General features: G+C 41.4%; 1 protein-coding gene across 1 annotated transcript; it reads left to right on the plus strand.

Annotated features, from left to right (window-relative positions):
- The first annotated feature begins 24,716 nt into the window (after positions 1 to 24,716).
- Positions 24,717 to 30,324, plus strand: LOC131219061 (uncharacterized). The gene is made up of 6 exons (XM_058214035.1): positions 24,717 to 26,241; positions 26,547 to 26,744; positions 27,090 to 27,289; positions 27,389 to 27,598; positions 28,431 to 28,716; positions 29,317 to 30,324. Exons 2-6 carry the CDS (start codon positions 26,585 to 26,587, stop codon positions 29,595 to 29,597), a joined length of 1,137 nt encoding a protein of 378 aa, XP_058070018.1. The 5' UTR covers positions 24,717 to 26,241; positions 26,547 to 26,584; the 3' UTR covers positions 29,598 to 30,324.
- Positions 30,325 to 72,089: the final 41,765 nt, after the last annotated feature.

The following is a 72,089-nucleotide window of genomic DNA, read 5'->3' on the forward strand; positions in this document are numbered from 1 at the left end:
TTGGCAAAAATTATAAAGATCAAATACTTTGTGACGTGGTCGATATGGAAGCTTATCATATGTTACTCGGTCGACCCTTGCAGTCAGACCGTGATGTGACCCATCGGGGACGAGATAATGTTTACGTATTCGTCAAGGATAGTCGAAAAATAATCCTTGCCCCTATGGCACCAGAGAACCACCCTGAAGCCTCTAAAGTGGAGGGGAGTTCCCTCTTGACCATTCAGGATTTTATGGAAGAATCCAAGGAAACCGGCGAGGTATAGCTGTAGTGGTGAAGGGCGAGGAAGTGGAACCCTCAAACATCCCTCCAAGTTTAAGACTGTTGCTGAACGAATTCAAAGAAGTCTGGCCTGAGGATTTACCTGATGGATTGCCCCCCATGAAGGACATCCAACATCACATAGACCTCGTCCCTGGAGCTAGCCTGCCCAATCGCCCTCATTATCGGATGAGTCCGAAGGAGTGTGAGATACTTTAGGGGCAAGTGGAGGAATTGATTCGTAAGGGTCTCTTAAGAGAGAGCATGAGCCCATGTGCCGTACCAGCATTATTAACGCCAAAAAAAGATGGAAGCTAGCGCATGTGTGTCGACAGCCGAGCGATCAACAAAATTACCATCAAATATCGGTTTCCAATACCACGGTTGGACGACATGCTCGATATGTTAGAAGGGGCCAATGTGTTCTCTAAACTAGATCTAAGGAGCGGGTACCATCAGATTCGTATTCGACCCGGTGATGAGTGGAAAACGGCATTCAAGACCAAGGAAGGGTTATATGAGTGGCTGGTCATGCCCTTCGGCCTATCGAACGCACCAAGTACTTTTATGCGTTTGATGAATCAAGTTCTAAAACCGTTCACTGACCGATTTGTGGTAGTATATTTTAATGACGTATTGATATATAGCCAGGATGAGGCGGAGCACAAGAAACATCTCAGGCAGGTGCTACAGATCCTACAACTTAACAAGTTGTACCTCAACTTGAAGAAGTGTAGTTTTTTAACTGACAGCCTATTGTTTCTAGGATTTGTTGTAACGTCTACAGGCATTCGTGTGGACGATGAAAATGTGCGAGCTATTAGGGAATGGTTGATCCCGACAAACATTCATGAGGTGAGGAGTTTTTCCGGGTTGGCGACCTTCTATCGTCGATTTGTACGAAATTTTAGCATAATAGTCGCGCCTATTACAGATTGCATGAAAAAATGATCGTTTCAGTGGATCGATGAAGTTGACAAGAGCTTTCATGAGATCAAGCATCGTTTGTCCACAACAACGGTCTTGGTACTTCCTAACTTCGACAAGTTGTTTGAGGTTGAGTGTGACGCTTCATACGTCAAAATTGGAGGAGTATTATCATAGGAAGGCAGGCCGGTAGCCTTCTACAGCAAGAAGCTCAGCGAAGCCCAAAAGAAGTGGTCCACTTATAAGCTTGAGTTGTACGCAGTTGTTCAGGCGTTGCGACATTGGCGGCATTATCTGATTCAAAGAGAGTTTGTTTTGTACACTGACCATCAAGCATTAAAGTTTATTAATAGTCAGACTAACGTGAATCGTGTGCATGCTAGATGGGTTGCGTTTTTACAGGAATTCACGTTCGTTCTGAAGCAGCAGAACAAGGTGGCTGATGCACTTAGCCGTCGTGCATCACTACTAGTTACAATGAGCAATGAGGTAGTCGGCTTCGACTGTCTCAAGGAGCTGTATGCCGAGGATGAGGACTTCAAAGATTCTTAGATGAAGTGTCAAGAAGGTCACCCCAGTGACCTTCATATACAGGACGATTTTCTCTTCAAAGGGAATCGATTGTGCATCCCCCAAAGTTCTCTGAGGGAGCAGATTATTCAGGAGCTACATGGAGGTGGCCTTGGTGGACACCTGGGGCGAGATAAAATGCGAGCTCTTGTGGAAGAGCGGTATTACTGGCCGCAGTTAGTACGCGATGTGGGAAAAGCCGTACAACGTTGTCATGTTTGTCAAACCTCCAAGGGGCAATCTTAGAATACGGGCCTCTACACCCCGTTACCTGTGCCTAACGGTCCTTGGGAGGATTTATCAATGGACTTCGTGCTTGGTCTCCCACGAACACAACGCGGCATGGATTCGGTGTTCGTGGTGGTAGATTGTTTCTCAAAGATGGCACACTTTATCCCATGCAAGAAAACCCTCGATGCAACACACGTGGTGAATTTATTTTTCAAGGAGGTCGTTCGGCTACATGGGGTCCCCAAGACCATTACTTCCGATCGTGACACGAAGTTCATTAGCCACTTTTGGCGGACTTTATGGAATCGATTCGATACACGACTTCAATTCAATAGTGCTTACACCTACAGACTGATGAGCAGACCGAAGTTGTGAATCGCACGTTGGGAAACCTCCTTCGCTGTATTTCAGGAGAAAAACCGAAGCAGTGGGATTTGGCCTTGTCTCAAGCAGAGTTTGCATTCAACAATATGGTGAACCGCTCGACCGGGAGATCACCGTTCCAGATTATTTACAGATGAGTGCCTCGCCACACACTTGACTTGGTCCCTCTGCCCAAGCACCCAGGCACGAGCATTGCAGCAGAACATATGGCAGACAAGATCATGGGCATCCATACAGAAGTGCAGACCAAGCTACATGCCTCGAACGAGAAGTACAAGGAACAAGCGGACAAGCATCGGTGACAAAAAGTGTTCGAGGTAGGCGACCGCGTTATGGTCCATATGCGCAAAGAGAAATTTCTGACCGGGACGTACAACAAGTTGAAAAATAAGAAGATTGGACCGGTACCAATCATCCGAAAGATCAATGACAACGCTTATGTTGTTGATCTCCCAGATGACATGGCAATCTCATGGACTTTCAATGTCACGGACCTAACTGAGTATCACGAACCAGAGCATAACGAGAACTCGAGGACAAGTTCTTTTGAAGTGGAGGAGACTGATGTAGAGCGGGTCGCGGACAGTTACATGGCCAAGATGGATCAGAAAAGGTCCGGTTGACGACAGAAGTGATCCAGACCATCGAACCTTAAATCGGGCGTATCTTGCAATCCGGAATGAGTTATCTAACGTAAAATATATGATTTTGGGGTAAAACGAGCTACTGAAGCCAACCAACCCCGCTATGCTGGGTTGCGCAGCCCGGAATTACGAAAAACCCCTAGATCGATGGTCGTTTTCCCGTTTTAATTTCGTTTTTACTATAAATAGTAAGTTTTAGTTTAATTATAACTCTTCATCCGTCGGGCTTTAGGAGTTGCGCCCAACGTGAAAAGAGCTTAGAATAATTAGGAGAACGGTTTGGTGAAGCCAAATAGGACACTTACTATTTTTGGCCGAAAACCTTGCGCACTAGTAGACATCACGACCGTCTATAAATAGTAAGTTTACTATTTATAGTAAGTTGCGGATTCTAGGAGTTTGAGTTGTAGTTTGATTCTGATTTCTTTCTCATTGCTTGGTACCCCTATTTAAAGGGTTGTGAACTCATTTTTATTCATCAATTAATCAATTTCGAATTTATTAGAATTTATTTGTATTTTCTATTTTCTTTCCTCATGGATTCGAGAAGTCTCTGTGAGGAGTCCAGAGAAGCTCCGTAGATTCAGAGTAGTTATCCTCATTACGTTTATCTCTGCATCAATTCATAAGGCCAAAAATACTTGAATGAAGAAGAAAAACAAGGTTCATGTTGATCCAAAACTTCCGTTGCCCCCAAAAAGATTTTAATGGTAGAAGTTCAATCCCCCGCTACTTTTTTCAGCGCCGTCCTCTTGATCTTTTAAGTATTCCTTATAACACATACATCATGATGTGACCCACAGAACATACCGACATCAATACACCAGCTCATAGCTGGTGTGTGGTACACCAGCCAATCCGCTTCCTCAAGCTCCACAGATCCTAACAGTACATGTCTAACACAAGCACGTCGTTCAATGAAATCCCATCACATCACCATCTGTCTCTTCCAAGCAACCCAAGTCCAGTCATGAGTTGCTCTCAGTAGCCTGTCCCACCTCACGAGTACTTTTTTTTTTCTTATAATTATTTTGTTGTTAGCTCGTTGGTACGCCCCACCTCGAGTCTTTGATTGGGATAATTCTTGGGATCTATGGTGACCACAAGCAGAGCTGGGATGCCATGTACGCATCACAAACGGGCCTCATAAGAGTCAGTTGCCTGATTTTTTGGCAGAAGGTGGTCCTCATGGTGGGCCCAACCTGGTGGATGTTGCCAGCACAAGACATAGTGATGGTTATCCACTGGATGGATTGTAACTTATAGTCCAACCGATTGGACGTAGGCATTTCTCATGTCCGTACTCCACTAATTATATGCTCACCTTTATTTCTTTTCGTCTTCTTTTTTTCCTCTTTCAATGATAAAGTCAGAGTAAGGTGTACTGCACTATAATCAAATGTTAGAGAAAAAGTCCCATCAACGCGGTTATGGTTAGGTGAAACGAACGAAGGCAGTTTATGGCTTTGTCATTTGGTTTCTCCTTTTCAAAGCTTCCACAGGCATGTACAAGTCCGCTAATACACAAGCTACACATATGCTAGTTTGACAGACAAGTACGGTATCCAAGCCATCCATCGTGAGGATATAGCTCTGTAGATGCTACTACTCTAAAATAAAGGTAGTCGACTAAGTAGCTATGCCATGATATTAAAAATAAGTAAATGGGTGAGAAATTTCAGCCATTTTTTTTCAACCCTGCACTTGTTTAGTTAGTTGTGAGCCATCTGATTAGTGATCAATATGATTCTTTGTATAGGAAATATATGTAGTGATAGCCATTTGATGGATGCCTTGGATATTTTACTTGTCTAGCACACTGGCACATGTGGGGGCCGGAATGTGCATTAGCTCCCTCGTGGCACGTCTGGCTTAGCAAAGTTCTTTTTTATATATTCCCACCGAGAGTATCAGTACTGTATTTGATGTTGGAAATTGTCATGTATTTAGACTGTGGATGGGACAATCAAAATTTGTAAACACCTGGCTTTTCCGTTCAAATTTGGACCACTGGATATTTGACTTTTAACCATCCATTTGAAAGCCATTAATTGGATGGTTAGGACTTGGGATTGCTTGCTGATACGGTCTATCCACAATGAAGCTAGCACATAATTTAGATAGTCTGAGTAGCATTTCCCTTGATAGAATTAACTTTAGTGCTCCCTGAAGTGCCACTATATTTTCATTTGTTTATCTTCCTCCCTTGACCCGGCCATACTTTTAACCATTCATTTAATTGAAAGACAATAATTGGATAGTTATGATTGCTTGATGATGTAATTTAGCAATATTCTCCTCCTGCAAAGAGATCTACAATTTAGATGGTCTTACTAGGACTTCCCTTGATAAAACTAACTTTAGTGCTTGTGAATATAGCAGTTTTAAGGGTGATTGTACATTGTTCTTGTAGTGTGATCTCACCTGAGTTTTGACAGGAATAATTCTTTGGATGTTCAGTGCCCATTATGTGTTTCAGTAAAGATAAATGGTTTGGATTCTAAACATACATTTTGGGTAGTCTCAATATAATTTACGATATATTCAAATGCACATGAGCATTCTTCCATATTATTAATGAAAAAGCACCATGTGTGAGTGGTTAAAGTGGGACGCACGGTCTAAGTGTTGCAAGGTAGGGAAAAGGGGGAAAGATCCATTGTCTTTTTCCTTGGTAGGTATCCTTGAATTCACATTAATGAAAGAGAATCTTTTAAAATTAAGAGTAAAAGTAGGTATTTTGTTTCTTAAATAGAATGACTTACAATGTACATATGTTGACTTTAAATAGGCAACGCATGCCTCCAACCCTAACGCAATTAAATTGAATGCATTTTTCAAAAATAAAGTATTTGTTAAAAATAATAAAAACCATATGAATCCTAAAATCTCAAAATAAACATATTGTCACAAGTTATACTTGAATTAAAGCTTACTTTTTATAGTAAAAACAAAACTAAACAAGACTTTTGACTATCAATCCGATGGAATCTTGCAAATCCATAGTGTACAACCCGGAGTAGCAGGTCAGTTGGCTTAAGGTCCTCCTATCCCAAAATCATATATAATATGTCGATAAACTCATCCTGATTTACGACATATGTACAAATAATTTAAGGCTCTGAAGGTCCGGATCGTTTCCTCCTCCGATCAGGCCTTCTTTGGTCCATCTTTGCCATGAAAGTGTTTGCAACCCACTCCACATCACTCACCCAAAATGGTACGGCCCTTACCGTAGGCCCATCTTGATGTATGTATTCTGTATCCATGCCATCCATTTGTTTTTTTGAATCATTTTAGGAAATTGCCCCAAAAATGAAGTAGACCAATTATCAGGTGGACCATACCATAGGAAATAGTGGTCATTGAATGCTCTATCATTAAAAACTTATTAGGTTGCACCTTAATGTTTATGTAACATTTATTTCCAATCCAATCTATTGACAAGGTCACATAATCTTGTTCCAAAGCTTTTGTGGTCCATTAATGGTCAATCACCATTGTATCCCATGGTATGGTCCATCTGATGATTGGATCTGCTTCATTTTTTAGATAATGCCCTGAAATGATTTAGGAAAACCGATGGACAACATGGATACAGAATACATACATCAAGGTGGGCCCAACAGTGAAGGCCACACCCTCTTCGGTTACTACAAGTCTCACCTAATCTACTCCACCTGCACCCAAAAAAGAATATGCCCAGTTCCTTTGAAACTAAACCCTTTTCATGTTTTCAGAGCCTATCTTAGATTTACATCATTTAAAAGCCTAATGGCATGACACGTGCAATCCACGTGAAGAACTGAAGAGTCAAAGCTGGCAGGCGATAAAGAGAAACGAAGGGAAGCATGTGGCCAGCACACAACACACACAAATCCAGCCTTCTCACAAGGAGAGAAAAGGTGCTGCGCAGAAAGAAAGGGAAAAAGTTACCAAGCATGTGTGCAGGTTAAATAAAAAATTTACTAAGCTTGTGAACAGGTAAAATCAAAGCGCGGTTTGTAGGCTTTTGTGGGTGAAATCTCAATAGTAGACTGCTACGTGGCTATAGGTGTTTAAATTATCGAAATATCCTTATTTTAATTAAAATGCTTTCCTACATTCCTTATTCAGAAGTTCCTTACCTTGTGAAAGCTAACCGTGCAAAGAATATTTGTTTTCATACGACTCATATATATTGTATGTACTGGCATGATGGTGACTCTTCAACCATACACGTTGAATAACTGATTGGCCAGTAAAATTGTAGACCAGTTGTCGTTGGGAGAGGAATCATTCTGGACCACATACACTAAAATATTGAAATAAAAAGAAAACAGGTAAATGATGCAAAATGCAGCATAAAGATTAACATGGTCCTCATTTGATAAGTTTATGTATTCACCCAATCCATTATATTCAAAGGTAAAAATTAAGAAATAACTGTGGATGCAATGAACTGATGTAAAGCACATCGTAGACACTTTTAAGGTAAAGGTGGACCAGAGAAGGTGTGATTGGAGGTGGAAATGATCCGAACCGTCAGAACCTTAAATTAGTGGTATCTTGCAAATTGAGATGAGCTTTTCGACATATTATATATAATTTTGGGTAGAAAAACCTACTTAAGCCAACCAACCCGTCTATGCCGGGTTGACCACACCGGACTTGTGAGATTTCATTAGATCAACGGTCAAAAGTCCCATTTATTTTTATTTTTACTTAAATAGTAAGAGTTTATGTTGAAGTTGTGCCTAACATGAAAAGGGCTCAGAAAAATTAAGAGAATAATGAGGTTGGGTCAAATTAGACACTATTTTTTGCCGAAAACCATGAAGTCTAGTTGGAATAGAGGTCATCTATACATAGCAAGTTTACTATTTATAGTAAGTCATGTTTTTTGGGTGTTTGAATTGGCGTCTAAGTCTAAAACTCCATCCTAAGTTAAAGTTCCTTATTTAATTAAAGAGTTATAATTTCATTTTTTTTTTAATCATCAATCAAGTTATTTCGAATTTATTAGGAATTATTCTTGCTTTTATCCCTCGCGGATTTGAGGAAGCTCCATGAGGAGTCCGGAAAGCTCCATGGATTCGGAGTAGTTATCCCTTGAGGAAGACGGTGATCGACCTTATTGTCAAACAACCACTTTCTCTAAAAGCTCGAGCTGTTAGAGTATAGCGAATTAATCCATTTATCTTATTGCCCAGGCCCCACATCTCATGGGTTAGGCCCTCGATCAAACCCCCCTCGTGCGCCCCAAATCACATGGGTACCGCCTCACACGAGCCACCCGAGTCACATGGGTGGGGCGCGCATCTCACGAGCCACCTGCCTCACCGCATTAATCACCTCTGGTGAGGAGTCTCGAACATGGGACCTCCCGCTCTGATACCAATTCAAATAACCACTTTCTCTAAAAGTTCAAGCTTTTAGAGCAAGTGGTTAATTGTCCTACATCAAATTGGTATCATGTCAAATAACCATTTACTCCAAAAGCTTAAGCTGTCAAAGTGTGGTGTATCAATGTATATCAAGGGACTTTATCACTTCAACACTCATCACATCCCTCCCTGCGCTATGATCCTCTCTTTCTCACAACAAAATGTATATACCCCAAAACAACCTAGAGTTTACATAAAACACCCACGACAGTGTTGGCTGGATGAACAATACATCTTTAGCAATCAAGCTCCACAAATCCTAACAAATTGGGTATGAAACATAACCTAAAAGTTGTGACGTTCAGAATTTTTCATTCATATTTTAACCACTGGCTGGTTTACTTTTAACCATTCCTTTGAAAGCCATTTGAAACGGGCATAAGAGTCTACTTCCACAGTACAGAGCCTCCCGCCACAAAAATTTGAAATGACGGGTGTATTAATTAACAGACATGATGGATGCATGTTGCCCTTAATTATCTTGTTAAAATTGAATTTAGAGATTGTTTTGAGTGCTGTTGTATTTACATTTATCATATTTACCCCCATACAATCCTGTCCACGGAACTATAAACCCAGAAAATGTGTCCTCAAGAAAAAATTTAAATCTTTGAAAGAGAACGATACAATCCCTTTCAAGCAATACTAATACACTAATGGCCATTTAGAGATTCAATAAGCTATTAAACGCCCAAAGCCAATGGAAGAACAGGCATCATAAGCTGACACAAATATATTTATTTTTATTTTGATAGGGGTGCATAGTCAACCCACAGTCTTTCAAAACACTATTGTAAGTGGGCGCAAAGTCCAACCACTCAAACACTTGAGAGGCAAAGATGGGAGTCAATCCACATAGGAACTTAGAAACAGCACACGTATTGAAAACTTAGGTTGAACGATCCTAACCTTTGATTTGCAAATGCAATTGTTTGTTGAAATAAGAAAATTCAATATTTTTCATTTTTTTTTCCATTAAATGTCTACCAATAGATTGTGAGAAAATCAAATAACCATAATTTTTTTTTTCTACGATACATTCAAATTAATTTGAATTGTCTACTGTGAATTACTTGTCTAGCATGCATACAACTCTCAAGTAATTTCTAAGTGCCAATATATCATCCACCACGCCTTGCCAGAGTATTTAAGTTTTTCTCTGGAAAGGCTTTGTTGCCTGGTCACGTTTGTGTGTCCTTTTCTGGTATAAAATTAATGTTGGGGAGGTATTGACATGTGATTCTTGTTGTTAATGTATTAAATTTATATGTAATAGGGTTTGTCGATGTCATCACCAGACCACTCGATCTATCGATTAGATGTTGATGCCATCGATGAACAGCTCAATCCCCTCAAGAAAATTTAGAAAAAAAAAAAATCCATATTTTATTGCTTGACTGTTTTATAGTTACTCGATGGCATCAAAGAATCTTTGATGTTATCGATGGGGCTTCGATGTCTGTTGATACCATCGAAGGTCCCATCGAGCGCACGCACAAAGTTACATAAGTGTGGGATTTGCTTCATATTCTGATTGTAATAATATATATATCAGGTGTAATTGTAATTAGAAAAGGATAAAGATGTATTAAGGCTTTCCAAAACATTCCTAAGAGTTCAATGGCATATATAGAATTTAAAGGAGATTTGAGGCTTTTTTCGAATCAGTAAGATCATTTATCTCTTGTAATTTTACTTTCATAGTGATTACTTTGTGTCGTAGTTTTTTCCGCACATGAATTTTTTCATGTAAAAATTGTATTGTTCTTATTTGGCTTTGTTATTATGATTGCACATACTTTACTTGATTTTTCTGTGTTTCCGTAGTTCTCAACGCTTGCTCTCTCTTTCTTATCAAGGACATCCAAAGGTAGTGAAAGATGATTGGTGACAGGTGAGCCTACCCGGTGAGATTTTTTCTTTGATGTGCATGGGTGGCTTAGGAAAGGATTTTTTCTTTTCTTTGCTTTTCTTTTTCTTTTCGTAGACAGTTTGATTCGGACTATGGTAGCTATTTTGGCTGGTCAAATGAACGGCCTCGATCTAATCCACGTATCCCCATATGTCCAATGAAATGGAGGAGCAACATCTTCTATGCCCCAGCCTGGTTGGACTTGGTCCGGGCAGGGGCTCTGTGGTGCGCACAGTGATGTATGTTTTTATCCACAACCTTCATTCATTTTTTATTACAGGGTTTAAGCCCAAAAAAGATGCAGGGAGCTCAAGTGGACCACACCACAGTGGTGATAATGACACCCACCGTCCGTGATTTTTATTTGCCATACAACCTGTTCATAAGGATGAACAGGGGAGAACACATATATCAACTTGATCAAAACCTCCGCCTCTCAAAAAGTTTTTGACGGTGGACGTTTAATCCCCACTATGTGTGGTCCACTGGAACCTTAAATATGCTTGTTTTTGTATTGATATCTTAAAATGATCTTTCAAAATGAATGAACGGTGTGGATAAAACACTTATATTATGGTGGCCCCGCAAAGCCCCTGCCTGGGCCGAATCCGTACCCAATCTGTGGGGCCCAGTCACGAAATAAGTGCACTGATTTTATCCTCCGGCCACGTTGATGACTCTAGAAGGCCCACTCAATTCTACTCCCATTTGCATGGTATGAACGCTCGAAAAAGGAAAAGTTCCATGATCTTCTCTGCCACGTGTTGTATATTTGGACCGTCTACGTCACCACCGACTTCTCAAAAGTCTTGAAGACACATGGCATCTTCCATTATCTCCTGACGCTATCATGACAGATCTCAAGATATTGTGGCAAGGTTTTTATTAAATGGTATTATCTTGATAACATCGATAGGTTTTACAAAATCTCGCCAGCTTAAGATTTTCGCGATCTTGAAGCGATCTAACGCAAAATCTATTTAACTGCAAAGGTAAATCATTTTCTACGGAACGCGGGTAGCTGCCAAAGCTCCTTGCAAACTAGGTGGGGCCACTGTAATGTTTGTGAGAAGTCCATCCATCCATCCATTTTGCCAGACAGCTCAAAATAAGGTAGATCTGTACAACAGGTGTTGATGCTATTTTTTGATCGTACTTGGCGTGCCTTTGAGGTCCTGCATAAGTGGAATAACAATGGAGTCCCTTGGTAAATACAGGAGATGCAAAAGTCAGACAAGAAATCTAGGTCCATGTGAGTTAGGGCTTCAATACATATGTACCTTCCTCTGTATATTGGACTTTCATTTATAGTCCTAGATGCCATCCTTGGATGAAAAGCTCTCCATCTTCAACGTATCTTAGAACAACAACCATAGCCAGCAAAAGGTTGCATTAGATGGCCAAGCCCGACTACACAAAACCAACCTTGAGATTGAAGGCCCAAGGCCGTATTAAGGTGGATGTCAGGTCAGTTGAAGTCGACCTCAATGCATACTGATCCGATGAAAATGTAAACTGGTTGGTCTGAGTTCATCAAGAGGTTGGATCTCTTCAATGATAATCGCAATGTCAAGTCATAATCGGGGATCGAGTCTAATTGCCGGAGTTGTACTGCCGCTCTAAAGACACTGCACTTTCTCTTACCAAGATCATCCTGGGTCTATCCTATTTTACCCATAACAACAGAAAACAATAAAGATCGAACCTCCACCAATATAGAAATATTGGTGGGGTCATGGAAGTTCTAAATCAGTTAAATTTTTTGTATTTTCAATACATCTCATGGGAGTGAAATAACACCTGATCCGCCACTGCCATCCACTTTCATTCTACCTATATCTATAATTTTATATTCAGCGAGAATTGAGTCATGATACCGGGAGAGGCCGATAAATTTCCGAGAACGAGATTTGTCGCTATGCTTGCGGCAAACTACGACCGTACTGTGCTTAGATCATCTGTATGACGTCACAGCATATTTCGCTGCCAGCTGCACTCGCATCATACATGAAAACGGCCCACACGAGTGAGAAACCTGAGCCGCTAATTCGACGATCTATATCTAAACATCCACGCCTATGCTATAACTTGGTGGGTTTTGTATGAATTAAGCAAATGCAGTGACTAAAAGAAATAGATCAATGGTTCAAAATCGATGCATATGTGTGGCCCACCTGTTGACTGTGTTGATCTGATTTTTTATGAATTGAATCAACGTAGCGAGGATCACATGAAAATTAGGTCCGATCTTTCACACGTATGGCTTGTCGCCAAGCGTGAGCCGTGGGAACTTTGAAATGCACTCGAGCGAGTGCGATAAGCATACATCGGTCTTCAGCATCCTACCTCAGTCGTCCAAATCCTAAGGCCCACCCCAAAAAAGAAATACTTTATATTTTGGCAGGGTGTGAGGGATGATACGCATGCAGTTGGAAATTGTTGAAAAAATTATAAACGTGGCATACGAACCGTTCAAACCAAAGCTGTCGAGGTTAGATGTGTCATGTTCCATGGTGGGGCCCACACGCAGCTAGGTACACATGTTGAGGCGTGTGTGAGGCGTTATGTAGTTGGGCCCACCTCAAATAAACCAAGTTGAGAAAATCCCGCTGATTGCTCAGTCAAGTGGGCCCCAATCATCAGACGGATGTTTAAAACTAAGAAGGAGGGCACACATGCAATGACAGAAGTATCCTATTGGACGGTTGGCAGTGTATCAGGATGTTTTTGATGTGGTGAACCGCCGGTGGTGGGACCCACTGGATGAACGGTTCAGATCAGCACAGGCGGACGCTATATACGGTGGGGTCCAAAGAAGTGTAGTTTAGATCTTCTGGCGTCAAAATGGAATCTCAGTGATGGGCCACAATATCTGGTTTCAGACCTCCCACTTATCTGATGTCTCATTCAAAAGAAAAGATTGGTAGGCCGCTCTACCACCCCAATTGATGGTCCGAATCAATCTCCACTTGCCCCAGTACAAGGGCTAATCTGGTCAATTCATCCTGTGGGCCCCACCATATGACGTGTTATATGAGTGGTTTGCACGGTTCTTATTGATAAGTCATAGAAGATCCGAAAATCTAACCATTCATCAGACTCATTCATCTATTTCAAATCCTCAGATTACAAGCGACCAGCCTACCGGAGAAGTGCTCGCGACCACCGTGAATTGACTTTATGGATGGTGGAGATGGTGGCAAATCCACACTTAAACAAGTGTGGACAGCTTTCGGTTTTAAAAAAATGAAAAAAGATAACAACACAAAGAAATATTTTAAATGTAATCGAGTGAGTGTGGTTACAAAGTGCAATTAGCATACGTTCTTCAGCTTCTCAATGAGAAATATCTAAAACCTTAGCAGAGTGTGACGGATGATAGGGATGCGAGTAGATATTATTGAGAAGGGGCAAACGTAGCATACAAGCAACTCAAACTAAGAACTACAAAGATTTCTTGCATGAATTAAACATGTCATGTGCCAAAACTTACATTTACTTGTTTCACCGTTAGATTGGGCCCACATCCACTTAACACGGATTAGGTAGGCCCTCACCACCATCTAGCATGGTGGCATTGCAAGATTTGATTGGTAAGGTGGTACGCTGCCAGAGATAGCTGGCCTAGAAAATCTTTAAAAAGGCTGGGCCAACCTCTAACAGAGGAAGGCCCACCAATCACATCTCACCTAGACCGTGGTAACGGCCCCTTATTTATTAAGGGGCCGTTTTTTTATGCGCCTCCACACACAGCTAGGTGCCCAACATTCTCGTCTAAAGCTACTGGTATGTGAGATGTTATGCAGTTGACCTATATTAAATATGTTTATCAAGTGCCTTTAATCCTACTGTGGAGAAGACTTTTGTATGTTCGACCGATGTCCCTACTGGTTCAATCGAATTTGTGGGTGCATTTTCATATCGCACGGATTTTCCGAGATGACAAAAAATCGACTCTCTTCCACTGGTTGCCTCACTCGAAAGCTTTCGATTAAGGATAAAAGGATGTTATATTTTTTTCAAAGTCGTCACTAAATCAATTATTACAATCTTACAGTCAGTTAGAACTTATAGAAACACTTAGGATTGATAAACTGGTGATCCTTAACTTTAAGATGACTCATGAATTTATATTTTAGAGATTCTAAGGGACCACAGTTATAGAGAATGAAAGTGTTAGGCACCCACTCTGCTCATATGAATATGCGGTCTTTACTTCGTTAGATTTAGCTAATTTCTGAGGAATAAGATTAGTTTTCGTGTGAATAAGATGTAATGTGATGTAATAGTAGTGATGATTGATCGATTCAAATTTTTTATGGGTAAGATCTGATTATATCAATAAGCGCAGAGCATATGTTCAAAACGATCAAGTGTAAAGTGTAAAGTATCTAAAAATATGATGTATGAGATACTTGATAATATATTAATGCTTATGATAAAACAACAGGTAACTAACTAAGGTTTCCCGTGGATTTGCTCCGTTTTTTTTTTTAATTCCTTGTAATCCTATGAACAAAAGATGGTTGAAGGGTTATAATTAGAGATTGTCACATGGCATCATCTAATCAGTTAGATGAGTTGGTAAAAGGATAATTTTGAATAAGAAGATAGCCATCGAAGTAAATACACCTCGACTACACACTTAAAGTCTGAAAATGAGTGATTCCACGTGCTTGAGATATATCACCTAAAGAAGGGGTGCCACTCATATTTAATATACATCATGTACAACTAAATTGCAAAGTGAATAAACATCCCACCTTTGCCAATCAGCTGGCTGCTCCGTACGGTAACATCCAATGGACTCTAGTTTAGATCTTCTTACCCAACAATAGAAGTGGCCACGGTGTAGAAGACAAAAGGGTACCGAGAAGAAAGTGTTTCCAACCTCCCACTTTTCGGTTGTCGCATTCAAACCCAAGAAAAGATGGTAGGCCTCTCCACCACTCCAATTGATGGGGACATCAATCTTCGCTTGCCCCAGTATAGGCTGACTGGTTTAATTCATCCCGTGGGCCCACCATTGGATGGTCTAGTTTGCACCAATAAGTTATGGATGGGCCATTCAAGATCCGAAAATCTAACCATTCATCAGGTACTACTGATCATCTATTTCAAACCAGCTTACAATCTATCACCGTGAATTGACTCAATGGATGGAGGCATGGTGGTAAACCGACGCTTTAAACAAGCGAGGACCACTTTCAGTACAAAACAAAAACAAAAAAGGAGAGAGAGAGAGAGAGAGAGAGAGAGAGAGAGAGGGAGAGAGAGATGACTGGAGCATAAGGTGGTCCTGCAGATAATGATACGCAAAATCCAAGTTAGATCACTTAGGTGGGCCACATCTATAGGAAAAGATTGGACGGTGTAAAACAACTTGCCAACTTCACATTCAACGTCCACGTGTCCCACCTGATGAGTAACCCTCTTTAAGTTGGCACGACTGCTGGGTGTAAGGATGTGTGGGAGATGTATCATACGCAAATGTCATGTGTACAGTGTACAATGCGAATTATTTGATACTCCGGGGGTTATTGAGGCTTGATACGCAGGCACTCAAAACTGTAAACGTGGCATACATTAATTCAATTAAATCGACCAAATTATCCAACCCAATATCAATAAGTGTCATTCCGAGAATTAGATTCTCTTAACGATCCTAGCCTTTGCTTCTTGGACACTTGTTTATTTAAACAGGATCGTTGGATAATTTTCATTTTAGCCGTCCAATAAATGTCTACTTATTCTCTAGTTAGAGAATCAAATAAGTAATGATTATTCACCTCTGGATACATCTAGACTGGGACCCGTAATTAGACGGTTTAGTTTGAATTAATTATATACCAGCAATTTCTTAGTTTATAAGTGCCTGTGTATATCATCTACAATACTCTACCGTCCATCAGAGCTTTTCTCGTTAATGTGTGGAGCCGGAATTTCAGGTCATGAATCTCTTGACTAGCGAACCATTTTCCTCGAACGTGCCTCACGTGTGGGACATCGGTACCATGAAATGGGTAAGCCTTGCAATGAAGATCACCTTGAGAAAAAACCACGACAGTACGTTAATCAGGTGGGCCACAAATCTAGATTCAATGACAATCGATAGTTTCACTCAATGCACAGATTTTAAAGGTGGATGATATTCATGGTGGGGCTTTCTATTTTACATTGTACTGATTTTCTAAAAAGTGTCATGCTTGTGAGAATAACTACAAGTTGTAGTACCAATGGACGTACGTGTACCCTCCTCCATCCGCCACGTGTCTGGAATAGTTGCTATTATTTCGTACTCACCAAGAAATAGAGGGGGGCCACATAAACTCTTCCAAAAGTAGTAGAAGATCATTTCTGAGTGGGGGATCATGGGCAGGCATTGAAATCTTCTAACTTCATTCAAGGACGTACATGTGTAAGTCAGCATGTACGTCTGTTGCACTGGGCCTTGATGTGGACGCTAACGAATGTTCTTCATTCGGATTCGGATGATTTGCCAATTTCATCGCCGTGAAAAGGTGGTGAATGGAAGACGGTTGGATATCCACCGATCGAAGACCTGCGTGCTAATCAAAACCATCCAAATGGTGGGCCACCATGGATATGGGACATGATGGAATGGTTGTCTTACTTTCTGAATTACTGTCAAATCCTAGTTTAATTAAGTTATTTAGTTATTAACTATATTTTGATTGAGTCAAAATTAAGAAGTGTTAGGTAGGAAACTTCCTAGTAGTTTGTATGAAGAGCATCTAGAAGCCGCGGATTTTTTAATTTCCAGGTATTAAAATGCTTAGATATTCCGAACTTCCTAACCACCCATTCAATTATTAGTGAAAATGGACGCCGATATTTATCGGTTTGATAATTGATCTAAGCCATCCAATCTACGGTCCCAACCTTTTATTGGCAATCAATATCAAAATTTACTTTTTCAGATGTTCTTGATGCCCCTTTAATGGTTATAGAAATGGATGGTCTATATATTACTTCATATCACAAATGCCCAATCATTGACCTAGGATGTCGATCATGTGGCTCCCACCCTTGGTTGTCCATGCCCCTCAAAAAATCACTTCCATTTGATAATCTTAAATGATTATTCAAGGTTAAAGAAATGAATAGTCTATGTTGATAATACTATAAAGTTGGATTCCACTCTTGATTGTTTGTATTCTTGAAAACTCACCTGAATAATCCAAATTTGAAAAAAAATTAATGCCTAATGAAATTGATGGTCTATATTAATTAATCATGTTACAAACAAATGTTACCATCATTGATCTTATGACATGCATCATGTGGGTTCCACCCTTGAATGCACATCCCCCTAAGAAATCATTTTGATTAAGTAATCCTAATCTTCCAATCAGTGTCTAGGAGAATTGATGGTGCATACTTATTATGCCACAAAAGGTTGGGTCATTGATCTACCATATCCATGATGTGGGTCTCACTCTTGATTTCACATCAATTTTGAAATATCACTTTGGTTGGATGATTCTAATCTCCAATAAAAGCCTAAGAAAACGAATGACCCATATTGATCCTACTAAAAATGGTTAAATCATTGATCTAGGCCATTGATCATTTGGGTCCCACCTTTGTGTGAATGTGGCGATTTTCCCACAACTTGATCTTCATTATAATAAGAATGTATCGGATAACTTGGATGTCATACACACCTAATATATTGAAAGTTGTTTATTCGGGTGGACCATACAATCAAAGTTATGGGCCACCCAATGGATAACTTCCAACCTCTTGAGTGCATACGACATCCAACCCATCTAATAGGTTGGCCCTATCATGAGGATTACCTTATGTAAAAATCAACCACATTCTCTCATTGAGTGAACCGCAGTTGTGTGTTCTTATTTTCAATGGTAGACATTATTTTTAATTATTGGTCCTTCTAATGAAAAGACGGTGCTGATTTTCACACTAGCTGATCCTCACGGTGGGAGATAACCTATTGGAAGGTTTGGATGTTGCATTTTTTTTAATAGGTTGGAAGTTATCCACCGGATGGAATATAACCTATGGTACTCCAACCGGTTTGACTTGAAACCTTCAATGCATATACACATATCTTCCTCTTTGCAAATGTGGTTCCCTCAAAGGTGGCCTTGAATTTTTAAATAGCTATTAGGAATGCGACGGCACGCGAACACAAGCGAGGGCTATTTTCTAACATTGTTTTGAAGACCATTGACTGGATGATTATCATCTTTTGTTTTCTATGCGGCTTGCTTTCACAATAGAGAAATAAAGGGATGGTCTTGTTTGATAATTCACACATCCAGTTTATAGAAAAAGAGGGCTCTACACAACTTCTGCCCTCAAGGCATCTGTTATAGATATTTAGCTAAGCATTTAATGTGGAGACTTGGATGAGGTACTGCCTTGCCTGTGCTGACCAGGCAGCACAAGAGAATATTGGTTCTCCAGTAATATATATATATATATATATATATATATATATATATATATATATATATATATAACCATTTAATGTGGAGACTTGGATGAGTTACTGCCTTGCGTATGCTGACCAGGCAGCGCAAGAGGGTATCTGTTCACCAGTGACCTCATCCAGGTCTCCATATTAAATGTTCATATGTATATATAATCAGATTTATCTTTAACAGTAGTATATTGTTCAATCAAATTCTATTATACAAATAAAAATATGAGAGCCACCCAAGCTAAGTTATTGTATTAAAGTGCTTAAATAATTCTAATCTCTTATAGTTTATGCTCGTAGAAATATAATTGTTTTGATGTTTTCATTTTAACAATCCAAATAAATGTCCACCAATCCGATTGATAGATAATTAAATAATCTTAATTTTTAGTTGTGATTCTTGGGATTTACGGTGCCATGAGGAGGCACCAGATGTATGGTTTGGATTCCACATAGACACCACCACGTGTGCCGCCTCAGAACTCGAACATGAAACATGGGATCATTCCCTTTTAAAATACCCGTATGTAGACGGTAGATCAACGTGTTAGGGGCCTTCCCCACCTACGTACAGAGCAGCCCATATGAACGGTTTGGATCATGAGTGGTGATCCTACTTACGCGGAAAGAGTACTCAGGACACTATTTATGTTCTGAGCATGATGATTTGGCATTTCTCCCATGTTACGGTGAATAGATTCTCCTGGAAGGTTTTTAACGGTAGGCGTTCCGATTCAAACTCTTTCATGTGGTGAGGCCCGGTTGAGTTTGAATCTGCCTGAGTTTTTGGCCTCAAGGAAAAAATGATGGGCCCCACATGATGGTCTGATAGGATGTTAGTGAAAAATCACTGTGGGCCCCACCCATCACGTCGTAGGTTAAGCTTACACAACAAAACCTTGCAGCGGATCCGGCAATTTGTCATTGTAATCAGTTGCGTTGGGTTAGCTATAAATGTTCATCTCCCAAAATCTAATGCTCCCTAGGTTTCCAGTTCGATCCTACCGTTAAAAGACGTTAAACTAGTGGACCCCGCTTTTAGAATCTTGATCTAAAGGAATACCAAAAGGATAAATCATATCCTCCAACTTCTTTTTCTGTATATATACTCGTTTTCACCATTAAAAAAGATAACTACTCCGTTTAGTACAACTATATAATAAAAACAGTCAATTATAAAAGTACATATTAGAAGAATGGTCTATATCCGCATATTATTCGAGCGATGTACAAAATTTTCCGAAACATCGCGTCGAAGCAATGATAACAACAGGAACCAGGTGACGACGGAGTTATTTGATACTCCGGCAGAGTATACCTCTCAGTACGCATGCACTCAACATTCTTCGAGTGGCACAGGTTAACTCAAAAAAATCAACTGTCGAATCAACTACTTCCAAAAATCGAAATCCCAAAATCAAATATTTCAAGAATCTGACTTTTGATTTGTGGACACTTAGATAGTTTTCATTCTTCACCGTTAAAACAATGTCAACCCACACAGTCAGATCATCAGATAAGCACAATTTTTATTTCGTGATACAACTAACTGTGAACCCATACTTCGAGTGGTTTAATTCACTTCATTGTATGCCACGTATGCATGTTCGAAGTAATTTCGAAGAACGTGCGTATCTTCCAACACACTCTGACGGAGTATCGGAACCCAGTCTTGCATTCCCACTCTCACATCTGACTCCGCGCCACGTCAGTTGCGAGATCTCGAGACGAGCATTTAAAGCCGAATATTCCGTCATCTCGAAACGATATATTGACAGTTGTTCCGACACTGCATTGTTTTCCTCGCAAGATCTACAAAGGACACGACCCGTTTCTTTCTGGATCCAAAATCTCGGTAACTAATGATACGGTATCCTGACTCATATCGTACGCGGGTTAGATGCGACCCAGCCACGTGGGTGTGATCCTGAACATGGAACCATTCGTTGTGTATCCACTCCGTCCATCCGTTTTTTCATCTTATTTTAGGGCATAGTACCAAAAATGAAGCAGATATAAGTCTCAAATGGACCACACCATAGGAAATAGTGGCCATTGAACGCCCACCATAAAAAACTTTCTATGGCCCACTGTAATGTTTATTTACCATCAATATGTTGATAAGTTCACATGGATTCGGATGAAGGGAGAACACAACTATCAGCTTGATCCAAAAGTTTCGTGTACCCTAAGAAGTTTTTAATGGTAGGAATTTAATCCCTACTTTGTGACCCACCTAAGATATTTACCTGCTTCATTTCAGAGAACATTCCGTAAAATAAGCTGAAAAAACGGATGAACAGCGTGGATATACAAAAAACACAACGAGGTGGCCCCACAGTCAGGGTCGCACCCACTTGCTGGATCCGGTCTCGCAGCTGATCCACGTTCATTGAATCTCCCTCTCTGGTGACATAAACGACCGACACGTCAGTAGGCTGTATCCTTGACAAGTGCAATACGTACGCGTGCTGCGTGAAACGCCGGTGACAAGATGCCGTGGGCCCACCAGTATGTCCGTGTGACATCCGGTCCATCCATCCATCCATCTTCAGATCATTTTAAGATGTCAACCTAAAATATCCAGATCCAAAAGCCAAGTGGGCCACACCAATAGAAATGGTGGGACGCAAAAGACAAGTGCAATCCGTGATCATCACATGCCATCCAACCCGTTCGTAAGGTGATTCAAGGGTTACTGACAACTGGCCTCCGTGCAACTCTACCGGTCGCACGTTATGACGTGGCATACGTGTGGATTATCTGATCGGTTCATTGCATCGAACCCCAGGAAAATTCGTTGTTCAGGAAAAGTGCCCATTTCCACCAGGTGGTTATACGTGTGGAATCTAAGATGAAAATGGAGCAGCAGTTTCCATCCAATTTAAATCGGTACGCAAAAGATTATTTGACGGTCCTGATAACTCGAAGAAACAATCTAACCGGTGGGGCCCACCACGATGACTAGATTGGGCATTCGACACGGCTTCCAAGCCCGCAAGTGCGATCCGCGAATACCATATAATATGCACGCGATTTGCGTGTAACGACCTGTTAGACGGAGCCCGGTAGCACAAAACTCTCTCGAGGCCCACCGCGATGTCCCTGTGACATCTAGTCCCTCCATCAGTTTCTACAAATCATATTAGAATGTTACTCAAAAAATTATACATATATAAAACTCAAGTGGACCACACCATAGGAAAAGGTGAGGATTGAATGACCACCATCGAACTGCTATTTAGGCCCACCATGATGTTTATATATCATCCGACCTGTTCATATCCTGATTCCCACAAGGATGAAACGAAATGATAAATATTATACTGATAATAATCTTTTGTGGACCACAATAGCTCAATTCCACTGTTTCTATGGTGTAGCCCATATGAGTTTTGAATCTTTCTCATTTTTAGGATCATATCCTCATATACGCTGGGAAAACTGATGAACGGAGTCGATCTTAAATGGACTGTAGGCATAACATAGTTTGTTTTACACTGTCTCTGCGCGTAACAAGTTGTTGCACGCAACAGTGCTCGAGTGCACTTGAACGCTTCGAGCTCCTCGTCGCGGGGAGCTTCCACGAAATTATCAAATCCGAAGTGTGGCCACAAAAGGGGGACGTGGGGATTTCCCGCCAAAGGCTTTCACAGAAAGTTCCTGTGCAAAGATGGTGGGTGGGGCCACTGCGATGTTTGTGAGAAATCCACTCCGTCCATCCATTCCATCTTAAGGCATGTGATAAAAAATTTGATGTGAATCCAAAACTAAAGTGGGCCACACGGAAGTAATGGCCAGCATCCTTACACCGAAACTTCTCACGCAAGTCTTTCGAGGGAAATTCGCGTCACCAAATGCATCCACTATGGAGATGCGAGTTAGGGCTCGTCTTGATGTTTGTTAGAAATCTACTCCATTCATCCATTTTGCAAGGTTATTTTAAGACAGCAACAAAAATTGATATGAATCTAAGACTCAAGTAGGCCACATGAGAGGTAGAATTGGAGAAAAAGTTCCTTACCGTTGAAACCTTCTTGGGCTCCGCCTTGATGTTTATATGCCATCCAAACCGTTTATAAAATAATTAATACTAGGATGAGGTGAAAAAATGAAAAAATTATCTTGATAGGTAACTTTTGTGACCATATATAAATGTTTCAACTGTGGTCATTGAATCCCCACTGCTTCCTATCGTGTAGCTCATTTTAATTTTAGATCCACCTCATTTTCATATGCATGTACTAAAATGACCTCAAAAAACGGATAAACAGGATGGATTTGTAAAAAAAAATAACAGTGGGCCTCACTTGGCATCCCAGTGCTGGAACTTCCTGCGAAAGCTTTTGCACGAAATCCGCGTCTCCCAAGAGCAGCATAACTTAGCCACTGTTAGCTCGCCACGTGTACGCCCCCTGCTAACTGTGGGCGGGTTAGAAATCCTAACCATGGTCAACCAGCTTATAAAACCCGCCTTCGCCAGCCATTTCAATTTTAGAGTGAGAGGAAGAGAGCTGAGGGGGTGAGAAAAAAGAGAAGAACGAGGAGCGACCGAAACTCCTCCCTCCCCTTCAGAGGTCAGATATCCGATCAGAAAATGTTCGATTTTTTTATGAATTTCGAAGCATTTATTCTTGATTTCTCGTTTTCTCGATTTTCTCTCTCTCTCTGTTGAATTCAAATTTTGAACGACCGGATTTGTCTATTTTTATTTCAATTTCTAGCTTTGGGTTTGAAGCCATCTGAAATTCTATTTAGATTTTGGGATTTTAGGGTTTCTCCCCTCGTTTTAACTGTTTGAATTCTGTAAAGATTTGAAGAATCTTCTCTAGAATTGAATTTCTATTCTCTGCTGCCGTAGAATTCTGCTGTTTTGAGTTCGTTTCGGGATACTGTTTGGATGGTATTATCCAAATTTTGGTTCTATGGATTTGAAAATTCTTCGTTTTAGGTTTCTCTTTTCATTCGTTTATTGTTTTAGTTCTTTGAAGATCTTAAGTTTGTCTTGAGCGATTCTGTCAGAGGTGCTGTTTTAGTATTTCTTTGATGAATTTGAGGCATGTTTTCTTGAATCTTTTTTTTTTTCCTTCTTTTTATATTTGTATATTTTATTTTTAAAAGAAGAAAATGTAGCGAATTTGGTATTTGAATTGTAGATCCTTGAGTTTTTTTTGAAAAGAATTCTCGAAAGGATCCAGGAATCTGGTCTCCCTTGGATTGATTTCTCGGTCATCGAATTCTGTTCATTTCCATCTTCGATTTCAAAATTTCTGCAAATTTTCCATTCTGAATTTGATTTCTTAGACGATTACTGAAGAATTTTGTTCTCCTTTTGCTTTTTAAATCTTTTTCTGTTGAATCCAGGATTCGAATTGACCCAATTAGCCCACTTTTAGGTGTATTTGGACCTCTGGATTTGAAGGGATCTGAAGTTCTGTTTAGATTTTGGGTTCCCTGTTTTCAATTATTTGAATTCTGTGAAGATTTGAAGAATCTTCTCTAGAATTGAATTTCTATTTTCTGCCATCGTAGAATTCTGCTGTTTCAAGTTCATTTCTGTATTTGGTTGAGATGGTTTTGTCCAAATTCTGGTTTTATAGATTTGAAAAATCTGTGTTTTAGGTTTCTCTTTTCAGTCGATTATTGTTTCAGTTCTTTGAAGATCTTACGTTTGTCTTGAGTGATTCTTTCAGAGGTGCTTTTCAGTTCTTTGAAGATCTTAGGTTTGTCTTGAGTGATTCTTTCAGAGGTGCTTTTCAGTTCTTTGAAGATCTTAGGTTTGTCTTGAGTGATTCTTTCAGAGGTGTTTTTTCAGTATTTCTTTGATGAATTTTTTGTTTTTAAAAGATTCTTTTTTGATGAATTTTGAAGCATTCTTTCTTGAATCTTTTTTTTTCTTTTCTTTTCTTTCTATCTTTTATTTTGTATATTTTATTTTTAAAAGAAGAAAGTTTGGTGAATTTGGTATTTGAATTGTAGATCCTTGGGTTTCTTTTTAAAAAGAATTCTCGACAGGATCCAGGAACCTGCTCTCGAACACTTACATTGATTTCTTGGTTGTCCAATTCTGTTCATTTCCGTCCCTGATTTCAAAATTTTGGAAATTCTATTTGAATTCCAGTTCATACTTTCTGCAAATCTTCCATTCCGAACTGATTTCTTAGATGATTACTGATTAATATTGTTCTCCCTGGAAATGTTATTATATTTCATCTTCCGAATCTGGGCCATTCCAATGTATTCTTACAGCAGGTGTCTGTCCTCTCTAGAACTTCAAAGGATGGTAGTTTTTTCTTTTCTTTTTTGTTCCTATTGAATCAACATTTGTGTTCTAGTATCAGTGGTTGACATGAAATCCATTTCCTTGCTGTCTTTGATTCTTTTGTCGACTGTGTCACCTTACTGATCTTTTGATACTGTTTTCAACAAGGTTTTATTTTTTAAAAAATAAAAAATTCTAAGGTTAATTTGTGGTTTCAAGCATGAAGTTCTTTCTTTCTTACACAAATTTGGAATTTGGGTGTAGGTTAGTATATGGTTTTCTTTTTTCAACATTCTTCATTTTAACGACCTTTTTGAAATCATGTGCTTCGAGAATCTGGTTGTTGTATTTTCTTGTTATTTTCTTTATGTCTTTTTCCCCATACGATAATCACATGCAATGGCAGTTCATTATAAGAGAACTGTGCGTCAGGCATGGTTGCCTGATCACCTGCATGCTCCGATGCAAAATTGGGGAAAACCCAAATCAGGCAATGCACAGAGATGTTGATTGCCACGGTAAGTTACAAAGAAACTGCATTTTTTCCTCCACTTGCTATAGATTGTAAATACAGTTTCATGTCTTTAGGCTTCTTTTTTCTAGCTTACCGTAGTTGTTGCATTTGCCTCTATTCCAAAAATAGCTGAATGCTATTTGAAGTTAGTTATTTGGAAAACTCTTGCATACCTCATGTGGGTATCTATCAGGTGGGTAATAACTTGACATGCAGGATACCTACACCATCCATCAGGTACGTCTCCCTTTATTTGGCCTTTTATCCTCTAAAAATCAGGAGGATTCTATTCAGGGTGGGTCACCATGTCACCCCATAAATTATACCTAAAAACATTCATGTGGTATGGCCCACCTGAGTTTTGGAATACTATGATTTTTGGATAATTCTTTGTACCTGATGAGGCACATCAGATGGATGGATCGGATGGCATACAAACACCGCAGTGGGACCTATGCAAAAGTAATGGTGGGCATCCCACCCATCCCAACTTTTTCCTAGGGTGTGGCCCACCTCTACCTGAATTCCTTCTGGTCATGATATTTGGGCCGCAAGGTGAACATGATGCAGCGCACCTGATGGATGGAGTGGATCTCATGGAAATTCCACCCACTAGGCTCTCAGTCCGCAAGGTTCGAGGTATGCTATCTAGTCATTTCTTTTTTGGTGAGAAGATGTGATGTTTTGATGCATAAATGTGTTTTGACGCGAAAAAGTAGAAGTACAAAGGCCCTTTGTGGTTTTTTCTTTTTACCATTTATCTGCCTTTGTATATTTTTTCCCCTTTTGTCTGTCTTCTGTTTTTTTCTTCCAATTTCTTCACCGATGTATTGAAAGCCTGTGAATTGAGATTTGAGATGCCATTTTTTTACATTCTCTGCTGGTATGAAGTTGTTCTGGATCGTTTCTGGTCTAACTTTTTGAGTCTTGAACTTCCCTTGAAGGTGTCAATTCCTGATCTGATTCTCAATATCTGGTCAGCATGAGTCCGCTGGCACTTGTCTCTCCACCTTATATCGATTTAGATGCAGATGATGCGGATATGATGATGCATTTGAAGAGTATCGAACATGGGGATGCTCGCCCTCATAACGTGATTATAGATCTGAATCCTCAAACTGTTGCACCCGAAAATTTGCCTCGTAAGGATCAGTTTTATCTCATATTAATGCATTACTGACTCTTATCCCTTTAGTATGCTATTCTGCCACAGTTCTTTGTTGTCAAGGAGTTTTTTACTCCTAAATTCAGAGTTAAATAGAATAAGCTACCTAGTGCATAGCTTTATATGATCAAGCCTTGTGAATTCCAACACTGATTTAAATACGAATAGATTTTGAACAAATCTATTTGCACAAACCATTCCTACTTGGTCTAGTAGTTCTAGAAATTTTATTTTATTCTGTTTGTGTCATGGCTTTGAGTCATGTATGTAACTAAATAGATTAGACAGTAAATAAGTTCATGGAGATGAATGGTGCGTGCAGCGAATATGTTGTTCCTTTGCAATTTGGAGGAGGGAGTTGAAGCACAGGGGGGATACTGGAAGCTCATGAGGCAAGACCCAATAATATCGAAGAATTCTCCTACTGTAGGTTCGAGGACTACTTTGAAATTCTATACTGGACAAGCTCCCAATGGATATGGAACTGCTTGGGTTATGCATGCATACACGATGGAACCAAACGTATAAAGTCTTAATCTTCTTTCTGTTTGATGATTCCCCTTATCATTACCATCAACACAGATTAATAATAAACTTACTTTTTTGGTGGAACACTAGCAGGGTTCCAGTTCATTATGCAGAGTTTTTTTGGATGATGGTCGAAGTCTGAACAATGTAGAGCCAGAACCACACAACCAAGATGATACTGACATCGACATCCAACAAGTATTGATGAATTTGTTGGAAGCTGAAGAAAACGAAACCACAAACAGTTCCCAGGTAGAATTTGAATTTCGAGTATTATTATTATTATTATTATTATTTCCACATGAATCCTAGGAGCATAGTGTATCTGTTAGTTGAGGTGATGGTGCTTGATCTGTGTCACAGTTTCTATCCTAGCATATTGGGATGTTTTGCAATTGACCAAAATAACCCGGAGAATTCAGAGCTTGTAGGCCATCATTGAATAGGGTCCTTATGCATGCCCCTCCTTTTTTTTCTTTTTGTTAGGGGTTTCATTTTTTAACTTTCTTTTCCAATTGTTCTTGTAATTCAACCTTTTCTTTCTTAAAACTTCATTGTCCATTTAAGGCATATACTTCTCTTCATTCCATGTCATGAATTATACTAGTTTGTGAGATGGGAGAGTTGTTATTTGAAATACAGGGTACTAGGGTACTATGGCCATTTGTGAAATCAGGGGTATTTCTCAGCCTCTGCAAGTGGGTTTTGTTGGGCAGGTGCATGCATTATACTCACATCAGAAGCAAAGCTTAAAACATGCAAATGTGCTTAAAACTGAATAAAGGTTCTAAGCATCAGCATGAATCAAAAATTGTATCAGGAACATTTTGCAATGAGTTCTGCTGGAGATACGGTACAAGCATTCCCATTGCAACGAAGATATGTTAAAGGATCATTTGTATTGCCGATAAACTCCGATACAATGTACCACCTGAATCTATCGCTGATGCATTCTTCCCAAATGATTTTAATGCAATTCAATATTGTACCAATGTTGATAGTATCGGAAGCTATCTAACTAATTGGAGTGTATGACAATAAATTCACAGAGCGACGTCTATTTTGATGATATTTTGAACCTTGAACTGAATGGTGAATTATATTCTTTTCAATTTTATTTTTTTCCCTTGTTTAGGTTGTTAGGAGGGAGCATGGGGAATACCATCCTGAAGACGATCTTTTGACAGGAAATTATTTGGAAGTGAACGATCTTCTGACACCTTCTTCCATTTCAGACAGCACATGCATTGCATCCATGACTTCGGATGAGTGCTTCAATTCAGGGGGCCTGATGTTTGATCCAGAGACTGGAAATACGACCGCAGGTGTCCCAAACATGGAGCAATGGCATGCTGATTGCAGATTCAATGTCTCTGTATCTCAGGGATCGCATCGGATGGTTATACAGCCACCACCTTCAGGTATATGCCTCGCCTCCTCCTAGAAACACGTGGAAGTGTTGCAGCCATGATAGACCAAAGAGAATTTGTGGCGCACACACCAACCTGGCATGTTTTGTGAAAGATCCAGGCCATTCATTAGGCGGGGTCCAACAACATGCCAACTGGTCCACTTATGAAGTGGTCAACATACATGTGTTCGACTAAAATGGCTGGCTATGTAAGGAATGGCTAAAGGTCTAAATTCAGTGTGCATGTGAGGTCTGCCCTGATGGGTACACCAGCCTAATTAATGGGCCAGTGCATGTTTGTGGCATGGGTGGCCCAGTTGATGAATGGCCTTGATTTTGCATGTGTGACATGAGTCTCCTCTTCAATCTATCCTCCTGCAGTCACCTTAGCCCTTCTTGCTCAGGTATATGCCCACCTCTGCATCTCGCAAATCCTTTTTCTGAAAACATGCCATCACCTTTATGTCACTGGTTTCATGTGCCTTTTGGGCATGGGCATGTGCAAATGCATCTTATCATTCCTTCTGTTCCATTTTTGTCATATACTCTTTGATACGTGTCATAGCTACCATCGTTTTTACTCAGAACAATGCATCTATGTTGCCCTCAGGCTCCCTGCACAGCAACAACAACCCGCAGACCAAAGAAACTGTGGCTTCTGCCACAATGCCCAAAAGATTGAGGGTCGCAGATGCTCCTCTGCCCAGTACTGCTTCTCTTGAACCACAACCCAATCTGAAGGCCCCAAATCGTGGGCCCAAGCGGAATATGGCAAATGAAGGTCCTACAAATCCGCGAGGCGGGACTTCACATCATGGCCCGGGGGAAAGGAAGACTGCTGCTAGGATAGCGAAGCTCAGGAGGAAATATTGCTGCTTTTTTCCAATTTAGATTTTCTATTTCTCTACTAGGTATATATATTTAGTTATTTAGATTAGTTTCTAAAAGAATTAGGTGATCTTCTCTCCTAAGGTGATAAGAGGAGTGAAAAAATGATAGTATACATACAGAGGTCTCAAATACAACTAGTTGGACCGGTAAGTGGATCGTCCAACTAGTGCACTGTTGCCTGTGTCATAGGTTCATGACATCCAATCTGTCCAGCATGTTGGCCCCACCATGAATGTTGATCAAACCACTCATCAGTTGGGTCGCTCGTATCATATTGGCACCTGTCCATTGTTTTCTGGCTTGCAAGCTTGATTTTGCACCAAGTGTTTGGCATGCCAGGGCAACCATTTTTATTGGTCGGATTGTGTTTTTTGAAAGGTAACGCTACCAGGAATTAAACCCTAGATCAGTCACACACACTACACTGTCTATAGCAGCTCATCTAATAAACAAGATTTTATGAGTTGATCTTGTACGAAAATTGCACTAGTTGGACGATCTATTTATCATTGAACTGGTTGCATCACTTCAAATTGTAGAAATAGTACCACTTCCTCTTTCTTTTTCCCACTGTTTTCGTGTTGTCCTTGTGTTCATAGTACTTTATATATGTAGAGTCATAAACACGACTAAACCTTCCTTCCTTTTTCTTTGTATAAATGAGTGAGAGAAATGACGTTTGTGTTATTGCAGATATGGATACTAATAGAAAATGTGGTGTTGTACATGATTGGATTTGGCTATTGATGTGCCTTGTTTGTGTTTTGGAATGGTTTTGAGTGTTAGGGTATTTGAATATGGTCGGTTCGGGGCCATGTTGGAGCGATTGCTCTGAAATGGTCCAAAAGTGGGATTCATTGCTATCTGGTGAGATGACGGACTTTTACTATGATGGCGTGTTTGTATACAGTATTGTTCCGATGTGATCCACACCGACACATTTTTAATGCCGAGTGTACCATCCATATCTTGAACCATGAAGCAGTTTAGCGCCTATGATGAAAATAATTCAATTATTATTCCAAGATGTTAACCAGGCCAGTTCTTGTTTAAAAGTAAGGTTGTTATTAATTTGCTTATATAGCTTTGACCATGTGGACATCCAAATTTCTTATATGGAGTTTTGATATGTGAATGAGAAAGTAGCTGCTCTCACATTATTCTTGTTGTGATAGTCTACCTACAAAACAGTAAGTAGATAGATGTATTGGCCATTTAATTCAATTGATGCAGGTGTTTTGGTCATTAATGAGTTGATTGAAGGTGTTTTGTTCATTAATGAGTCCATTGATGCGTCTGTGGTTGTGGACCCTATGCTAAAAATCATTTGACTTGTGATTTGGCATTGCCACGTGAATAAATGAGAAAATGTTTTGGTTGCTCTTGCCCACATTGTAAACACGTGCCCAATCCATGCCTTCCAAATTAGTGGATCCAATTCAGATGGTCGGCCCCAAAATGATACTGATTGGATATCCCTAGTTTCTGATTAACAGGCATATTCGTTTGTTGGATTGAGAATCTGAGATGGTTTACTTGTCTTTTGAACGTACATTTGATGGCCCACCAATGAGGCCGTTATGAACATTGGTGCTCCGATACTTATTAGGGATTTAAGAGCCTAGCTAGCTAGACACTTCCCATTAATCCAAGGCCTGTGACATGCTTTGATTAGGTTCTGAGAAATTTGTGACTGTACGACCCATTTATGGCCCATTACGAGACCAAGCCCACCTTATCTTACCTTGCAAAAATAAACCCCAGCTGTACGGATGGCTTGCCAAAGGTCGAAAATGCCCCCTGCTTTTTCCTTCAAGCGGATCGGTGGTGTTCGAAGACGAGCGCTGACACTCCTCGAACTCGAGTTGTACGTACGGTTCAAAAGATATCAAAGTTACATGGGCCCACAGTTACGTATTTATTATATCCACAACGTTCATCCATATTTATCGGTGGTGCTCGAAGACGAGCGCTGACACTCCTCGAATTCCGAGTTGTACGAACGGTTCAAAGGATATCAAAGTTACATGGGCCCCACAGTTAGGTATTTATTATATCTACAACGTTCATCCATATTTCGAGATCATTTGGGAGCATTATCAAAAAAGAAAAATCATATCCAAAGATCAACTACTGGACCACACCGCAAAGAGCAACGGGAAAATTGATTTTCACAGTTAAAAATTTTGTAGGGCCCACCATAACATTTATTTTCCATCCAATAATCTATTCATAAGGTCACAAAGACCACCTGGATGAAGAGGAAAAATAAATTTCATAATAATCCAAAACTTCTATGACCCCTAAAAGCGTTTCAATGGTAGACGTTCAATCCTCCATGGCCTTTTACAGTGTGGTCCACTTGATAGCTAGATCTGTCTTATTTTTCGTCTCAAGCCTTAATACGAGTTCGTCGAATATATGGACGGTTTGGATATAACACATACCTCATAATAGGACCCACAAAAAGCGATGGGGATTACAATAGTAAAAAATAAAATAATAATAAATAAGTAGGCCAGGAACTTATGGCTACGGTGTTTTCTATAGCTACGGATTATAACCGTAGCCATAGCCATAGCCCCCACCGTTTCAATATATCCTCTAAATGTATCAAAGGTCTTTCGATATGTCTTTCGATATGTATCGAAGGTCTTTCGATTAATCAAAAAAGGTCCAGAATTGTCCAGCAAGTTTGCCTCAAAAATCTTGCAATTTTCGATCCATATCGAAGAGTATTCGATATGTATCGAAGGTGATATGACCAATAGCTACGGATTATAACCGTAGCTATAATTGTAGTCTATGCTGATTTATGAAATTTTTTTATTTTTTATTTTTTTATTTTTTTACATGGATAAATTTATTCTACCTACAATTTTCTCTAATACATATTTATATAAATATGTATATATAAGCATATAAAAAAAAATTCTCCCTTTTTTTCATTTATTTCTTTATTCATTTAACAAGAATATCTTCTAAACCAAAATTAGTTACTTGGCATACCCTATATGATTTTGGGGTAGGAGAAGCTACTTTAGCCAACCAACCTAGTTATATTTCAAGATTCCATCAGATCTATGGTCGAAAATCCATTTCATTCACTTTGCGGTCAATTTCAATCAGTTCACGGTCAATTTCATTCATGTCATTTACTTCACGATTAATTCCATGCATTTCACGGTCAATCCCAACGATTCCGTTTTGATTCACGGTCATTTCAATGCATTTCACGGTCAATTCCCTTCACTTCACGGTCATTTCCATGCATTTCATGGTCAATCACTTCACTTCACGGTCATTTCCATGCATACCACGGTCATTCCCACTTATTCCGTGTTAATTCACGGTCATTTCGGTGCATTTCACGGTCATGCCCATTCACTTCATGGTCATTTCAGCGCATTTCATGGTCCAATCGCCTCACTTCACGGTCATTTCCATTCATATCATGGTCATTCCTGCCTATTCCATTTTGATTCACGGTCATTTTGGTGCATTTCATGGTTATGCCCCTTCACTGCACGGTCATTTTCGTGCATTTCACGGTCCAATTGCTTCACTTCAAGGTCATTTCCATGCATATCACGGTCATTCCCGCCTATTCCGTGTTGATTCACAGTCCTTTCGACGCATTTCACGGTCATGCCCCTTCACTTCACAGTCATTTCTACGCATTTCGCGGTACAATCGCCTCACTTCACGGTTATTTCCATGCATATCACGGTCATTCCCGCCTATTTCGTGTTAATTCACGGTCATTTCGGTGCATTTCACTGTCATGCCCCTTTACTTCACGGTCATTTCCGCGCATTTCGCGGTACAATCACCTCACTTCACGGTCATTTTCATGCATATCACAGTCATTCCCGCCTATTCCGTGTTGATTCACGGTCATTTCGGCGCATTTCACGGTCATGCCCCTTCACTTCACGGTCATTTCCGCGCATTTCACGGTCCAATCGCTTCACTTCACGGTCATTTCCATGCATTTCACGGTCATTCCCGCCTGTTCCGTGTTGATTCACGGTTATTTCGGCACATTTCACAGTCATGCCCCTTCACTTCATGGTTATTCCTGCGCATTTCACGGTCCAATCGCTTCACTTCGCGGTCATTTTCATACATACCACGGTCATTCCCGCCTATTTCATGTTGATTCACGGTCCTTTCGGCGCATTTCACAGTCATGCCCCTTCACTTCACAGTCATTTCTGCACATTTCACAGTCCAATCGCTTCACTTCACGGTCATTTCCATGCATATCACGGTCATTCCCGCCTATTCTGTGTTGATTCACGGTCATGCCCCTTCACTTCACGGACATTTCCATGCATTTCACGGTCTAATCGCCTAACTTCACGGTCATTTCCATGCATACCATGGTCATTCTCTCCTATTTCGTGTTGATTCACGGTCATTTCGGCATATTTTATGGTCATGCCCCTTCAATTCACAGACATTTCCGCGCATTTCACGGTCCAATCGTCTCACTTCAAGGTCATTTCAATGCATACCATGGTCATTACCGCCTATTCCGTGTTGATTCACGGTCATTTTGGCGCATTTCACGGTCATGCCCCTTCACTTCATAGACATTTCCGCCATTTCGCGGTCCAATCGCCTCACTTCACGGTCATTTCCATGCATACCACGGTCATTCCCACTTATTCCGTGTTGATTCACGGTCATTTTGGCGCATTTCACGGTCATGCTCCTTCACTTCACAGTCATTTTCGCGCACTTTACAATCGATTCACTTCACTTCACGATCATTTCCATGCATATCACGGTCATTCCCGCCTATTCCGTGTTGATTCACGGTCATTTCGGTGCATTTCACGGTAATGCCCCTTTACTTCACTATCATTTCCGCGCATTTCACGGTCCATTCGCCTCACTTCACGGTTATTTCCATGCATACCATGGTCATTCCCGCCTATTCCGTGTTGATTCACAGTCATTTTGCGGTCCAATCTCTTCACTTCACGGTCATTTCCATGCATTTTACGGTTATTCCAAGCAATTCTGTGTTGATTCACGGTCATTTTCATGCATTTCACGGTCAATTCCCTTCACTTCACGGTCATTTCCATGCATTTTATGGTCAATTTGCTCCAATTCACGGTCATTTCCATGCATTTCACGGTTAATTCCCTTCCCTTCATGGTCAATTTAGACTATTTCAGGTCATAGAATGGTAACTTGTCAAGTTTCCAAATGAGACCAGAATTGCCTAATTCAGTGACCATTCGATATCTTAAAAGCTCGATGGAAGTCATCGATCGTCATTTTTCAATATCATCTGGTAGAGGATCTAAAGTGGAGGAGGTGAGTCACCATCTTCTAACTGAGAATCTCTATTTGCATGAAAGGGGAGGAGACGATAGTGATTTAGAGAGTATGTTATTTCACCAATCAAGAGTCTTGATTTTCATAAAGCGGCAGAAGGAAATGGTAATGTACTGGAGGGTATGTTACTCCATCGATTCAAAGATAAATGGTCGTCATCTTGTTCTGGTGAAGGATTCCAGGTGGAGGAGGTAGGCCACCATCTGCCTAGTAAGGAGCCTGATTTACATACAGATGGGGGTGCAAGAGATGTTAATGGATGAGAGAGTGCGACAAGGTAGGATTATATATATCGAAAAAGGTCCACAAGTCTCTAAAGAACTTATATTCATTTACACAATTTGAGGTCTTCGTATCGATCCATAGTGGGGGTGGATAACATGGAGTGTGTACCGACATGGGTGTGTACTAACAAGCTAACCTTTTAAAAAAAAGAAAAAAAAAAAGAAAAAAAAAAGTAAAAATTACCCTTCGATATATCGAACAGTACAAGATATATTGACATTTGCTGTATTTCGATATATCGAATGTCAGACGATATATCAAAATTAGTCCAAAACTGTCCAGAGACGAAATGATGTTTTAAAACAATTTTCCGATTATATCAAGATAGTTTCGATAAATCGAAGGAAGAAATTTCGACATCAATCGAAAGACACTCGATTATAAAAACAGCATCCACTCAATTTTTGTAAGGAAAAAATAAAAGTACGCTTCGATGTTATCAAACTCTAATCGATGACATCGGGCTTAAGTTGTCGATAACATCGAACTCTAGTCGATACTATCGAACTAAGTTATTGTTACAACGGAACGATACATCGCCTTGAAATCGATGTCATATGTTGATATATTGATCATATTTCGATTTATCGAAAATGGTTAGAAAATGTCCAGAGACAAAATATTTTTTTAAAAGGAATTATCGATAATATCGAGAAGATTTCGATATATCAAAGAGATGATATATCGACTAAATTTCAATATATCGAAAATGTTTCTCAATTGTCCATAGACACACTGCTCTTCTAAAACGAATTATTGATAATATCGATACTCCGTCAATATATCGAAAATTCGATATATCGATTAAACTTCGATTTGTATGTGCATATATATCTTTCATAATCCCCTGGTGAAAGGAGTGAATATGAACAATGTACAATCTCATATTATAAATAAAATTGTTTCCACTTTAGTTTACCTTGTGTAATATTGCATTATGTGTGTTGAATTAATTATGTCCTCATCATAACCGCACCAAAAGTGCAGCTTCTCACAGGTTATGAATTTTTCTATCTATTTTTTATTTGCATTTGTATGAATATTTCCAAAACTTGATATGCTTGATATGCGATATGAGTTATCAAAATTATGACTTAATGGTGTTGCATGTTTTTGAGATGTGATTTATTCCTTGCTTAGAAGAAACCATGTATATAATTTGTTCCCTACTTACTCTATTGGAGTTGTTTGCTTGAAATAGAGTTCAGTGCCAATTTTGATTGTTGATGATGGCCGAATGTATCCTTTGATTTCCTTGCTGCAATGTTTTTCTGCTTATTTCAGAAGAATAGCAGTGGGAACAAACTGTTTTATTTTTTCCTGATTTAAATGTACTAACAAGATTCTAGAACCACCTTTGAGTTCTCTAGTTTTCATCCAATCCACACACAAACAATATAGAAGCAACTAAAGAGAAGGGACTTCTCTATGAGTACCTCTATACACAGTCACATGCCCAATCTTGCACATATGTGGGACAAACAAGCTATTCACTAAGATTACATGGATGATGATGATCATCATCATCTAAACTTTATCTCAATTAATTGAAGTTGGCTACTCTAATCATGTTCTATCATTCTACTCAATCAAGCACCATGTCCTCGAACACCAGAGACAATCATGTTCTACCCGATGTTAATCTTGAAATATCATATTCTTTTTTATTCAGTAGCAATTTGTCGAATTCACTTGTAGAAGCAGCATTACAGCCCAAAATGGGGGAGTGTATAGTCTTTCCTTAACATGCATCACCAACATATAAATCCTCCTTGCATTTGGATTGAACATGATATGCGTCAAAATGACCGTGAATCAACACGGAATAGGTGAGAATGACCATGATATGCATGGAAATGACCGTGAAGTGAGGCGAATGGACTGTGAAATGCGCGGAAATGACCGTGAAGTGAAGGGGCATGACCGTGTATCAACACGAAATAGGCGGGAAAGACCGTGATATGCATGGAACTGACCGTGAAGTGAAGCGAATGGACCGTGAAATGCGCGAAAATAACCATGAAGTAAATGGGCATGACCGTGTATCAACAAGGAATATGCGGGAATGACCATGATATGCATGGAACTGACCGTGAAGTGAAGCAAATGGACCGTGAAATGCGCGGAAATGACCGTGAAGTGAAAGGGCATGACCGTGTATCAACACGGAATAGGTGGGAATGACCATGATATGCATGGAACTGACTATGAAGTGAAGCGATTGGACCGCGAAATGCATGAAAATGACTGTGAAGTGAAGCGGCATGACTGCGAAATGCGCCGAAATGACCGTAAATTAATAAGGAATAGGCGGGATGACTGCGATATGTATGAAAATGACCGTGAAGTGAGGCGATTGGACCGCGAAATGCGTGGAAATAATTGTGAAGTGAAGGGGCATGACCGTGAAATGCGCCGAAATGACCGTGAATCAACACAAAATCGCCAGGAATGACCGTGATATGCATGAAAATGATAGTGAAGTGAGGCGATTGTACCGTGAAATGCGTGAAAATGACCGTGAAGTGAAGGGGCATTACCGTGAAATGCGCCGAAATGACCGTGAATCAACACGGAATAGGCGGGAATGACCATAGTAAGCATGGAAATGATCGTGAAGTGAGGCAATTTATAAGCCCCGTATCCTAGACCGTACCATTCCATAGACTTCCGCGGTCTTCTCGGTCGAATTCCGGCAACCTTCGACAATTAACCGGTATTTGTACGTAACCCTGATTCTCATGCCGTCAACCCGAGTCAACTCAACTCAGGACTTGTACCTTAGCGACCGCGTCGTCGTCGTAGTTCCGATGCCGCGACTTACGCGCCAAGGCGATACCCTAGTCGGGAGATGTGGGCCAGCGTTCGGTGCGAGGAAAATGCCGCGCGTTGCAAAACCCGAGAGAATCTCTACGAGATGTCACATCAATCAATTCCTTCAATCCCATCATGTCAAGTACACATCACCTTTCACCCTTTCCCAAGCAAGCCCCAAAGTCAAAAAGTTCTTACACAAGCCTTACTTTTCTTACAACTTTTGCCACAAAAGTCAAAAAGGGCTCTTACACCCATCACTCACTAAATCAACACATCTATCACCCATCTCTCTCTCTTTACAACTCTCTCTCTCCTTCATTTTTAAATCCAATCCAAGCAACCCAAGAGCTCCTCACGTCCAAGCCATTCCATGGAGAGAAAAATGCATATGTGAGGCCCACCTTTCCATCCCTAGATCTCTCATCCTAGCCAACCATTTCTCATCTTCCTCCATCAAAGAGAAGCACAAGGAGCTAAGGAAGCCAATGGAGCAAGAAGATCAAGCGGTGGGTGCTTTGATAGAATAGTTTAATGTTTTTAAGATGGGCCAAGTGAGGCCAACCGATCAATGGTTTGGATCTCACTTTAGACCCTAAGATGTAGCCGATGGCCCACTTGGATCATCATGATCATTCCATGATGGGGCCATTCTCCATGGACCCCATCATGATGTTTATTTTCCTTGCATACTTAGGGTCATCTAGACCGTCTAATTTAGTGGAGAAGGGATCTCCACCGATGGATTTTGATTTAATGGGCCCATATGTAATGGGACCAACTTGATGTATGATTTAGTGCAAGGGAGGGCCCATAGTGCTGGGGTCCCTCCATAGCGCGGGTCCCACTCTCTATCTCTCTCTCTCCCTCTCTATTTCATTTTTTTATGTGTGATCATAACATGGTTGTATGGCCCACTTGGATGGATCCCACCCTGAAACATGCATCCTATCCAAGCCATCTACAAGTGGGGCCCACTTTGTGTGTGTAGTATCCACACCATCCTCCATGAGGTGGCCCACCTAAGCAGGGCCCACCTCTAATGTATTTACAAAAGTCTAGCGTCCAGGGACGCTGGACGTTTCGTTGGAAAACACAAATATTAGCTTGGTTCCAAGCCAATGGGGGTGGTCCACTTGTGTAGGCCCCATCTTGATATACGTTTTGAATCCATACCATCCATTCCTTTCCCAAGCCCCTTTTAGGCGTTGAGCCGAAAGATGGGATCAATCAGACCTTTGGGCGGGCCATACCATAGCAAATGGTAGTTTTCACCATTGAAACCTTCCCTGATATTGTTATACACTGAAATATGCTCAATATTGGGCTTGTTTTGCTTGTCTTGAGCCATGGAGGGCCATTGGACGGAGTGGATTCTCTAGATGTGGACCCCACCTATGAAAAACCACAAAATAATCCAAATAAAAAAAAACAAAACACAACGGCAGTAGCAGCGCTGCTGCTGTGTTAGAAAAGCAGCAGGCGCTACCTGTGCACCAGCGCCCGGGTGGACGAGCGGACGGACAGCCCACCTTGATGTTTATTTTTCATCCAACCCGTTCATGAGGTGGGCCACTCTCACTAGTGGGCCCCCTCCAAATATCCGCTCTATCTACAGCTCAGGTGGCCCACACTGCAGGAAACAGTGGGATTAAATGTCTGCCCCTTGAAATCCTTTTTGGGTCCACAGAAGTTTTGGATCAGGGTGAAATTTGTTTTACCCCTCATCTAGGCCTACGTGACCTTATCAACGGGTTGGATGGAGTGAAAACATTATGGTGGGCCCCACATGGAGCCCACAGTGACATATGTGTTTTATTGCCACCGTCCAGGCGGACGGTGGAGCCCGCTGTGATGTTTGTGTTATATCCCTACCGTCCAGGGACGGTGGGCATGTTGTGTGCGTGTGCGTGTGTGTGTAGGTGTGTGTGTGTGTATATATATATAATATTATATTATATATAATATTGTATGAAGTATATATAAATTATATATTATATTATATATAATATACTGGTGGTGAGAGGCCCATCTCAGTTTACTTGGGCCCATGGGTCGAGGCCCATTTGATGTATTAGGGGCCCATGGGTTATGACCCATTAAGATGTATTGGGGCCTATGGGTTGAGGCCCATTTGATGTACATATGGGGCCCAATTGGTGTGGCCCATTTGATACACATAAGGCCCATAAGATTAGGCCCATTTGATGCATTCTAAGGCCCACGGGTTATGATCCATGCAATGTACATAAGGCCCATTGGTGCGGCGCAATGATGTGGCCCACTTGATGAATATAAGGCCCATATGATATGGCCCATTTAATGTATTTAAGGCCCAGTAGGATGTACCTAAGGTCCATTGTAATGTACAATCCCAACATGGTTTATGTAATGATGTTTACGTCGGGCTATACCTTGGGAGCAATGGTGGTTTGACGTCCACATTGCAAGTATAGTGTTGGTTAAATGTCCGCATTATGACTTTCCCTAGGGCCCATTGTTAAGCTCGTACATGTTATGTGTAGACCGTCTAGACCCATCTTCGTTATAAACAACATCCATCCTATATAACATGTTTAGTTCCATGATTCATGATCATATGCATCATACGTATGCTTGATATGAGAAATGACTGATCATCGCATATGCCTTCGGGTAGATTGTTTAGGGGCTCCCGGATAGGGGGTGTTGCCTTACATGAGTGCACGATACGTGCAGGACTGCTGCATGACTGGATAGTGTGATTCATGCATTCGCATTGTGTGATATGGTACTGTACGCCCTAGCGACATCAGGGTCGTAGCCTCCACAGGCGTATCGTGGTTGGCAGGATTAGATACCGAAAATCTTGTTCTACATGGGGTGCTATAGATATCCCTGGGTGAAAGTCCCTAAACCCTTATGGTACCAAGAGGTTGCTCCAACGTCTAAACCGAGCGGGTGCATGAGCGCTGAGCTCCGATTACCAGACGGTTGCGCTTTCCACTATGTCATGGTCGGTTGAAAAGGGGTGCGGCCTTACCCGCCCGAGAGTAGAGGGCAAAGATAGGCTGAGTCTGACCAGCTCGAGGAATGGGTCCGCTATTGACGAGCCCAGCCTGATATTGGTAGGCGGATAGTGAGGTCTTTTCCAATCATCTTATTGCGCGCGATGGGGCGGCAATCTGGCTTGGAGTGTACTAAACCCCGGTGATATTCCAGATTTTGAGCTGTATTGATATGTGGACTTAGATGAGGATTTGTATGCTTGAGTTGCATTTCGCATTACATGGCCTTGGTATGGCCGACATCATTCATGTTTTGCACCGCATGGCCTTGGTACGGCTAATGGTATTCTTGACTTTCATTAGCATGTTCTGCATTACTCTGATACTGCATAACTGCATTACCACCTTGAGCACACACTTTCACCACCCTCTAAGCTTTCTATAAGCTTATGCACGACCGTTACGTGCAGGTGACGTTGGATCGCAGCAGCGCTGAAGCAGGAGTACTTATCAGATCATTTTGGAGTTTTTGTTCATCATCATTGTATTTCCTTTTATGCCCATTATACTTGTAAAGTTTTTGATCATAGTGGAAATGTGATAGAGTTTTTGGTTGTTGTTTGTGGGTTATGCCTTTAGTTATGCTTATTATGAATCAAACTGATGTTGAAAATCCTCCTTGTAGCATCCCAGGATCGGAACCTGGCGAATGGGCGCTGGGAGCCGAGAATGGGGTTCTACGGAGGCTGTCGACGCCGGATTCAGCGATCGAAAATTTTGTGAGCCCGATTTTCGAGTTTGGGGCGTGACACAATTAGACCGTGAAATGTGCGGAAATGTCCATGAAGTAAAGGGGCATGACCGTGAAATGCGCCAAAATGACCGTGAATCAACATGGAATAGGCGGGAATGACCGTGATATGCATGGAAATGACCGTGAAGTGAGGCGATTGGACCGTGAAATGCGCCAAAATGACCGTGAATCAACACGGAATCGCCAGGAATGACCGTGATATGCATGGAAATGACCGTGAAGTGAGGCGATTGTACGGTGAAATGTGCGGAAATGACTGTGAAGTGGAGGGGCATGACCGTGAAATAAGTCGAAATGACCGTGAATCAACATAGAATAGGCGGGAATGACTGTAGTAAGCATGGAAATGACCGTGAAGGGCAATTGGACTGTGAAATGCACCGAAATGACCGTGAATCAACATGGAATAGGCGAGAATGACCGTGATATGCATGGAAATGACCATGAAGTGAGGCGATTGGACCGTGAAATGCGCCGAAATGACCGTGAATCAACACGGAATAGGCGGGAATGACCGTGATATGCATGAAAATGACCGTGAAGTGAGGCGATTGTACCGTGAAATGTGTGGAAATGACCGTGAAGTGAAGGGGCATGACTGTGAAACGCGCCGAAAGGACCGTGAATCAACACGGAATAGGCGAGAATGACCGTGATATGCATGGAAATGACCGTGAAGTGAAACGATTGGACCCTGAAATGTGCAGAAATGACCGTGAAGTGAAGGGGCATGACCATGAACTGCGCCGAAATGACCTTGAATCAACACGAAATTGGCAAGAATGACTGTGATATGTATGGAAATGACCGTGAAGTGATGCAATTGGACCGTGAAATGCGCAGAAATGACTGTCAAGTGAAGGGACATGACCATGAAATGCGTCGAAATGACCGTGAATCAACACGGAATAGGCGGAAATGACTGTGATATGCATGAAAATGACCGTGAAGTGAAGCGAATGGACCGTGAAGTGCGCGGAAATGACCGTGAAGTGAAGGGGCATGACCGTGAAATGCTCTGAAATGACCGTGAATCAACACGGAATAGGCAGGAATGACCGTGGTATGCATGGAAATGACCGTGAAGTGGGGCGATTGGACAGTGAAATGGCGAAAATATCCATGAAGTGAAGGGGCATGACCGTGAAATGCGCCAAAATAACCGTAAATCAACACGGAATAAGCGGGAATAATTGTGGTATGCATGAAAATGACCGTGAAGTGAGGTGATTGGATCGTGAAATGCGTGGAAATTACCGTGAAGTGAAGGGGCATGACAGTGAAATGCGCTGAAATGACCGTGAATCAACACGGAATAGGCGGGAATAACCGTGGTATGCATGGAAATGACCGTGAAGTGAGACGATTAGATCGTGAAATGCGCGGAAATGTCTGTGAAGTGAAGGGGCATGACCGTGAAATGCACCGAAATGACCGTGAATTAACACAGAATAGGCAGGAATGACCATGATATGCTTGGAAATGACCATAAAGTGAAGCGATTAGACCGTAAAATGCACGAAAATAACCGTGAAGTGAAGAGGCATGACCGTAAAATGCACCGAAATGACCGTGAATCAACACGGAATTGCTGGGAATGACCGTGATATGCATGGAAATGACCGTGAAGTGAGGCAATTGTACCGCGAAATGTGCGGAAATGACCGTGAAGTGAAGGGGCATGACCATGAAATGCACCGAAATGACCGTGAATCAAAACGGAATAGGCGGGAATGACCGTGATATGCATGGAAATGACCGTGAAGTGAGGTGATTGTACCGCGAAATGCATGAAAATGACCGTGAAGTGAAGGGGCATGACCGTGAAATGCGCCGAAAGGACTGTGAATCAACACAGAATAGTCGGGAATGACCGTGATATGCATGGAAATGACCGTGAAGTGAAGCGATTGGACAGTGAAATGCGCGAAAATGACCGTGAAGTGAAGGGGCATGACTGTGAAATGCACTGAAATGACCGTGAATTAACACGAAATAGGCGGGAATGACCATGATATGAATGGAAATGACCGTGAAGTGAGGCGATTGGACCGTGAAATGTGCCGAAATGACCGTGAAGTGAAGGGGCATGACCGTGAAATGCGCCGAAATGACCATGAATCAACACGGAATAGGCGGGAATGACCGTGGTATGCATGGAAATGACCGTGAAGTGAAGCGATTGACCGTGAAATGCATGGAAATGACCGTGAAGTGAAGGGAATTGACCGTGAAATGCATGGAAATGACCGTGAATCAAAACGAAATCACTGGGATTGACCGTGAAATGCATGGAATTGATCGCGAAGTAAATGAAATGAATGAAATTGACCGCGAAGTGAATGAAATGGATTTTCGACCATAGATCTGATGGAATCTTGAAAAATAACCAGGTTGGTTGGCTAAAGTAGCTTCTCCTACCCCAAAATCATATAGGGTACGTCAAGTAACTAATTTTGGTTTAGAAGATATTCTTGTTAAATGAATAAAGAAATAAATGAAAAAAAGGGAGAAATTTTTTTTTTATATGCTTATATATACATATTTATATAAATATGTATTAGAGAAAATTGTAGGTAGAATAAATTTATCCATGTAAAAAAATAAAAAATAAAAAATAAAAATAAAAATAAAAATAAAAATATTCATAAATAGGAGCATACTACAGTTATGGCTATGGTTATAATCCGTAGCTATTGGTCATATCACCTTCGCTACATATCGAATACTCTTCTATATATATCGAAAATTGTAGGATTTTTGAGGCAAACTCGCTGGACAGTTCTGGACCTTTTTTGATTAATCGAAAGACCTTCGATACATATCGAAAGACATATCGAAAGACCTTCGATACATATAAAAGGACATATCGAAATGGCGGGGGCTACGGCTATGGCTATGGTTATAATCCATAGCTATAGAAAACACCGTAACCATAAGTTCCTGGCCTATTTATTTATTTATTATTATTTTATTTTTTACAGTTTAATCCCCACTGCTTTTTGTAGGTCCTATTATGAGGTATGTATTATATCCAAACCGTCCATATGTTCGAGAACTCGTATTAAGGCTTGAGACGAAAAATAAGACAGATCTAGCTATCAAGTGGACCACACTGTAAAAGGCTGTGGAGGATTGAATGTCTACCATTGAAACCCTTTTAGGGGTCACAAAAGTTTTGGATTATTATGAAATTTGTTTTTCCTCTTCATCTAGGTCTTTGTGGCCTTATGAATGGATTGGATGGAAAATAAATGTTATGGTGGGCCCTACAAAATTTTTAACCGTGAAAATCAATTTTCCCGTTGCTCTTTGCGGTGTGGTCAGTAGTTGATCTTTGGATATGATTTTTTTTTTTATAATGCTCCCAAATGATCTCGCAAAATATGGATGAACGTTGTGGCTATAATAAATACGTAACTGTAACTTTGATATCTTTTGAATGGGAACGGATTGGCTACTCCCCCCGACATCAGCCCCGTGGCTAGTGTTCGGTGGTCTGTGGGCCCCACCATGATGTATGTATTTCCTCCAATCTGTTCATCCATTTTTAAAGATCATTTTAGGCCTCCATCGTAAACATAAGAGGGATATAAATCTTAGGTGGACCGCACCACAGAAAAACAATAATGATTGGATATCCATCATTTAAATCCTCCTAAGGCCCACCATACTGTTTATCTGACATCCAATTAGTTGATTAGGTCATAAAGGCCCAGATGAAGGGAAAAAACAAAGATCAGCTTGATCCAATACTTTTATGGCCCCCAAAAAGTTTTTAATGGTCGAGGTTCAGTCAACACTGTTTCCTGTAATGTGGTCCACTTGAAATTGGGATATACCTAATTTTTTGTGTAATATCATGAAATGATCTATAAAAATAGATGGACGGCATGGGTGAAACACACACATTATGATAGGGCCCACAGACCACCGAACACCAGCCATTGGCTGGTGGCAGGGGGAGTAGCCAATCCGTTTCCCTTTTGAACCGTACGTACAACTCGGAGTTCGAGGAGTGTCAGCGCTCGTCTTCGAGCACCACTAGGGCTGTTCACGAGTCAAGCTAGCTCGAAAAGCTCGCTCGACTCGGCTCGAGTTAGCTCGGATTGACTCGGCTTGAATGGCCGATTCAAGCCGAGCCAAGCTAATTATTTGAAGCTCGAGTTGAGTTCAAGCCAAGTTCAACCAAGGGGCATTTCAACTCGACTCGACTTGAACTCGACTTGACTCGAAGTTCGAACTCGAGCTCGACTCGACTCGATTAATAAATATATTATATATTATATATTATATTATATATATATATATATATATATATATATATATATATATATATATATATATATATATAAGTTTTAAGTTTAAACTTAAAAATAAAAAAATAAAAAACAAACCCTAGAGTCTCTACCCGACCGCACGCACCCCCTTCCCTTTCCTTTTCTTCTCTTTCTTTGCCCACTGTCAACCGCATGCCCACCCCGACCACCACCACCAATTTTCATTTCAGCTCCACAATAATATGATTTCAATCTCTTGAGATCTACTTCTTAGGCGAGAAACCCAAGAAATTCAAGATGGGTTCTTCTCAGATTTGTTAGAGCTTCAAGGAAATCCAATGATCTGATTGGCTAGAGCTCTTTACTTGGATTTCTGATCCGTGTTCTGCTCTGTTTCTTTTCCAGTACTTGGATTTCTGCTGGTGTCTGCTGGTGGAAGAAGATCAAGAATAGATTGATTCTTACAGGTTTTCTCATCCGATTCGAAGCTTTGTTTGGTTTTTTCATCGGGTTTTGCTTTGATTCTCTTAAGATTTTTGAATTTTTTATCAATGGAGGAGGATCAAGAATAAAATCCATTACTCTCTCACCCAACAAGCTCGAGCTCAACTCGAGGTAAACTCGACTCGACTCGAACCACTAGCTCGACTCGAACTCGACTCGACAGCTTTGGCAAACAAGCCAAGCTTCAATGTTGAGCTCGAGGCCAAGCTCGACCTCGAACTCGAGTACATCATGGACAAGCCAAGCCAAGCTTGGCCCACCTCGACTTGACTCGGCTCGATGCCCACCTCTAAGCACCACCGATAAAAAGCCGGGGCATTTTCGACCTTTGGCAAGCCATTCGTACAGCTGGGGCTTATTTTTGTAGGACGCGGATTTCTTTCGCAGGAAGTTCCTACGAAAGCCTTTCACAGGAATGGGTGGGCCCACCACCATAGTTTTGGGGAAATATACTCCGTTCATCCGTTTTGCAAGATAATTTTAGGGCAAGCTACTAAAAATGAGGTGGATTCAAGACTCAAGTGGGCCACATGAGAGGAAACAGTAGGAATTCAGTTAGAACCATTGAAACATTTTCATGACTATAAAAGCTTTGTTTCAGGCTAAATTTTTTGTATTTTCATTCATCCTGTGTTAATAACCTTATAAACGGTTTGCATGGCTTATAAACATCAAGGCAGAGCCTAGGAAGGTTTCAACGGTAGGTATTTCTTTCCCCAATTTTCCCTCTCGTGTGGTTCACTTTAGCTTTGGATCCACTTCGTTTTCAGTCGCTTTCCCTAAAATGAGCTCACCAAACGGATGAACGGAGTACATTTCCGAAAAACATGGTGGTGGCCCCACACAGCATCCTTGCGCAGGAACTTCCTGCGAAAGGCTTTTGCAGGAAATCCGCGTCCATTTTTGCAAGGTAAAAAGGTGGGCTTGGTCTCGTAAATGGGCCATAAATGGGTCGTACAGTCGCAAATTTCTCTTAGGTTCTTAACAAACGGTATCCTGTACGCACGTGCATCATGTCCATCCTCCGCCAGGGCATCACACAACTCTTAGAAATAAATAAATGGAAAATATAAGTGGCAAATGCAATATTCTCTTTGCAACCTGACAATGCACGGAAAGGATGGACGCACCACGCCATTGCTACCGTCTTTTCGATTGGTCGATCCGTAAGATGGCCCATCAATCTGCTGGATCAGATCAATGGACTCATATTTCTTTCCTAGACCCGAACGGTTGTATAGTAATTTTTGCATTTAGCAGCCCACTGATACAAGCGCTGGATGGCTCGAGTGGGGGAGTGGATTAGGTGTGGCCATGGACTCACCCCACACGATGGGGCCCTGACCGTGGGGCCCACCTTGATGTAATTATTTTATATGCGTTTTACAGCTCATTTTTGGCCATGAGGCCAAAACTGAAGTACATCCTGATCTCATGTGGACCACACCATTGAAAATAGTGATGATCGAACGGCCACCATTAAAAACTTCATAGGGCCCACCTTAATATTTATTTTTCATTCAACCTGTTGATAAGGTCACGTGGACCTGGATTAAGGAGGGAAAAACAAATATGAGCTTGATCCAAAACTTTTGTGGCCCACAAGAAATTTTTAATGGTCAACCACCACTGTTTCATGTGATGGGGTCTACCTGAGAATTTGATCTGCTTGAGTTTTGGGTTCATGCCATAAAAGGAGCTGAAAAACATGGACGGCGTGGATGTAGAATACATGTATCAAGGTGGCCCCCACGGTCAGGCCCACACCATGTTGGGTGACCGGAGCCGCACCTATTCCGCTATCCCTTGCGCGGAGGATTCGCGGTATCTGGCAAAGAGAAAGACTTTAAGCTCCGGCAGAGTATGATGTATCATACACATGCCCCCAGAGATTGTACATGTAGTGACGTAAATAACTAAATTTCAACCATCCTAGTTGTGGGTTCCACTTCAGATGAGTAATTTAACAGAAACAACTGTCAAGTGATGGTCTAGATGTCCAATCAATTGTCCTCCTATGGATATTTGAAATTGAGACTGTCAATGGTCGGTGTTCAACATGCAAACGTCCATTAATCATATGGTGCAATCATATTTGATTTTATCTGGATGGATAAATTCCACTACACAAATAATAGTGAGTTCATGAACTATAACACTCTACCCGAGTATAAAAAGGTACCCTTCAGACACAACATGTCCTCTCTAATGCCGGAAGTGACAGTATCATGACGAGTTGAACGGAAGAGACTTGCCTGTGCCATCGACATGAGAAATCTCTGAGGCGGGTCAAGGGGTTTTTGTCCCAATAGCCCCGTACGATGACGTAGTGGTGGTGCTAACCCGTCCCGTCCCACTTTAAGTTTTTTAATATCTATGGGCACTTTTCAACTTAGGGGTGTACATTGCGTTGAACCAAGTCAAGCTGGGCACTTTTCAATTTAGGGGTGTACATTGAGTTGAAGCGAGTCAAGCTGGTCTAGCTCGACTCGGCTCAAACACTGGCTGACCTCAGCTCGGACTCAGCTCGGCTCAGTCCTCAAGTCTGACTGGCCAGCTTGGCTCGGTTCGGTCAACAGCTCGGGCCAGCTCAAGCCAAGTTCGAGCCGAGTTCGCCATTGAGGCATTTCCACAAACACTTGAAGTGCAACTTCAAAATCTCACTGTTTTACAAACGCAATGGTTTTATAGGTATTTTATCAAACACCTTCTAAATAACATAAAAACCAAAAAATACAAAGAAAAAAAAGTATTTGTTTCATGAACATACCTTCCTTGCCACCAGCCAAACCTTCCTTGCCACCGCAGTCCACTGAATGTGTACTACTGGCTAATCAGTGTGATTTTCGTCCATTGTTTGTGTACTATTGGCTGATATTTTCTTCACCGTTATAGGTTGGCCAAGCTTGTTTGGTCAAGGTATTTGGGCTCACACAAAAACATATTTACATAAGTGCATGTGCATGGCCATTGGCCACTAGACTATCAACCGTTGGGACATTTATCAAATGGAGAGGCTAGATATCCAATCATGTAACGCCCCGACTTTTCAGGACCTGAGTATCTGACTCGTTTCCTAAAAACTCGAATGTTAACCTTAAAGGATGGTCAAATTCGAGTATATATATTTTTTCAACTATCAGAGTAAATAGATGAGCGTAGAATGGACAAGTCAGCATAAAGGAAAATTTATATTTAAATTTAGAATTTACAAAGGTTGCCCATAATGACCTATACAAACCAATGTCTCCACATTAACAATTACAAGATTACACACATGAGAAATTTAAAAGCATATAAAACATATAAACGAAAGCCACAAGATCGCACAGCTTCCTTGACAGGTACAACCACGCTTCCTTGACCACCATAATGGTTCCTTATCGGTCTGAACCTACATATCACTTAAGCCACCTACGCTATCTGTATGGTTATAGTTTTGATGGATGAGTGACCAACTCAGTGTGAATTCTCCTCAAGATTACACATCGCTACATTAGGTAAGCATAGTTATAAAACAACAAGGCAATCAAAACAACACATGATGCAGTCTTTTTAAGTGCATGATGCGTAAATGCACATCGACCTAGGGATGCTCATCCAGTCGGAAATTGGGCTCGCCACCCATGCAATCATCAACCTGGGAATACTCATCTAGTCGGAACAAATCGATAGTCGGTGGTCTGAGAGCTAGCGAAACGATATCCCAATGATCCTAGGGCACATGCTACAGCATCTAGAATTAGCCACACGTTATCGCAATATGCTATGGATACATGATTAGCCAAACCATTATTAGTCTAGTTACAATCAGTCAATTTAAATAAGCTCAAGGTCACTACAGGGGCTTGTCACCAGCGTAAACCGACAGCTCGGGTATAGGTCCCATACCACCATCCCCGGCTCATGAGACTACCATCTTAGGATGTTTAATGGATTTCTATCGACTAGTGGCCAATCATAGTACAATACATGGGGCTTACCATTTCATGGTTGCATAGTATAAAATATCGAACCCATATAGGAAAAATACCAAAACAAAGTCACATATGGCCAATATCAAAACAAGTTACATAGGGCAAGTATCAAAACCATGCGATAAAAAACTATCCTTGAAAATCATTTAGACACAACAACCCTAGATGGTAGGCCCACATCAATGATCCGTCTAAACCACCACTCAATAACCACTGGATCGAAGGTCCGTTGCAATCACCATCAATCGAGTTATATCCCAAGTATGGGTGTACATTTATAAGTGGAAGTTTTCCACTGATGTACCAATTTAAATCCCAGAAGCAATCCACAAATAATCCAATAACATGAATTTAATATACAAAATAAACATTAAGCACGTGATGTAGCAACTCAATTCCAACAATTAACACATGTGGTTATAGAATAGAGATATCATTTATAAATTAAAATAAAACTATAACTTAAACTAATGGGATAATGGAAAGCTCAAGGGGAAGAAATCATCACCTATAGGGTCGTGTTCGCGTTATTGATCCAAGTTCTCTTGCAGTCCAAAGTCACCTGAGGAATCTCTCAAAATCACGTTTATGTTCGTCAATATTCCCACGGTTTGTCCAACTAACATGAGGGTCCAAAGGAATAATACTAAGGCCCTTTAGGTTTGCGTTAAAGGAAATGGGCCCACCATATTTTTATCCAAATAAGGTGGCCCCATGGATGGGCCCAAGTGAGAGCTTGGGTTACACCAAAAATCATTTCAATAGTTGCAAGTGTAACATGTGTATCACTACACACTATCATTTTATAGGGCACATGGCTCAGTAATGATGATTAGCACCGTCCAAACAAAGCCCATGTAAATCAGTGTTGTCCAAGTGTAGTTCATGTAAATCAGCAATGTCCCAAACATAGGACATGCAGATCAGTGCTGTCCAAGTGTAGTTCATGTAAATCAGCACTGTCCCAAACATGGGACATGCAAATCAGTGTTCTCCAAGTGTAGTTCATGTAAATCAGCACTGTCAGTACCCGACAATACGATAGACAGCGTGTACAATACACGTGCATCATGGCCAGGCCCACATAGATGGGCAGTGTGGATCAAAACATACATTACGGTGGCTCACAATACCGTCCACGTGATCGGCACCTGTCCAAACATTTGGACAGCGTGGATGCAATGTATAGGTCGCGGTAGCAAGCGGGGCCCACGGTTGGATGGAGTGGATATACAGTAAATACATCAAGGTGGGCCTCCCATCCGCTGCCAAAACAGATGAACGGCTTGGATCAAACACAAGCCAGAGGTGGGTAACCACCGTCTAGACCTGCTGGACGGTGCAGGCAAGTCTCGTACATTAAGGTAGGTCACGTGTGTGTCCCACCAGTTGTATGTGTGTGTGTGTATGTATATATATATATATTATTACAGTCAGTGCAGCCCACCTACTGTCAACGTGCACGGCCCCTGTTGCAAGCCGTTTACAGGGTGCACTCTCTGCTACTTTTGAGCGGAATGATCAGCTGTCACTGGGCAGAGTTTTAGATCCATATTAGGCCTGGTTTCCCAGCCGTCCCAAGGTCTGTTCTCGACCCGACTTCCAGCCGTTTTATGGCCTGCTTGTGGGCTGGTTTTCAGCTCATTCCACGACCCAAAACGTGGCTGGTTCCGGCCTTGTTTCAGCCTGATGAACGGCCCTGATGGTGGTTCGATTTCAGCCCAGACGTGGCCCGTCCCTGGGCCGTTTCCGGCTCGACCTTATGGTCCATTAGAGGTTCTGTTTTCAGCCTAGGGACGGCCTGGGTTTGGCTGAGATGGGACGCCCCATCCTTCGCAGCCCTACTTACTGCCTGTTTTTCTGGCCCAAAACATGGTGTTTGTGAAAAAATGAAGAAGAATAAGTGGGAGAGGAAAACCTGTTTTCTGCTGGCCGAACCGACGTCCATACTCCCACTCCTTCCTTCTTCTTTCTCCCTTTTCTCTCCCTTTCCTTTCTCTCTGTTTCCCTCCTCTTTTCCTTCCTTCTTTCCTTTCTTTTTGTGTGGAATCCGTAGGGCAGCAATGCCTATTTATAGGCAGGGCAGAGGAACCACCGATGGCCGTGCCAGCTCCCTTCACCTCAAATAGAAAGCCTCTGTTTTCTTCGTTAAGGCTCTGCCAAGCCATTTTTGGTAATGACGAGACCCTTCCCAGCTGGCTCATGGAAGGTCTGGGTCCACCGGCTAATGGAAGGTTTGGCTTGCAAGAGAAGCCATCCGATAGTCCTCTCCTTCGGATCTCAGCCATTCATGAAGGGATTAGATGGCTGGGACCGTTCCCTCTCGTTCCTATGCAGGGGTCTAAAGTCTTATACCATCTTGTTCAGTGGCCGACCAGGAGTGGAATGGACGGTTTGGATCGTCCCGAAAGTGGCCAGGGTGGTCCACTTAGGGTCTCGAAATCTCCCTGTTATGAAATTTTGAAATGGAAGGAGGAATTCTCCGTTAACGTCTCCGTTATAGTCCTCATTAAATGTATTTTTTTTAATATATTTAAAAAATTGATGACATGGCCCTAACAGTGACGTTGACCAATGAAAACGCTGGAGGCAGGGAGTTCCTGCCTCCAGGACACAGAGGATCCGCACTATGATGTATGTTTTGTATTCACACCGTTCATCCATTTGGAGAGATCATTTTAGGGCATGAGCTAAAGAATGAATCCGATCCAAAACTCGAGTAGACCCCATCATAGAAAATAGTGGAGAAGTCACGCCCACCATTTATTACGACTGAATCCAATCCAAACTTCGTCACTTTGTCTACTGAACCCCGTCACTTTGTACTACAACCCCGTCACTTTGTCTACTGAACCCCGTCACTTTGTACTACAACCTCGTCACTTTGTCTAATGAACTTCGTTACTTTGTACTGCAACCCCTTCACTTTATCTACCGAACTTCATCACTTTGTACTACAACCCCGTCACTTTGTCTACTGAACTCCGTCACTTTGTACTGCAACATCGTCACTTTGTCTAATGTACCCCGTCACTTTATGCTACAACCTCGTCACTTTCTCTATTGTACTGCAACCTCGTCACTTTGTCTACTGAACCCCGTCACTTTGTACTGCAACCTCGTCACTTTGTCTACTAAACCCCGTCACTTTGTAATGCAACATCGTCACTTTGTATATTGTACCCAATCACTTTGTACTACAACCCGGTCACTTTGTCTACTGAACCCCATCACTTTGTACTACAACCTCGTCACTTTATCTAGTAAATCTCGTCACTTTGTACTACAACCTCGTCGCTTTGTCTAGTGAACCCCGTCACTTTGTACTACAATCCCATTACTTTGTCTAGTGAACCTTGTCAATTTGTCTAGTGAACCCCATCACTTTCGCAACATCGCCACTTTGTTCTGCACGCCACTTTGTTTATCAACCCCATCACTTGTGCAACATCGTCACTTTGTCTACTGTACCCAGTCACTTTGTGCTACAACTTCATCACTTTTTCTACCTTACCTCGTCACTTTGTGAAGTACCATGTCACTTTGCGATGGGGTTTTACTAGACAAAGTGAAGGGGTTAAGTAGGGTTAATGGACAAGTGACGGGTTGTCGAACAAAGTGATGAGGTTTGACAAAGTGAAGGGTGGACTGGGTGACAATGTTGACAAAGTGACGGGGTTCACGAGACAAAGTGATGGGGTTGCGGTTCAAAGTGTTGCTTCAAAGTGACGAGGTTCACTAGACGATGGCCGGGTTGCAGACAAAGTGACAGGTTCAGGACAAAGTGCGAGGTTCAGACAAAGTGATGGGGGCGACAAAGTGAAGGGGCGAGACAAAGTGCGGGTTGCAATAAAGTAATGGAGTTTAGAAGACAAAGTAACGAGGTTGCGGTAAATGGGGTTCACTAGACAAAGTGACAAGATTGCAGCACAAGGACTAGACAAAATGACGAGGTTGTAGCAAAAAGTGACGGGGTACAATAGACAAAGTGACGATTTTGCAGTACGGGGTTCACTAAACACAGTGACGACGTTGCGGGGTTCACTAGACAAAGTGACGAGGTTGGAAGACAAAGTGAACGTGACGGGGTTGCAGTTCAAAGTGACGGAGTTCAGACAAAGTGACGAGGTTTGGATTGGATTCATCGTAATAAATGGTGGGCGTGACTCTCTCCCCCATACTCAGTTTTGGATTTGATTCATTCTTTGGCTCATGCCCTAAAATGATCTCTCCAAATGGATGGACAGTGTGGATACAAAACATACATCATAGTGGGACCCATATAAATGGATGCATCACTTCCCCACCATGATGTATGTGTTTCATCCATTCCGTTAATCTATTTTTACATATAATTTTAGGGGTTGATCCCAAAAATGAGAGGGATTTAAATCTCATATGGACCACACCATAGGAAAACAATGGTGATTGGATATCCATCATTAAAGTCCTCCTAAGGCCCACCGTATTGTTTATTTGACATCCAATCTATTGGTTTGGTCATAAAGACCCAGGTGAAGGGAAAAATCAAAGATCAGCTTGATCCAAAACTTTTATGGTCCCTAAAAAGTTTTTAATGGTCAACATTTATTCAACACTGTTTTATGTAATGTGGTCCACTTGAGATTGGGTTATACCTCATTTTCGGTCACAGACCATAAAATGATCTAGAAAAATAGATGGACGACATGGATGAAACACATACATCATGGTGGGCCCACGAGCACCAAGTGGCAGGGGAGTAGCCAATACGTTTCCAATGGAAACCGTGTACGCGGATTCACTTTCCAATGGAAACCGTGTACGCGGATTCACTGGGGAAAGCCTTTTGCATGAAGTTCCAACGCTGGATGTATGGTGGGGTCCACCGTGATGTTTATAAGAATTCCAATCCATTCATCCATTTTTAGAGCTCATTTTAAGACATGTAAACAAAAATTAGGATGATCAAAAACTCAACTCGGCCATACAAGATGAAACAGTGGAGAAAGAAATTCCTACCGTTGAAACCTTCCTGGGCCTCTTGATGTTTATATGCCATCCAAACTGTTTAAAAGGTCATTTTTACTAGGATGAAGTGAAAACACCAAAATATTAGACCGATGCAAAACTTTTGTGGCCATATAAATATTTCAACGGTGGACACTAAATCCCCACTGTTTCCTCTCGTGTGGCCCATTTGAGTTTTGTATATTCATTAGTTTTGGTATGATGTCCTAAAATGATATCTAAAAATGGATCAACGGATTAGATTTATCACAAACGTCGTAGTAGGCCCATTTGAAATCCTTGCGCAGGATCTTACTGCAAAAGGCTTTGGCAGGAAATCTGCGTCTAAAACGTGAAATCGGATTGCGTACCGAGTCTTATCGTATTGAGTAAACTCTATTGGGCCCATTGTGAATTCATGTGGTTTATCCACGCCGTCCATCCATATTTTCAGATCATTTTAGGAGTTGAGCCCAAAACTAAAGTATATCAAAAGCTCAAGTAGACCATATCAAAGGAAACAGTAGAAGTATTGATTTTCACCATTGAAGTGTTTCTAAGCCCCCAATTATTTTTATTTTTCATCCAAATTGTTCATAAGATCACAAAGACATGGATGAATGGAAAAAACAAATATCATCTTGATATAAAACTTCCGTGGGCCCCAAAAACTTTTCAACGGTAGAATTCAATCCCCAAAAACTTTTCAACTGTAGAATTCAATTCACACGGTTTCAGGTGGTGTGGTCCACTTGATCTTTGGATATGATTAATTTTTGTTGTAAAACCCTAAAATTAGATGATAAAAGAGATGGATGGAGTTGATACAATGCAGGAATGACAATAACGGTGGGCTCCACAGACTTTACTCATTACGTTTACCGTACTGAGGTACTCAGTGCGCAAACCGCTTCGGTTTAACGTCTCCGTTACGGTTCTTATTAAATGTATTTTTTAATATATTTAAAAAATTAATGACGTGGCACTTACAATGACGTTGACCAATGAAAACGCTGGAGGCAGGGAGTTCCTGCCTCCGGGAGGCAAAGGATCCGCACTCTTTTGCAAATGGGTTCAGTGAAAGGTCATTTGACCTATTGTTGTAGTCTGGTGCATCTCGTACAGGAGAGATTATTGGTGCACATGCACTGTATACAGGGTCCACTACGATGGTCTCCTTATATCTATTCCGTTCAAACGTTTTAGGAGTCTTATCTGGAGGTACCGGCCCACTTTGGGCCGATGGTGAGGCCCAGGTGGGCCGTTACACACTTCTTTGGGCCGCATTTGGCCCATGAGACACAACCTGATGGTTAGATGGGCTTGATACTCATTTTCAATGGTCAAATATACTTTTATAGTATGGTAATACCTTGTTGGCTACTTACTGACTTCCGTGGATTGAGTTTTCGAAATATTGCTAACACAAGTTGTCTTAGAAACTGATGGGACTTAAGTCGTTCGATCATGCTTACCCCCTTGACTGGTGTGGGGTATAAATTGAGCCTCCATGGTCATGGTGAATCATCTCAATGTTGCTCGGAACTCCCACCCTGTACATGTTAAGTCATTTGATAGATCAATTTTGTGTTTCAATAGTCGCGGGCTTTTAAAAGGTAACACCCGAGTACTGAAGGTATGGGATGTTACAAATCAACAGACTCCTTTGTGGACTATTGTTCATAGTTCTATCGACCATTCAAAAATTATTTAACACATCAGGTTGAGTAGAGTTTTCGGACTTTACAAGTTATTTTATCAAACAGTTGGTGAGCAACATCAATGGCAAAGTAACTGAGTCACCGAACTGGTTCAATCCGAGTTCGATTCGAGCTGGATTCAATCCGAGTCGAGTCGAGCTAGCTCGGTTCGTGTACACCCCTACTTTTCATCTATTTGAAGATGAAAATGTCCATCTACGGAATGAGAAAAAATAATTTGGAAGGAGGATTTTTGGTTCCATAAAAATAAGAAGAAGTCTCAATCTGATATGTTCATGTGATTCGGGGCTTCTGGATCATCAGAAGGTGTTGATTTCATCTTCATCCGAGACTGTTGTGGTCATCCATAGAGATAACCGTATCCTTTCATGTCGGAGTTGTTTCCTCTAGTATAGTCCACCCGTAATGTCTTCTTCCCTCATTTTTTAGGTCATGTCTTGAAATTCTTTCCCCCAACTAATGATCATAGCGGATTTCAAAGGAGATATATAGTGAATCCTCAAAAAATTATCCAAAAAATTATATGGACTAAAAAAATATATATTGATTTTGGTAGCAATTGAATTTATTTATAGTAGTTATTTTGGAGAGAGGGGAGCACCAACCTTAGAGGTAGTTAGGACCATTGTGCCACCTCGTGGGACCCACTCCGGCGAACATCCGGCATCATTTCCTTTATTCCGTCAAATTTTCCATGACTTGTTTAAATTTTTTTCGCGAGAATGGGTGATCTCCCCTGACAATCATTCCTTCTTTGGGTCTCACCCCCATCATATCCTTCATTGGGCAACATCGACAGAAAAGTAGGTATAACATTTATTTTACGTATTTTTTATCAACTAAAACAGACTCATTCTAAGGAAAATTCTATCAGAAATGCACAACGGAGATCCATGGACTAAGGTCAATAATAATAATCTTGAAAAAAATACACATCGGAGGTACATGGACCAAGGATGGTAAATATTCATGAAAGACCTCTGTTATTAACTATGGATGTCGATATTCATTGTGGTCAACTGATATTCATTGTGGACTACTTATATTGACAGTGGACCATTATTATTCACACTGGACCGTTGATATACATTGTGGATTGCCAATATCAACATTGAACCACTGATATTCATCATAGGTCGACGATATTAATAGTGGACCACTAATATACACTATGAACCGCTGATATTCACCTTGGACCGCTGATATACACTGTAGACCACTAATATTAACAGTGGATTACTAATATACACTGTGGATCGCTGATATTAACAATGAACCATCCATATTCTTTATGGACCGTTGATATTAATTGTGGATCGCCAATATCCACTATGGACCATCGTTATTCATTGTGGATCGTCGATATTCACAGTGAATATCGGTGATCCACAGTGAATATTGGAAGTCCAAGGTGAATATCAACGATCCATGGTTAATATCTCTCTGATGTACAATTTTTTTAGTGAATATTGGCGATCCACTGTGATGATCTTGGTGGAAATGCACAACTTATATCATTCGAAATGACAACTGAGATATATTTTAGATTGTTATACCGTTATTCAAGTCTAATAGCCCTAACTTTTTCCTTTCATATACATTATGGCACTCTGGCTCATATGCTATTATTATAATGGAAAGCTAATATATGAACGAAGGAATTGGTCTTACAATGGTGGCAATTCTAAGATGGTTATTATGAGTAACAAAATTATATATGAAGATCTCATATCCAATGTGCATGAGATGGTAAACACAACAACCGGGGATTATGAGGATAAAATGAAAGTTATTTACACTTTTTTTAGTAACATACCACTTCATCCACAAATTATTAGAGATGACGACGATGGCATGGTGTATGTGATTATCTCTAGCCATAACCCCATATTTCAGCTATATTTGTTTATAGGGAAAGTTAGACGTACAAGCGTAGTCAGATAATCCATTTTCATATATCTAAATGAACTAGTAACATATGTGGATAGCTCTATATACAGACGAGTACATGGAGGTCATATCACCAAATCATTTAAACATCATTGGCCCATCAAGCAATGCACTCATTCAAGATCCAAGGCTCAACAGCTTGGGCGCGTCGACTTTTCACTCTCGTTCTCTTGAACCCCCCCCCCCAATAGTTGGTGCAGATGTAGCTGGCCCATTAAGTAATGCACGTATACATGTCTCATTGTTCAGTGATTCTAATGCACCAACTTTTCAATTATTGGATAGCCAAGACTGCATGGACACTAGAGGTGGGCATTTCTGACCCGATCCGGCAGATCTGACCAGATCCGGCCTGTTCCGAACAGAACTAACGGCCAAGATCGGGTTGGGATTCCAGATCCGTTCTTTTTCGGGTCGGGTCCGAATAAACCTTTGTCCAGGCAGATCCGACTCGGATACCTGAACCGAATGGACCCGCACTGAACCAAACAGACCCGGACCGAGTGGCGGAGTGGGTAGTATAAAATAAATTTTTTATTTTTTTACCCTAACTTCCCTAAACCTATTCATTTTTACCCTCTTTCCCTTTCCCCTCTTTTCTTACCCTAACCCAACCCGAACGACAGACGAGCGCTGCTCGACATTCTGTTGCCTTGGTCGCTGTCGCAGCTATCAAGGTGAGGGACGCTAAGGAGCAGAAGAAGAAGGCTACCGCCGAAAATAAGCAGTGTTCGGAGGACGGCAGGAAGTCAGAGAAACGGCTGAAAGAGGCGGAGGCAATTGCGACGTCGATGGTTCCGAAAGAAAAGAAAGAGGAGGTTCCGAAGAAGATCGCTGAAGTGTTGCCGAAGGATATTCAAACGGAGAAAGCTGTAACAACAAAGGAAAATGGAAAGGAAAAAGTTAAAAGTAGGTTTCTTGCTTGCCCTAGTTTTGTTTTGGAAAATGCTTGTTGGGATTAACTACTTAATGTGCATGAATCCACCCCATCCACTAGGTGGACCAACCCTTGTTTGGCCTTGATCCCAAAAATCAGCATGATTCAACTAGGCCACCCCATAAAGGTATACCTAAAACCTCTAAATTAACGTGGCATGGCCCATGGCCCACCTGAGTTTTGGAATACTTATAATTTGGGTATTTCTTTCATCATGAGGTGACTCATTAGATGAATGGATTGGATGGCATGCAAGCACCGTGGTGGACGCTACATAAAACTAATGGTGGGCATCCCATCCCAACTGTTCCCTATGGGGTGGCCCACCTGAGTGTTGGATGTTCATGATTTTTGGGTTCCACGGTGAACATGAGGCAGTGTACCTGATAGATGGTGAATCTTATGAAAGTTCCTCACTCAAGAAATGTAATCAATTAGGATGTGCGCGAGTGTGGTTTTGCATTCCTTCTTTGTTCTGGCTGTAGTAAATCCATGGTTCTCTGGTATAGACTGTTGATCTAATGGGCCCCATTGTGGATGATCCTGCCTAAGTATCTCCTCAACTGCACAATCCTGATCCTTTGATTGTTAGCTTGAAAAATCGATGGTTGAGAATAGAAATACAGCAATTTTCCATGTTCAAAAGAGGAAACTTTAAACTTTTTGTCATCTGATTTTCAACTGATCTGAACCTGGTCAAATCCGATCTGACTCGGTTTTCTTGACCGAGTTGGACTCGGATCGATTACAGCCATCATGAGTTAGGATCAGATCAGGTCAGATGACCCTGACTTGGTCCCGAATCGGACCGAGTTCGAGTCAAGCCATGCAAAACTCGGTCCGATTCGGGTTAGACCCAATCCGAGTCGACTCGGTCCGATGCCCAACTCTAATGGACACCCCTTTACCAGATCATGCAGACATTCCTTCAGCATCAAGCAATGTACCCATTCAAAATCTGAGTATCGACAGATTTGACGCACCAACTTTTCAGTCTTCGTCTCATGAAGAGTGCATTGACATCCCCCACTAGTTGGTGATAATGTACGTGGCCCATTAACTAATGCACCTATACATATTCCATTATTTGACAACTTTAATGAGTCAAGTTTTCAATTGTTAGATAGCAAAGACTACACAAAGCATTGACATCAGGTTGGAGGTTGCATGCATCGAGGCTAAATAATGTTGGTGCTTTCAAAATAAAGATATACAAATCCAAATACACGTATAGTCAGTTTTTCGATGCGATATCTTATCTTCAAACACATTATCCTCGGGTACATTCTAAGGAAAGCGGTCAACATAAATATAGAGCATCTTATAAAATGACGATGATACATCATCGATAGGCAACCAGTAAAAGAGTGCACTAATTAAGCCTAAAATCCAATTAAAAATAGGGCAAAATATGTGTAATAATATCCCCAAATCTGGTGGGCCATGCTTGTCACGCCATAAACTCGGAAACCGGGCTCACAAAATTCCCGATAGTCGAATCCGGTGCCGACAGCCTCCGTAGTACTCTATTCTTAGCTCTCAGTGTCCATACACCAGATTCCAATCCTGGGATCATACAATGAAGATTTTTCAATATACATTTAACTCATAATAAGCATAACCACAAGTTTACCGAAGTCACAAAGGCAACATCATCATCACATATCCACTAATATAAACAGTTGAATACAGTGCTGAAAGGGAAATGCATATGTCAAAATCAAAGCTTCATAAGTCCACTGCACGCTCCAAGCTCAATGCTGTTGCAACCTAACGCCACCTGCACTCATCTATATACATAAGCTTATAAAAAGCTTAGTCAGTGGTGAAAGTGTGTGCATAAGGTAAGTACCAAGTAAGCAATATTAGAGTAAGCGGAAGTACTGACAAGTCCATGAGTCATATAATATCAGGGTACACAAAGCAAATCAGTTATGCAAATGATGAGTCAAAGCGAGCCAAATATTAGATGTCGATGATATAATGTCATAAATCATATAATATCGAAATAAGTGAAAATATACTGATAAGTCTATGAGTGTCATCAGCCGTACCAAGGCTATGCGATGCAAAGCATGAGTACTAATGGCCATATCAATGCAGAAACATGGCAACCCAAAATGCTAAGTACTATAGATGTAATGTAATATGCGGTGCGAATGAAATGACCAAGCTAGAGTGAAGTCGGGATGATAGTACCTAGTGTCACATGCTATGGGGTCCATCACAAGGGACTTCTATCAAAACCAGTCTCATACCTAAATTTGGATAGTCAGACTCAATGTGGTGAACTCCTGATCTCAGGTTAGTCACGTGCCCAACCGAAATTCTGGCTATGCAAAGGTACACAATAATTAGTTGCGCACCACCAACCCGAGTGGATAGTAAATGAAACGAATGCATGAGTATGCAACTCCAACTCAATAGGTCCACATATCAGTACGGTTCCTTTCTGGGATCATCACCGGGGTCTAGTACACTCCACGCTACCTGCCGCTCCATCATGCGCACAACTGGGTAAGTGGAAGAGACTTCACTATCCACCTGACCAGTAGTCTGCCAATACCTACCCGGCTCATCGATAGCGGACTCATTCCTCAAGCTAGTCAAACTCAGCCTAGTCATGCCTACTCCCTCGGGTGGGTAAAGCCACACCCCTTCCCAACCGACCAAGACACAATGGGAGACGCAACCTCCTGGTATTCGGCACTCGGGTGCTCATGTATATCCATTCGGTCTCGACGTTGGGGCGTCCTCTGGTACCAAGAGGGTTTTAGAAATTTTCACCCGGGGCCATTTATGGCAGCCTGATGATCAAACCAAATATTTTTGGTATCCCATCTGGCCATACACGATATGCCTTTGGAGGCTGAGACCTTAATGTCGCTAGGGCGTACAGTAATTACAACACACAATGCAAGATGCATGAGTCATACAATCCAATTATGCATCAATCCTGCGCATACCGTGCACTCATGTGAGATAACCTCCGCCTATCAGGGAGTCTCATAACAACCTGCCTAATGACATATGCAATGGTTAACCACATCTCATAACAAGCATGCAAATGATGCGTATGGGCATGTATCATGATGCTATACTGTCACATACTCATAATCGATATCAATAACCGACATTGACAATCAACCTCGACAATGTGGACATTTAAACAACATTGCCCCCAAGGAATGACCCATATAGAGCCTAACATACAATGGACTCATGGCCTCACATAAGGGTCAAATATACAACACCATGGGCCTCACTCAAGAGCTTAATACACGTCGCGATGGGCCTCACTCATGGGCCACATATACATCAAGTGGGCCGCATCTCACGGGTCTAATATACATCGCAATGGGCCGCTCTCACGGGCCTAATATACATCAAGTCGGGCCTCACTATATGGGCAGAAAATATATCACAAAGGGCCACGTCCCATGGGACAATCGGAATCGGCCTCAATAATTGGAATCGACACTAGGAATTTGCCTCAATACTCGGCCTCGACAATCAAAATCGGCAAATCAGTCACGACAATCGGAATCGATCGATAATCAGAATTAACAAACCGGTCACGTCAATCGAAAATCAACAATCGGTCACGATAATCGACCTCAATCGCTAATCAGCAATCGACTACGACAATCGAAATCGGTCAATAATCGGAATAGGCAAATCGGTCACGTCAATCAGCAATCGGTCATGATAAATCGCTCGATTGCTAATCGACAATCGGTCAAGTTAATCAAAATTGGCAATCGGCCACAACAATCAAAATCGACAAATCGGTCACGACAATCGGTATCGATCGATAATCGGAATCGATAAATCGGTCACATCAATCGGAAATCGACAGTCAGCCACGATAATTGGAATCGGTCAATAATCAGAATCAGAAAATCGGTCAAGTCAATCGGAATCAGCAATCGGTCATGATAAATGGCCTCGATCGCTAATCGGCAATCGGCCACGACAATCAGAATCGATCAATAATCGAAATCAGCGAATCGGTCACGACAATCGGCACCGATAATCAACATCGATAATCGACGTCAGCCTCGATAATCGGCACCAATAATCAGTAGATAAATAAAGCGGGGTCCATAGATGATCAGCCGATCAACCATAGTATAAAGATCGGCACTTAGTCGTGGTTATATCAAATTCGATAGCACAGAGTCATCCGTCTACTGCGAATGGGGCCCACTTATTTGGGTTAACCCACGAAGAGAATGGGCCTAACAAGGCCTAAGGGAAGGTCACAATGAGGACGTCTAACCATCATTGCCCCTCAATGTGGACATCTAACCAACATTACTCCCAAGGAGTGGCCCACGCAATGCAGTGGCTACACATGCATCATATTGGGCCTCACATACATCGCATTGGGCTTCATACGAGGGCCTCAAGTGTATCACAATGGGCCACGCCCATGGGCCTTGAATACATCACATTGGGCCTCGCCCATGGGCCTTGAATATCAAGTGGGTTGCATTTAAATGGGCCGCATTATATGGCTAGCACTAATGGCACAATACACCTCACAAGGGCCGTATGGTATGGGCCCAACCTTCATCAAGGGAGGGGGTCGCACCATCTACCCCATTCATCTATTCTTAGGGATCATTTTAGAGTATTAACAAGAAATATTTAAATCACATAGACTGCACTCCAAATAACAGTGGTGATAATGATTCCCACCATTAGAATTCTTAAGGCCCACCATAACATTTATTTCCCATACAATCTGTTCATAAGGTCACACAGACCTGAATTAAGATGAAAAACAAATTTCAAATTGATCCAGAACCGTTGTGACCCCGAGAAGGGTTTCAATGGTGGACGTTCACTCAACACTGTTTTATGTAGTGTGGTCCTCTTGATATAGATCTGTCTTATTTTGGTCTTAAGCCTTAACTGAGCTAGCCCTTTGGATGGATGGTTTGGATGTAACACATACATCAAGCATGGGCCCACCCTCCATATGGACAGTGTGATATAAAGCATTCATTACGGTGGGGTTCCATACCCCCTGCTGACGTCCTTGGCAATGGGACCCACAGAACATGCTGTCGTCAGATGGCAGTGGGTCCCACCATCAAAAACAGATGGACGACATGTTTAAAACACATACATCATGGCTGGGATCCGCCGTCCATGGGCTGGACGGTGGATGCAGCGCATCATCCAGGTGGTCCCACTGTCAGGATGAATGGACGGTTAGATATAACACATACCTGGTGGGACCCACACGTTACATATGTCAATAGGCAGCTATATAGGTGTCGTACATGCAGGTACTGCTGCTTTAAAGGAGAGTAGAGGTGGGTCCCATGTAGGGCCCACCCTTATATATGTAAGATGTATAATATAATATATATACAGCTGCTACTGGTGCAGCTTTATGCTTTAAAAGGGTGAAGAGGTGGGTCCCACGTAGGGCCCACCCTCATATGTATATAAAAAATATATATATAATATTATATTATAAGATAATTAATATAATATGATATATTATAATAATATTATATTTAATATAAGGCAACGTCCAGGCCATCCACGGCTTGGACATACACATACATCAAGGATGGCCCCACACGTGGGGGTGGTCCCACCGTCCAGGGATGGTGGACGCTACACGTACATGATGGTGTGGCTCACCCCAATGGATGAACGGCGTGGATGGTCCCATGGACCCTACCGTTAGCACACTCTTCACTGCTAGCCACTCCCAGTAGGGAATCAGTGCCTAGACCTCAACGTTGAAAGGAGGTATCTTTCACTCAGCCTACCACTGGAGGTATGGATCTGGTCTGACGGCCAAGACCTCAACATTGAAACGATGTATCTATCACCCAGTCTATCTCTTGAGCTATGGATCTGGGTGGGTCATCACATCAAGGAGGGCCCCACCCATACATGTGGGGCGGGCCACGTCCTAAATGGACGGTTGGGATGATATACAAACATCATGGTATGTCCCACATGGATGGGGTCCACCAGTAGATGGCATGAATAAAATACACACATCATAGGTGGGCCATTGATCATAGGAAGAGAGAGAGAGAAAGAGAGAAAGGAACGTGTAGGGGAGGACCCCGCCACTATTGGGCCCTCCCTTGAACCATACATACATCAAGTGAGTCCTACAACAAGTGGACCCTTAAATCACAAAAAGTAAGAATGTGGGTCCAAGATCACCCACCGTCCACTCCTTCTTGCTCCCTTGGCTCCCTTTGCTCCTTAGCTTCGATCCTAACGGAAGAGATGAAGTTTGGATGGTTGAGATGGGAGATGAGAGGGTGGGAAGTGGGCCACATTAAAGCTCCTCCATGAGAACTTGGGAAGCATGGACGTGTGGTGTTTTGGGTTGCTTGGAATGGAGCTTGAGAAATGAGAGAGGGAGGGTTGTAAGGAGAGAGAGAGAGGGATGGGTGATGGAGTGATGGATGTGGTGAGTGATGGGTGTGTAAGAGATTGTTGACTTTAGGGGTAAGTTGTGTAAGAAAGGTATGGGGTGAATAAGAACTTTTTGACTTATGGGGTTGCTTGGGGATGAGTGTGAGGTGATGGTGTACTTGACCCTTGATGGGATTGATTGATTGATTGAGGTGACATATCATAGAGATTCTCTTGGGTTTTGCAACACGAGTCATTTTTCTCGAACTGAACGCGGGCCCACATCTCCTGGTCAGGGTATCGAATCGGTACGCAAGACGCGGCGTTGGAACCGCAGCGACGGTGCGGTTGTAATGGTATAAGTCTCGGATTAAGCCAACTCAAATCTATGGAATACAACTTAGGATTGTACGCAAATATTGATTATAGGTTGCAGGTTGCCGGAATTCAATGAGAATGATCGTGGGAATTAACGGAACAATACGGACTAGGATACAAGGCTTACAGCTCTTTCCACCTAATAAAAATTTCATCCTCAAAATTTAAACCACAACATAACCAATACAGATCTTACTAAGAGAGAAAAACCATACCACTATATATATATATATATAATTAGAATACAACATACCAACATAATCAAACGTCTAAGAGATGGGGATAACGCCACAAATCTCAAGCTCTAACTCCTAAGATACCTCGTTCATAAACAATCTAGGAAGACGGTGTAGGGGTCAAGTCACACGAATCATCGACGACTCCTCTTGATATCTGAGGATCCTGCTGCTATTGCTGCCGCTGATGGGGTCTCGGCGGCAGATACTGTCATCGCTGCGGCTGCTGTTAAGGACGGGGACACTCACTCCTACGATGCCCTATCCCACCACACCCAAAGCAAGCACTAGAGAACGATCTGGGTGGCAGGGGCTGCCGAGGGTGAGGGCACTCCCATAAGCGGTGCCCCGCCTCATCACATCTGAAGAATACACTTGAGGACTAACGTTTAGGTGGTGCAAATGCTCGAAAGGATGGATGGTTCCTATGCCTCTGTGGCCATCGACATCATTGTAACTGGGAGCTACCGGAGGGGGCCTTCCTCTTCCGGTCTCCTCTCTGAAGAATGGCGGTCATTGCTTGTAATATCTGCTGTAGCAGGTCCGCACTTACGGACACGGTCGGTGCTGCGTTAGACTCGGATGGGGGTGCAGAAGTCTCAGGTGGGGGAATAGGGATCTTAGGCGAGGAAATGGAAGTTGCTCGGGTCACTCTTTTGGGTGTCATGTCCTACAGGAAGGAACAAGGGTCTTTCATCCTTGGGCACTCACGAATGCACACATGATAGGGAGCCATATCAGGAAGTTTCTAAGTTATTCAAACTCGGGGGGTCTAACCATTCTAAGTTCTCAACAATCACATAGTGTAGTGTAGCTATCAGCAGATATGTGATGTTATCCTCAGGTATTCCCAAGTTATGCTCTGATACCAACTTTTGTCACGCCCCAAACTCGGAAACCAGACTCACAAAATTCTTGATCGCTGAATCCGATGTCGACAGCCTCCGTAGTACCCCATTCTCGGCTCCCAGAGTCCATACGCCAGATTCTAATCCTGGGATCCTACAAGGAGGATTTTTCAATGTACATTTAACTCATAATAAGCATAACCACAAGTTTACCCAAGTCACAAAGGCAACATCATTATTGCATATCCACTAATATAAACAGTTGAATACAGTACTGAAAGGGAAATACATATGTCAAAATTAAAGCTTCATAAGTCCGCTACACGCTCCAAGCTCAATATTATTGCAACCTGACACCACCTGTACGCATCTATCATGCATAAGCTTATAGAAAGCTTAGTGAGTAGTGAAAGTGTGTGCACAAGGTAAGTGTCAAGTAAGCAATATCAAAGTAAGCGGAAGTATTGACAAGTCCATAAGTCATACAATATCAGGGTACACAATGCAAATCAGTTATGCAAATGAAGAGTCAAAGCGAGCCAAATATTAGATGTCAAAAATACAATGCCATAAATCATATAATATCGAAATAAGTGAAAATATACTGATAAGTCTATGAGTGTCATCAGCCGTACCAAGGCTATGTGATGCAAAGCATGAGTACTAATGGCCATATCAATGCAGAAACATGGTAACCCAAAATGCTAAGTACTGTAGATGTAATGTAATATGCGGCATATTGAGGGTCAAATATTACATATTGGACCCCATTTATTACCTAGATTTACGAGCATGATACTGATTAATGCCTTGCTTTAATCATGTTTGTGATGCAAGGTGTATTTAGGAGTCTAGACTACAAAAGGGTGTTAAAAGCATGAAATTAACGTTCTGATGACACCAAGGAAAGGGACAGACTCTAGGGGACCAAGATTGAGGATTTACATCCCTGAGATCAGAGAAATTCCAGTCATTCACCTTAAACAGGCCTAAAAGACGTCTAGAATGCAAGATTACAGGTTCCCACCATCTGATCGGCTCAAAACTTTATACAGGACCTGAGGACTCTAAATTAACTGTACACGTCAAATTTCAGCTAGTGGATCCCTCTGGAAGTGGTCCAATGGACAAATCATCCCTTAAACTGAGGATTTCAGGCCCACCTGATATCTGGATATATTTCAATCTTGGTCTCAACCCTTTAAATGGGGAGACAAAACGAATGGATGGATTGGATGGCTCGTAAGCATCACATTGAACCCCACCTGGGTTGTGCGTGCATAGTGCACCACTGCACTCGCCGTGCATCGGTCCTGAATTCTTGGTCCAAGTCGGTTTGACCGACTATCCAGTTAAAAACAAAAATCTCTGTTTGCAACGTTCGCACAGAGGCTGTGAACGGACGGTTGTGGGTCACCATGATGATCTGAAGGTCCGATCTAGACCGTCCATTAGAACCCCAAGGTCTGTTTTACCAAAGCCTAGAGGACGGAATTTTAGGAGACAGCAAGTATCAGGTTTTCAACCGTTAAACGCAAGATGGACGACTGAATAGAAAATCCATGGGCCACACCAAAAACTATCCAAAACAGACCATTCCCGACTGAAATTTCGAGAGGAAACCAGTGGACGACGTGGATCTCTTTTAGGACATCATTCATGGACCCCACCAAGCTTCACGCAGCTCCTTTGCGTAAAGGTTATGCAGGTCCAACGTCCGAAAATTAGTCGAATTTATTTCAAGCTGTTATTCGCCCGTATAGAGGACTGTACATGTTATCTGTACCGTCTATCAGCCTTAAAAGGGCCCTATAAATATGGCCTAGGTGTCAGAATCATGGAATGAAGTGAAGGCGGCTGTTGATCTTCCAAACGCAGAATAGACGGTTTAACAACATAAACTGTGGGCCAGCATGGTTTTGACCCAAAATCGATCAGGTCTGAATGGTTTTTGGATGTGAATCCAATGGACGGACTGAATTTCACCTCTGACATCAAGAATGGGCTCCACCAATACATTAGCGTAAGTTGATTTATGCACTCTGTTGTGCGCACTACCTGCGAATGGAGTACGGAAACCCTCCACCAACATTGCTGGCTCTTATAAAAGAAAGATGTGAGAGAGAGAGAAGGGGATCTCGACTGGGGGCTTCAACGTAGATACAAGAGAGAGAGTAGAGTAGTTAGAATTTATTTCATATTTTCTGTTTTGTTTTTGTTCGAGTTCTGGCCCAATCATGTTAGGCTAAACCTCTTAGCTAGGGCTAAGAGGTGAAGCTTGTAGCATAATTGGGACGTTTGCTTAGCTTTGATTCATGTTTTGTTGAACTCTTATGGATTCTAGTTATTTATGAAGGTGTATTTTTAGTTTTTAATAGTTTGTTGTGACTCAAATTACAATGGATCTGCAATAGCTTTAAGTATGTTTTTCCCATTACTGAGATTGTGAAATTAATAATACTTGTTGTTCACCATCGTCCTATGGGCATGGTAGGGTGAGGGAATCCTTCCTAACTTTCACAATCGTCCCATTGGCTGTGAGATTGGTAAATTGCTATTGTTTGTCATAGTCTCCTGGGTATGGTTAGGTGACGGAATCACTTCCAAATCTTCACCACTATTATCTATTGATGATTAGATCCATGAGAAGTTCAGAGATCTGACAAATCTCTTCTTATCAACTAGATAAGATAGGACTCTGATTCTAGTTGTATCCCTGAATCAATACAAGGTAGCTTCTCAATTGTTACAAGTGGATCCTTGACACCCTAGTTCCCACTTTTATTTTCACAAGTTTTAGAGTAATACTTCACCATTATTCCCTCATATTCACTTGATTTAGATTTCATTTTAGTCTAGTTCTAGTTCTAGTTAGTTTCAAATTACGTACAGGTTTCAGTCCCTGTAGATTCGACCTCAGTCTCACCGAGTTTATTACTACATCACAACCCTATACTTGGGGAGTGAACAAGTTTTTGGCGCCGTTACCGAGGATTGATAGTTACGTTTTTTGAGATTAATTAGTTTTAGAATTAGGTTAAGATTAGGATTTTACTAACTTTAGGTTAAAGTTATTTTATTTTATTTTTAGAAACTAACCTGTTTCCTGTTTTGTAGGATCCTGACATAAAATTCTAATTTGGTAATCCCTTTCTAAATTCTCTACTTTTTCTAATTTTTATTTTTAGAATTAGGGTTTATTTTTTAGAAATTTTCTATTTTCTAATTTTAGATTTAGATTCTTCATTTAAGTAACTTTCTATTTCTAGTTTTAGAAGTTTTTCCCTTTTAGAAACTAACTTAGTTTTTTATTTCTAAGATTAGAAACTTTTTTTTTTAGAAACTAACTTTCTATTTTTATTTTTAGTAACTTTCTAATTTTAGGATTTCCTTAATTTTAAGATTTCCTTTTTTTTTAGAAACTAACTCTTTTTCTTTGTTCTTTAGAAAATTTCTAATTTTAGATTTTCTGTTTTTAGAAACTAACTTGTTTTGTTTTCTTTTGCAGGATTCTAACATAGACCTCTAAATTGGTAACTTCTTTCTCTTTCTAGATTTCTTATTGGTGTAGGATTTTTCCTTTAAAATTAGATTCAGAGTTAGGGTTTCACCATGTATATGCACAAGTGGGAACGTCAGTATGCTGAGAAGAATAACATATATTGGGATGATGATTATGATAGAAATCCACCAATGTCTCAAAACTTTTCTGAAACTATCATCGAGAACCGACCGGAATATAAAGATCCACCGGTTAAAAAGTCCCTACGTGATCATATGCAGGAGAATAATTACACCTCACGGATTAACAAAATAGTACATGAGTATTGGGGTTATCATAATTATGGGCATGAGGACTATTATCACCCATCAAATAAGAAGATAACAATGCGTGATTATATTATGAGTGATAATATGTATTACCAACCATCAGATTCTTCCACCTATAATCCGTATGACTATAATCAGTGGAAACATTAAAATTGGAGAAATGAACCAATAACATGTTATAATG

The sequence above is a fragment of the Magnolia sinica genome, chromosome 11 (assembly GCF_029962835.1).
Source record: "Magnolia sinica isolate HGM2019 chromosome 11, MsV1, whole genome shotgun sequence".
NCBI classification, from domain to species: Eukaryota; Viridiplantae; Streptophyta; class Magnoliopsida; order Magnoliales; family Magnoliaceae; genus Magnolia; species Magnolia sinica.

What these genes read in the sequence shown, in the direction of transcription:
- LOC131219061 (XM_058214035.1), top strand. Translation starts at nt 26,585, where the DNA reads ATGAGTCCGCTGGCACTTGTCTCTCCACCTTATATCGATTTAGATGCA. An exon ending in TGCACCCGAAAATTTGCCTC is followed by an intron (nt 26,745 to 27,089) that starts GTAAGGATCAGT and finishes TGGTGCGTGCAG; the next exon opens with CGAATATGTTGTTCCTTTGC. An exon ending in CATACACGATGGAACCAAAC is followed by an intron (nt 27,290 to 27,388) that starts GTATAAAGTCTT and finishes GAACACTAGCAG; the next exon opens with GGTTCCAGTTCATTATGCAG.